This window comes from Sprattus sprattus (assembly GCF_963457725.1).
Source record: "Sprattus sprattus genome assembly, chromosome: 2".
NCBI classification, from domain to species: Eukaryota; Metazoa; Chordata; class Actinopteri; order Clupeiformes; family Clupeidae; genus Sprattus; species Sprattus sprattus.
Window position 1 is genome coordinate 71,130,750 of NC_137921.1, and position 72,089 is coordinate 71,202,838.

At 41.1% G+C, this 72,089-nt stretch overlaps 2 protein-coding genes across 2 annotated transcripts; both read right to left on the reverse strand.

The window, feature by feature from the left end:
• Positions 1 to 6,154: 6,154 nt before the first annotated feature.
• LOC308382874 (lysophosphatidylserine lipase ABHD12-like) lies at positions 6,155 to 12,059 on the reverse strand (the record flags this gene model as incomplete). The annotated part of the gene is made up of 11 exons (XM_080860395.1): positions 6,155 to 6,283; positions 6,707 to 6,785; positions 6,904 to 6,986; positions 9,418 to 9,606; positions 10,006 to 10,036; positions 10,254 to 10,383; positions 10,670 to 10,715; positions 10,797 to 10,827; positions 11,157 to 11,276; positions 11,484 to 11,589; positions 12,041 to 12,059. 11 exons carry the CDS (start codon positions 12,057 to 12,059, stop codon positions 6,155 to 6,157), a joined length of 963 nt encoding a protein of 320 aa, XP_080716521.1.
• Positions 12,060 to 22,883: 10,824 nt separating this feature from the next.
• On the reverse strand, positions 22,884 to 33,728 carry LOC308382875 (lysophosphatidylserine lipase ABHD12-like; the record flags this gene model as incomplete). Its single annotated transcript, XM_080860396.1, has 9 exons — positions 22,884 to 23,012; positions 24,246 to 24,331; positions 26,592 to 26,629; positions 27,587 to 27,716; positions 30,170 to 30,215; positions 30,704 to 30,734; positions 32,644 to 32,763; positions 32,987 to 33,088; positions 33,637 to 33,728. 9 exons carry the CDS (start codon positions 33,726 to 33,728, stop codon positions 22,884 to 22,886), a joined length of 774 nt encoding a protein of 257 aa, XP_080716522.1.
• Positions 33,729 to 72,089: the final 38,361 nt, after the last annotated feature.

Genomic DNA, 72,089 nt, shown 5'->3' on the forward strand with positions numbered 1-72,089 from the left:
TCTAACACAGCGCAGATACACTCAATTAAAGCCAACAGCAAATTAACGAAATACACCTTTTTCAACGACAAATAAGAGATACATAACAGCGACATCACGCAGAGGCTTTGGCTTAGACCCCCCCCCCCTCAGCTCATGGGCCCCTGGGCCTGGGCCTAGTAGGCCCGTTCAGTAATCCATCCCTGATTAGCTTACGTTAGTTATCAAACATGTTAGCCAGCAAACTGTAAAAGTATCAATCATTCCACAAATGCATGTCTGTGAATAGATAGTAGCAACTAGATACAACCCATTATTTTCATAAAATCGTCTTGTTTTTCAATGCATGTTGCAAACTGCTGGACAGGATGGATGGAAGAATAACAATTTTTGTTTCAAATAATGAAAGTAATGAAATAATTGAAGTAAAGCAGTCACCCAGTGGCTGTAAGGTCTCAAACTTTTGGACCTCACCCCAACTCTATACTTTGTGTAATCAGTTGTAACACTTTACATTTGTGAATGACGTGACGTTTATTTGTAAAACACAAAATGCATTAGTAAGTCGCGTGACATTGAATTTTGAAACAAACTCCATAGATTTAGCTGATCAACAACATGATAATTATACTGACTTTACTCAAGTGTAGAAGATATGCAGGGCATGGGGGAGGTTTCAGGATCATGACTGATGTATATTACCAGATGTATAGTTATGCTATGTTAATACAGCTGTTATGTTTTGTTAAGCAGTGAGACCTTTCAATTGTAGGTATGCAAGGTAAAATCAAAAACATGATCATGGTTTCAAACGAGATAATCAGATAGACATTATACCTTTCAACAACCAAAGCAATACGGCATTAGAGTTATGCTTGCCTTTGCGTATAGTCGTGCTATGGGAAAAGGCATAAATGTTCAGTTTCTAAACAAACACACAAGCTCTGCCTCTTTAACCACTACCTTTTATATTACTTCCTAGAATTTCTTCAACGCCTCAACCGTCCTTGTGTCCAATTCTACTGTCAATGTCTGGGACCGTTTAAATGATGGCAATACAACAAGGAACATCAGTGCATCTTTTCTGGGCTCTGTTGAAGTTATTGTGGGATCCCTGCCAGAGGACATATCCTTTGTAACAGGAACAGAGATCATCCAACTACGCCACACTGTTGCCAACAGCTCATACAATGAGACACTAGGAGTGGATTCATCTGCTGTGATCTTCATCCCAGAGGGACGGAACCTTACAGTTACAACCATTGCATTCTCTACTCTACATAATGTCCTACCAGCCAGGAATAGCAGTGACAATGAAAGCACATCATACAACTACATCAATGGAGCTGTTGTTCTAGTGCAAGCAAATGACGTCATTAAGAACATCACGATAGGCTTTGACCTCATAAATGAAACACTAGGAAATCCTCAATGTGTCTTTTGGAACTTTGAGCTTTTTGATGGATTTGGGGGATGGGATTCATTTGGATGTGAGCTCACATCGTACGTGAACAACACTGTCACTTGTGAATGCAACCACACAACGTCCTTCTCAATTCTTATGTCACCCTCCATTCCTCCTGGCATAAAACTATTGCTTGATTTCATCACATACATTGGTGTGGGTATTTCCCTTGCCAGCTTGATCATATGTCTTCTCATTGAAGGAGTCATATGGAAGAGCATGACCAGAAATGACACGTCTTACATACGGCATGTCTGCGTGGTGAATGTTGCTGTGTCACTCCTGATTGCTGATATCTGGTTTATTATAGGAGCAGCTTTGTCAGACGCTAAAGTAACAGCTGTTGGGCCATGCACAGCTGCAACCTTTTTCATCCATTTCTTTTACCTAGCGATGTTTTTCTGGATGCTGGTGTCTGCTCTGCTGTTGTTTTATCGCACTGTCATGGTTTTCTCCCAGATGTCGAGGTCAGCCATGCTGGCAGTTGCATTCATCCTTGGCTATGGTGCCCCACTCATAATCGCGGTGGTAACGGTAGCAGCAACTGCTGGAGGTGGAGGGTACATCGGAGAGAAACAAGTCTGTTGGCTCAACTGGAATAAAACTAAAGCACTTCTTGCTTTTGTAATTCCAGCACTGACCATCGTGGTCATAAATCTTCTAGTGATGATTGTAGTCCTGTTCACAATGTTGAAAAGGGGTGCTGAAAGCATGAAAAACGACAAACACACCCTTGTGATCATGGCGAGATGTGTTACCATCTTAACCCCTCTCTTCGGTCTTACCTGGGGATTTGGCATAGGCATCATGATTTCGCCTGAAGCAGTGGGACTCCATGTTGTTTTCGCAGTGTTAAACTCATTACAGGTACCATTTTAGGACAACGATTTTTCATTATCTTAATAATTTTATAATGATCTAAGACAATCGTACGAACAATAGTTCTCCCAAAGAATTATTAGTGTGCTATAGTCTGCAGCACAATTGATAAATGCATTGATTTTTTTGATTGTTCTAAAACTATTAATTATTCAAAAATCAGTTGAAGATCTAATAGCATCATATTCAAATCTTCTTGGCAAAGACTTCAATAATATATAATATACCCATACTTTTTATTGTTTAGGGTTTTTTCATTTTGGTGTTTGGAACGCTGTTCGACAGCAAGGTACATGTTTTCACCTCACTTTTATTGCATGTTTCATATTCAGTATTTTTATTTTAACTTGCAGAAAGGATATTTATATGAGGACATGTAGATGGTGTATACAAACCTACCAATTTTTCTTCTTTTTTTTGTACAGATAAGGGAAGCTTTAGCAGGCAGATTCAAACTATCAAGCTCTGACTCTGGTGCTACAAAGGTGGGCATTCTTCAACAATTAATTTCATTCAATATATTTATTGTTAAATTATAATTATTTATTTATTTGTATTTTTTTTTTTCTTTTAAGAAATCCAGTCTGTGTGTTTAGGAGTGGTGCTTTTTTTAATAGTTTTTATTAAACAACAATTCGTATTGATATAATAATATGTTATGCTCACTGATTGTGTGAGAGAAAAAAAGAAAGAACGAAGAAAAAAAAAAACACTGCCAGTAGCCCAGTACTACACATGATCAAATCCACCAAAGAAATTACTCCTAGGTTTGTGAAAGTTCAGCCCAATGTTAATTAACTGTAGTTTTATATTTACTCTCCATAGATGTGATTCCCCATTACCTATCTGCCCCACAAACACTGCTAATAAATAATAGTAAACAGTACCACAGTAAGCACGTGCCAGACATCACAAACTTGATATGCAGTTGTGGACTCAGTATGACATAGTTATCCATAACTATGCATGTCAGTGTGTGTTTGATGTCATGGCTAAAGTGAGGTGCCTTCACTTAATTTCCCAATGAGATATTTAGTGCCTCCAGTGGAAAATTGCCCTGTTCAATTTTGAATACACTTTGAAGCTACAAGATCTCTTAAAAAAATTGCTCCTCAGGGAAATAAAATTTAAACTATGTAGCAGTTGTGATTCCATAGCCAGGGGATCTGACACAAAAGCATATAGTAATTCCTTAAAGTCATTTCAATCCGATTCCTCTCTTAACACTGAACACTTCATTCATTAGAGCACAAGTGCTGGGGCTTCATCAAACATCCTTGATTTCTTCAGAGGGATTCGAGGTAGAAGTAAGTTAATTACCTTCCTCTATAAATTGCGTATCAGTCTCAAGCCATTTGACAAAGCCATGATTTAGTGTTACAATTCTGACTATAATCAATATTTCTTTACAATTCTCATTTTGAAATCAATGTATTTCTTTTTCAGATGTGTACAATGTAACAGGCACCCATGCTGTCAACTCAGGATCTGGGACTTCAGGCACTTACATTGTCACTGACTCCTTTGTGAACACTGAATGAAAACCTTAAAGCGCTGTTATTGAGCACTGGTACCTAAGTGTTAAAAGGTTGTGTAAGATAAGTTGCTACACTAATTAAGAGCTTTGTGTAGCAATAGCTACACAAAGTCTTTCAGAACTATGGAAGAATATGATTTATAAACATAATTTGGAAACTTACTATGTATGAGCACAATACTTTGAGTTCATCTATCTCTTCTGAATACATGTTTAATCAGTCACTTTGTATAATAATCTAAATATAACAAAACACCTGAACCAAAGAGAAGCAAAAATATGGCTAAAATATGTCTAAACTATTTTTTATTTGGGATTGTGTAATACAGTCATAAATACAGCAATGTGTTTGCCAGCTTTACACAAAAAAAATACTTTTTTAGTGCCAACTTCATATAATGACGCTTCCTTCAACCGTTCAGTGAATAGACAAACTGCCTGCAATGGAGAAAACAAACAGGAAGTACCATACATTAATATAAGAGTCGATAAGCTTCACTGATAAAACTTTACACAATGCTCTTTCACTACTGTAACACATGACAATTCAATTCCAGTATTACATAGTACATGTAAATTATTTCATGTATTTTATGTGACACATATACACATTCACTTTTCTTCTATATGCAAACTACTTTTATCTCTCTTGTTTAATTGACATTAACCTTGTCTACAAATTTTGAACAATTTTAGGCTTTATCAACATTTCTGTCTGTGCAGCAAGCATCAGCTGTCAGTACAGTAGGCCTATGATAGAGTCAAAACTGTATCATTAACGTTAGCTGTACTTAACAGTCAGATACAGTATACTGGATCAAAGCAGTGATCCAACTAAGGATGCTTTTCGCAACAAGTGTTTCAAACAAATGCTCTGTTTCCAAGCTTTTATAGTGAACAACGTGTGATGTAGCCCATGAATAGGCCACATGCCTCAATAGCTTATCAGCTCTGTTACTCAAATAACTGAGATACAGTAATATACTAACATTATCATTATAATAAATCCAATTCTATGGACTAACTGCTTTTATTGTTCCTTTTATATTCATTCTATATTATAAGGAATGCAATATGCTTGCATCTATAAATTGTAATTTGATCCATTGAATGTTTGATTTGGATCAACAGCATTTTCAATAAAATATCGTATATTCCCTCTTCTTTTCTTACAATTCACACTGCTTTAGCTAAATGTGTTTGGGGCAGAGATTCACAATGACATTCCATGGGCCTTGAACTCTGACAGCGGGTAAGGGTTATTACAGGTGTGTTGACAGCGGGTAGGGGTTATTACAGGTGTGCTGACACCTATCTTCAAATGTAAATTCAAAGAAACCCACTAGGATACCTAAGGATGAGGTTAACCTAAGCCTTTGCATTTTGGGTCCAATTTCTTTTTCTGTTGTATCGAAAGGTTAAGTTCATACCAATATGTAAACATGCATTTAAAATGTGTTTGACCTTTTAAGTTCTAAAGGGGAGCTGCAGCTAAACAGAAGTTCAAAAGTGGTTTAGCTGCTGCGGTTACTACACCATGTTTGGACTTTCTGTACTAAAGGAGAAAAGCTGGTGCAATGTATTAGCAGCATACGTATGCAGTAGTACGCAGCTAGCATGAAAAAAATATGCCTGCATGGCACTTTAATAACAAGTCCTTCACGGACTCTATAACATTCCAGATTGAACACAGGTGAAGTATCAAAGGGCACATTTTGGGAAGCTCTCAAAGACTACCTTTGGGAAGACTACCTTTGGGAAGCTCTAAAAGACTACCTTTGTGGCCAAATAACAGTCTGAAGTTAATAGACTACAAGTAGAACATATCTGTAGCATTATTAATCAGGTCCTAGATTTAGACCACCGCACCTGACCTGCACAAAGACAGATTAGCCAATGACATCCCTCCCTTCCCTTGTGTTGTCTGGCTGGGGCTGTTTATGTCTCTGTCCAAGCCACTATGTTTACCGAGGCAGGACTGTACGAACACCACACTGTCTTTGACCGCAAACACTGAACGGACACCTCGGGAACCGCAAGGAGCAATTCGCTGAATTTGACAAAAAGTTTATGTCAAATCTTTGTATTTCTAAAATTTGGATTAGGATTATTGACTAACTCATGACATCAACATTTGCGACACTAGGCATGTTGGAAGCAATTTGCCTAAGGAGCTGATAACTGACATTTGTGTAAATATGTATATGTTGGTGACTATGTATGTGTTTATGACTGTGTGTGAGTGAGTGAGAGAGACAGACAGAGAAAGAAAGAGCACATATACTAATATTTTCTCACTTAATAATGTCAGGGAGTTGAGGATCCTGGTAGAGCCCATTATGCTTGTATCCATGGGAACCTTCAAAAGGAACTATCCTGACGCTCCCATCTGAGTTTTGTGAATTCCGTGCAATCTCAAACAGCTGTTTGGAGGAACATAATTATGTTGATAACTGCTCAGTCAAATAACAGATATTGAGACTCACACATATTCAAACTATGAGTTTCAGAACATCTGATAATAAGTCAGATGACTTGTTATGTGTTTCAGAACATCTGATGATAAACTCAATGACTTGCCACAATCTGAAGAAGTTGGTGGCATGTGGACTTGGGCCCCAATGTCTATTTTTCATATTACCTCACCAACCATTTGCACACACCCACACCCACACCCACCCACACACACACACACACACACACACACAAACACACACCCACACACACACACACACACACACACACACACACACACACACACACACACATACATACACCCACACACACACACACACACACACACACACACACACACACACACACACAGTTGCTCTGGTTGATATTACCTCCTGAGCCATGTGAAATGGCACAATGTGATCATCTTCAGCATGAAGAATCAGTAGAGGAGTCCTCAGCTTACTTACACTAAGAAATAAGGGGAGGATACTTTAGCAATATAATATTGGGAATATTAGGGAAAATTATGTTCTTATCAGTGTCTGAAAATCTACATATTTCTCTTCCACCTATGTAACATACTTACTTTTCATCATTGGCGAAGACCATTTCGTTCTCTGATATTGTGTCCAGGAAAAAATATTCAAAATAGGGGAATTTCCAAAAGATCTGCCAGTTGACAAAAATATGATTATATTAATTGGTTACATTATTACTTTCAATTCATTAATTGGAAAATGTATTAATAAAAAATCATCCACACAATAGAATGCTTCTTTAGACTGTACTGGATAGTAATTAGACAGGGAACAGTGATGTGCATCATTTCAAGACTCGAAACACTAGCACAGAATGGTGGTCATCATGCAGCTGGCAAACAGCAAGGACAAACCAAACCAAGACTAAGGCCGAATCTCGATTCTTCCCCTTGCCCCTTTTGCTTTGTCTTTGTCTTTGTCTTAACCCTAGCACTTGCAAGTGTAAGGGCCAAGGGCTGAGATCTTTCCCCTATGAAATGAGACGCGACTCGGTTTCGGGAACGTCATGCGTGACTGTATGAGCTATGAAACTAGCGATTAAAAAAACGTTTAAATGAAGAACATGGTTGCAAATATATATGTACACAACTGTGTAGAGCACGAAACAAGACTGTCGTCATTTTTAAATTAATTATAAGCCAAAAATACTTACATTTAGTGTATTTAGCATCTAGCTAGAAAGCTACCATATAACCCAATGAAGTGGTGGCATACGCGCTAATTGTAACCTAAAACTACCGTTTGAAAGCTTCAGTTAAGACCTACAATACTATGCATCGTTCGTGTCGTTCATTTCAGATCAAACCGAGTCATTATAAACATATAAAAAGTTGTGTAGATAGCTTTATTCATGTAAAATATTCCTCGCTTCAAGCAGCCATTTTTTTTTTTTAATTCCCGAGCTGGGTTCGCTGTGTGCTCTGGGATAGCCCTTGGAGGAGCAAGTGAGCTCAACGATAATCTTAAAAACAAGGGCCATACACCCCTCAACCTTACCCCTTAATCTTGATCAAATTGGGTATTGAGACACCACTAGCTCTCACATGAACGCGCAACTTCGAGGGTAAGGGGTAAGATAAGGGGTAAGGGGAAGTATTGAGATTGGGCCCAAGTCTGGCCTGATGTCCTCAAGTCTGGCCTCTCCCTACCTCTTCTCCGCCTCACTTGCTGTCATATCTTCAACTGTCCTATCCAACTAAAGGCATAAAAAGCCCAGAAATAAAACATGTCAGGATTGTCTGATGTGGGATGTCCCCGACCAATAGCAAAAGCATCTTTCCTTTTCACCAACTTTACCTGATAAAGCTCCAATAACACCAAAGTAAAAAGCTGAATTCTCAGTAGGCTCATGTCTAGATAAGAAGCATGTTTTAAGAAAAAGGGATCTGTGGATCAAGTTTGTCATGTAAATGTAAAGTGCCTACCCTGGCAAATGGATGGTTGGCTGCCGCTTGCCTTATGTTTGAGAACGCTCCCTCTAGTATGACACAATCAACAGTGACCCCTGGCAAAACAGTTACATTCTGGTTAGAACGCTGTCATTCACACCCCATTTGGGACGCTGTATGAAAATACTGTATGTATTTTACATAAGTTAGAAGCTTATTGCAGTATGATAACTCAATATCATTACGTTAATGACAATTGATTCTCAAGTGAACTTCCATACACCTACATGTCAATGAAACCTACTCAATGAAATGTAGGACTACTAGGGTATTAGGGTATTAAAATATCTTGTCATCTCAAGATTACTCTGCCGCTTTTCATGTGTAGAAAATCATTTATTTGTATCTTAAATAAACAGACAAACAAACATAAAATATAATTTTGAAATATCCCACAAAATGATATTCACAGTTATTTTTGCTCTCTTTCAGTTCAAGGAATATACAAACACATAAACATAAATACAAAAAGGTTTTTAAAACCCATACGTAGAGAGTTTACCTTGTTGTTGTAGTTCCAATGCAGTGTTAGTGGTTACTCTGTGGGAGTAAGTAAAGTATACAATTTTATTTCACCTAGAGTACATTATCAGTGACTCTGACATTGCAATCCCTTGCCAAATGATAAAACTATGAGTTCAAAGCTCACTCAGTAACTACTTAGTATAATAATTAATAAGCAAAGCATTACCATTGTATTTACTATGTGTACTCTGTCGAGTGTGTTGTAATGTTAAAGTGACAGACATGAGAGGTCAGGTTAATGTGAATAAAAAGAAATAAAAGCGGGGCACAATTTGTATTACCCATAACCAGCCCTTTAGCAGCCCTTTGAATCTGTGTGAGGACCACTAGGGTTAGGGTTAGTTACTCACCCTGTGCCCAGCGAATGCCCCCACACTCACCCTGTGCCCAGTGAATGCCCCCACACTCACCCACTCACCCTGTACCCAGTGAATGCCCCCCCACTCACCCTGTGCCCAGTGAATACCCCCACATTATCACCCACTCACCCTGTGCCCAGTGAATGCCCCCCCACTCGTCCTGTGCCCAGTGAATGCCCCCACACTATCACCCACTCACCCTGTGCCCAGTGAATGCCCCCACACTCACCCTGTGCCCAGTGAATGCCCCCACACTCACCCTGTGTCCAGTGAATGCCCCCACACTCACCCTGTGCCCAGTGAATGCCCCCACACTCACCCACTCACCCTGTGCCCAGTGAATGCCCCCACACTCACCCTGTGCCCAGTGAATGCCCCCACACTCACCCTGTGCCCAGTGAATGCCCCCACACTCACCCTGTGCCCAGTGAATGCCCCCACATTATCACCCACTCACCCTGTGCCCAGTGAATGCCCCCACACTCACCCTGTGCCCAGTGAATGCCCCCACACTCACCCTGTGCCCAATGAATGCCCCCACACTCACCCTGTACCCTGTGAATGCCCCCACATTATCACCCACTCACCCTGTGCCCAGTGAATGACCCCACATTATCACCCACTCACCCTGCACCCAGTGAATGCCCCCACACTCACCCTGTGCCCAGTGAATGCCCCCACATTATCACCCACTCACCCTGTGCCCAGTGAATGCCCCCACATTATCACCCACTCACCCTGTGCCCTGTGAATGCCCCCACATTATCACCCACTCACCCTGTGCCCAGTGAATGACCCCACATTATCACCCACTCACCCTGTACCCAGTGAATGCCCCCACACTCACCCTGTGCCCAGTGAATGCCCCCACATTATCACCCACTCACCCTGTACCCAGTGAATGCCCCCACACTCACCCACTCACCCTGTACCCAGTGAATGCCCCCATACTCACCCTGTGCCCAGTGAATGCCCCCACATTATCACCCACTCACCCTGTGCCCAGTGAATGCCCCCACATTATCACCCACTCACCCTGTGCCCAGTGAATGCCCCCACACTCACCCTGTGCCCAGTGAATGCCCCCACATTATCACCAGGCTGCTCCCACTGCGTGCTTTAACCCACTGGTATAAATACAGGGCATCAGTAGTCAGGCCCGCTTCAGTCGGTTCACCGGAGGAATCTCCAAACCCTATTCAGATGTGAACACAGTTAGTGATCAGGACACATGTTGCTCACACAGAGGAATCTCCAAACCCTATTCAGATGTGAACACAGTTAGTGATCAGGACACATGTTGCTCACACAGAGGTCTGCAAAATAGTATTCATATCAAAAATAAGCATTCTTATAAATATAGTGATCTGTCGTTCAAGACAAATTATACTCCTTTTATTTCTGAAAGACCTTTTGGAAGAAAAAGGTAGTGCATAGTAACACAGTGCATAACTGGTGTTCCCCAGTATAGTTCAACCGACCTCTGTAGTCCAGGGACAAGACATGGAAGCCAGCAGCACTCAAAACCTGCAATAAAACAGAATACTGAATACAGCATTATTGAATTGATTGTTATGCTGATTTTAAGACAACAAAAAAGTTACTTACATTCAGTAGTCCAACTCTGTGACTGGCACCTCTTTTCCAAAGATACGTTGACAGCAAAGGAGAAAAGCACATTCCCACAATGTACAGAATGTTCACAATCAGCTTTGTTCTAAATTGAAACTGAACTAAACTGAACACTTTTTTTTACCCTTTGGATAAGTGGCAATACCACATGGCACAAAAATAGCTGGCACTCAATATTACACTTCAAACCACCAGAATGGATCAAACTGCTTTAAGCTTCTGTCATTCCTTCATTATTTGCAAAGCAGCAATTTCAGAACTTTTTTTCACACGTGGATATAAGGCACTGTGGTCTCATCAAATCATTTATTGGTCATAGCTCATGCAGTTCCTCACCTTGTGCCTCCATTGCCATGCAGATAGATGATGACTGGAGCTCCATTTTGTAAGGCCTGCTGGTACCATCCCAGATCCTTCCCCTGAGCTTCCTGCCATAGGGAGTCTGGAACTGTATGCCTGATTACAAACAATGAATGAATGAATTGTGAAATAACACCAAATTAAAATTATGATCACATGATTTTCAGAATGTTACATTGAAAGGCTACGTGATTTTGCCTAATAACAAGAGCTTGTAAATCAAGTCCACGTTTGAAACGTCTTACAAAAGGCAATGCTGCCACATTCGGTCTTACATGGATGATCACCTGGCTTATTACATACCAGACACCCAGCGTTATCCCCTCCTCCGATGACAGGTAGAGGTTAACCGTGTGATTGAGAGCAAGATCTGCGGGACGACTGAGGTCGGTGAAGAAAGGAACTCTGGCTATAGAAAAACGTCAGTGTATACGACATGTCAAAAAAAGTAGCCTTGGCGTTGTTGCCTAAGAACATAAGTCAAGTAGGCTAGTTTGAAAAATTGTTGTGTCATTTCAGTGTCATATCTTACCGACATGAGAGAAAACTGCGTGGTACAGGATTCCAGGAAAAAGTCGCACTGCAAATGGTATGCACAAATACAGAATACCAAGATCCACCAGAAGCCACATCAATTTCTTTACGCGCCACCTGGAGGAATGAGCGTTACGTGTACTTACAGGGTAATGACAGTAAATACAAAACATACGTTTGTAATACATGCCAAGCTCCATCATTAAATAAAGCTGTCAACGGCATCTAGGCTACGCGCGAGCAGTCACTGAAACATGTTCATGAAGCTACTCATTGAAGCTACTGCTATAGCCGGTAAAAGGTCAGCAGATTTTACACTAGTTTACCTTTCTCGCACTTTCCCATGATTTGTTTCCTGATGAACTACGCATGGCTGCTTTTCATCTGTAGATGTGTGAAGTCGGTCTGGTCTTTTTCGCATATTGCTACCGAAGTCCAACGTCTCGTGTTGTAAGGGTACTCTTGAAAGGTCTTTTACAAATATGCGGGCTGATGTCTTTGGCCCGGCTTTTTTTGAGATGATTCAAACATCCAATTTCGTTTCGTTTATAGGAGAAAGTTCAAATGTATTCCCGTTGTAACCTATCGGAAGCTCGGAAGGTTATGTGTTTGGTTTTGCGCACGGGAGGAAAGTTCACAGTGGGTTCCGCAGGGGGGAGGTAGCCAACTGGTCAAAGCAAACATCAGGACACTAAATCCATGAGGGGTACAATTCAGACATTACACGAATCATTAGAGCACACCAATATTAATTCTTTACAGGGCACAAACCTAAATGCGGCGATGATAGAGCCTGGGCTGTAACTTCACGCCTCAACGAAACCATGTTTGCTAGCTGCTACTTCCTTATTCAGCCCGCCCTTGTGGCCAATCAAATCATTTGTTTTGAGGTCAATGTATATTTTGTCACTTTAAGCATTTGGCAAGAGCATATTTCTGCATATTATTTGGGCGTTTGTTTCACCATTGTTATCCATCTTTAAGTAAACTGTTGTACACTCAGTAACGCTATTCATACCATAATCACCAAATAATCTACATCTCGCTGCGACCTGCTGGACGTCCAACTCGGCCTACCCTGTATGGAAAGACAAGCAATTAATTTACAAATGACTTCTAGGCTGATGTGGGATCTATTTTATGTTTAGATGAACATGGATTAACTCATCTGTATGAAAGTCTCACTTAGGGAAGGCAGACTAGTTGGGAAACAGTGACTTAGCCACACACATTCACTGATGTTAGAGGGAGCAATAAAGTTACTACACAGGCACATTCCAAGAAAGGAGGGGGTCCCGGGGGGTGCCTGTCACGACACACACACACCAAGGAGGTTTCAGAGAAGTTAGAGAAGAGGGAATAGTTATTTCTGATTGGTTTTGGCAGACAACCAGATAGAACACACCCCACAATTGACAGGCCTTAAAATGGCCTGCAGACCATTCATACAATGAGATCGAGCTAATCCATGGACCATCTCCTTATTGTAGCTTATTGATTACAATAATAAACCTCCAGATTTCTACATCCTGCCTCTGGTCTTCTGATTGAAAGAAAATGTGTAGTGAGATCCTATTCTCGCCACATCATAATTGGCTGACCAAGAAGGGACCTGACAAAGGACCGAGCTCCGGGGTGCGAGTAAACCGATTGATGAATTCAACCAGAAGGCACCTTTCTTAAAAAAAATGGTAAGCAAGTTTTAATATTAGTCTGGTTGAATAAGTCAATTAGAATACTCAGCACGAGAGAAGCCGGACAAAAGTCCTTCAGGCAAGAACTCGCCAGAGGCTGAATGTGTAGATCTGGAGTGTATTAGGAAAAAGGGTTTTATTTGGGGGTAAAAGCCAGTTTGCAGGTCTGTGGTAAAACTGTTCAGGTTAAAATAGAACCAGTTTGCAGATCTGTGGTAAGAAACTGTTGGGTAATCATTTTTGCATGGGAATTATATTTGCATGTGTTAGGGAACTATTTATGCAGGAAGGTTTTTGTTTTATATTTATGTGGAATAGCGCGTCCGGAAACCAATAGGAGATTGGTAGACAAATCGAGAAATTGTCTGGTTGTTTGTCCAGGCACAGAGGGGAGTACACCTCGTTTGTGCAAGTTTGTTTTATGTACAAGGGAGAGTTTTGGCTAACCTTGTGGAGTTTGTTTTATGTACAAGGGAGAGTTTTGGCTAACCTTGTGGAGTTTGTTTTATGTACAAGGGAGAGTTTTGGCTAACCTTGTGGAGTTTGTTTTATGTACAAGGGAGAGTTTTGGCTAACCTTGTGGAGTTTGTTTTATGTACAAGGGAGAGTTTTGGCTAACCTTGTGGAGTTTGTTTTATGTACAAGGGAGAGTTTTGGCTAACCTTGTGGAGTTTGTTTTATGTACAAGGGAGAGTTCTGTCTAACCTTGTGGAGTTTGTTGAGTGAAAGTTTCTCTTAAACATTAGAGGACCTGTAAAATGGCTCATTGAGTTGTGTTTAATGTTTGGTCTGTTATCAAATACTGATATTGGTAATCAGTAATTGTGTGGGTGCGTAAGCTGGAGAAAAGTGGATTTGTTGTTCAAAATCATTGGTTGATGTGGGATATGCTGAACTTGTTTTATTTTTCAGGAAATATAAGCTTTGTAAAGTATTGTGATATTTGATCTGTGAAACACTTAAACTGAAAGAGGTTGATTACATCCAATAGCTGAGAGGTGGAGAACACACAAAGTGTATGAGTGAAAAAGAGTGATTGATTGAAAATTCTGTGATATCACTGCAGGTCGTGAAAATTAAAGTACCTAATAATTGCAGTGATTAATAAGGAGCATTATAAATTCACTGAAGGATTGTTTACATTCCTGATAAAAAGTTCAGTGAATTATAAGAAGTTTCATTTTGAGATTTCTAGTTATTCTAAATGCTTCTAGTTTGATGTGGATGCTGGGTAAATGAATGAATGAGAAATCTCCGACATATGCAAGACACATTCAGTTCAAAACATTCATGTTGATTCTTCAATTTTTACATAGTGTGTGAAAAACAGACGTGGAGAGTTATCTTTTGGATAAGTTGTGACTGGCAAAACGTGTCATTGCATAAGTTGTGAAATTGTGAATTACTTGATTATCGTTGTTCTTGTGTGTTAAAGTAAGTTAGGAGATTGAAAAGGTTTGGAAATGGTTTGAAGGAACAATTGATTGGAAAATACATGCTTTGACAAACATAGATAAAAAGGAGATTTCTTTATGTAGAGCATGTGTAAGACAGATGTAAAGTAGGAGTTGTATTATTGAATCAGAAATAGATGTAAGCCCTTGTGTCTTGAAATAGTTTTTGATTAGCAGGGAAGTTGTGTGATTACATAAGACTTTGAATTGGGAAAAGTGGAAGTAGGAATTGTGTTGTGTATGTGTAGACCAATTATTTGCGCAAAAGTACTGAGTGCCATCATGACTAACATTGCCCGATGTGCTGTAGTTTGATTATAAGACGTGACATCGTTAACAAGTAACTTTGACTTTTTAAACAAACCATTGTGATTGATTGTTAAGAAAACCTTGCTGATAACAGATTTGTTTGGAATAGAAAGACAGGGACAGAAAAGCACAAAGGTGGGGGCTGTTAGCTCAGGGGTCACAGAGGACTGTGGCCTCACACACACGTTCGTATGTAGAAGGAGAGGGGGTGAGAGGAAAGTCAGATTAGATATAGTGTTGTGATATTGTTTGAATTTAGAAATGCCTTTGTTAGACATAGAACCAAATACACTTTTACAGGAGGTAGTTGTATTGTATTAGTCATAAGCAAATGTGATACTGCAGACTTTGAAGGAATTTATAAAGTTAACAAAGGAGAAAGCTGAGGAGAAGAGGAACATTTTGGAGTATCACTGACATTAGCAAGAAGGGGAGATAAGTATTGAGATATCACCAGCAGATGTTTGTGAGGTCAGGGTGCCAACACTGAGAAAGCGATGCGCAGAGCCATCTGCCGACTATGCCAGTCATAAAGATGTTGAAAATGTAAACAGTGGAGAGGAGGTGAGGTCAGAGGGGACTCCATCCCCACCAGTATGTTTGGCAGAAGAGACACAGGAAGGTGAAAAGAATTATGGTTATTTATAAAGAGATGACCAGAAGAGGGTTTGTCAGAAACGAGAGGCAAAGAGAAGGCAGGAAACACAGGAAAGAGAGAGGTGTGGAGACAAGGTCATGGGGGTTGACATAGTATTGACAGAATTAGACGATGGACGGGCACAGGGGTCCCAAGGAGGAATGTCATTTTGGGGTGAGATAGAGAGAAGGTATACTGAATTGAATGATCATGTAACACAAGCAATAAGAGGGCAGGTTTCACTGATTAAAGTTAGGAAAGTAGGATTAGGACATGAGATGTTTGATACAATGATAAGGCAATTAAGAAGTTTGAGGAGAATGCAGGATGAGGCGTGGACATGTCTGGGTGTCAGAATCAGTCCAGAAAAGGGGACACGTAGTGGAAATCAAGACAAGAAAACAGTGCAACTTAAAATAAAGAGTAATTGATGCACTTTTGGGTAATTTTAGTAGTGAGGTGGAAAAGGACAAAGGTCCACAGCCAGATTTGTTAACACTAGTGCTCCCATTAAGGTTTAAAACAGCAGTGAAAGAGACAGCACAAAGTCCATTAGGGAAAGTGTTGAGAGAATTCAAGAATAGAGTAAGGACAGAGAGGCAGTAACTCAGGGGAAGAATCAGAAAAAGCAAAACAATGCTTTATAACAGCTGAATAGAAAATAGGTTTTGAGGGAAGTGTAGATAGAAAGGATAAAAGAAAGGTCTGCACACATACAAATTAGCAACTTTGGGGACATCAAGTTGTGGCTGGGCTGACCTCTAGGACTACCCATTTTGCAAGAAAGTGCTCCAATATAACTCGTCTGGAGAGTGAGATGGAAAGAAAACATCTTGCTTGGATCTAAGCCTAAGATCTGAATTCAAACCGAACTGGACTATGTGAAAGGGACAGCTGAGAGACAGCTCAAGCCCCTGCACTGGGTCTGGGACTGGACCAGTGTCTGCTCAATATCCCCCACAGAAACCCCCTCCCCAACAGGTTTATGGCACCCTCAGCCTATGAACAATCGAACTGGACACAGCCATCTCAACAGTGGCAGCAACCCTCAGAGGAAAGGGCCTCCTCAGATGAAATTCAGAGGAAAAGGCAGAGGGAGAGGGGGTGAAGGGAGGTGGCAGGTTAAAAGGCCTCCGACATGACCTCGCACACAACAAGGACTTTTCTCAAGAATGTGCACCTAGAGGTACAATGTGGTAGGACGAGGAAAAGCTCAGCCATGAATGGGTGAAACCGGGGGTCTAGTTTCCCTGTACGGGGGTATGCAGTTTTAAAGCGGCTTGGGGAATTTAACAGCTCTAGTGTCAATTGAAGTGAGTTGGAAGAAAGTAAGGATGCCTATATTGATTTAAAATCATACTCTTATTAATCTGTTAGGGCACTATGTGTTTTGCTGTATGGGAGTTGAAATTGAGTGTACCTCGGATGGATTTTCTTTGACTAATCAGACACCACGCCTCACCATGATTCTTCAAGCACTTCCCACACCACATATGTTATTAAACCAAGCTGATAGAGAACTACGCTGCAGGTGATAATATGGTCCTTCAGACTGTTGTTACACCAGAAATACATAGGTTAAGGGTAAATTATACATTTTTTGCAGTGTATAGCTACAATATGTTATATAGATATTGTTTAGATAGGATTGTTGAGGATTTAAAAGATTAGATTAAGCTCAACACCAACACTAACAGATTTAACCGGATATCCATTTATGTTTTGAAAGATAGACATGTTAAAACGGACATATACAGTGGCAAAATAGAGAAGAAGAAAAAGAGTAGAGTATGGAAAGTTTCTCTTATCAGTGTTCTTAGTTATAGAGTTGGGTGGAGAATGACAGAGAGAAGGGGTTCCCCTGCGCATGCGTCAGTGAAACTTAGAAGCAGGCCAGTTTGAGTATGGAGTCAAATGGCTTATATTTAAAGATCTGCATGAGGAATTGTTTTGGTTTTGTGTTAACTCCTCAAAAGTGTATGTAAATATGTGGTTTTAAGTGTCTCTTACAGGCTTGGCTGTAATATCTACGATAAGTGATTTTGGTTGAGGAAGAGAAATGGCTTCAAAGGAAGGTATACTATGGATAATTGTACTTTCAGTGTGTGATGGGCATGAGGAAGGAATGCAATGCCCTGTTAGGTTTAAGTTTACTAGTGATATATCTTGGTATGAGTAGGGTTGATGTAGTATACAAATTGTGAACACCAGTATAAGTCCTTTTGTTATTATTATGTGACTAAGGGGGGTCAGCTTTTATGTTTTGATAAGCCACGTGTGCAGGATGTCTTGTAAAACAGTGTCCTCAGTAATTCAGTTATAGTCAAGCTTAGTAGTCAATGATATTGTGTATATATGTGATGACATTAGGTCAGGGGAATAGACCAAGTGTATTTCAAAGTGGGTTAAAATGCAGGCTTGGTAAATTATGGACTTACTATTGTGGCCACATGGTAATTCCATACATGTTATCTGCCTTGTTTATGCGCACACACTTTTAGGTCTAAGTGTGTAAGGGGGGAGGTTACAGAAAATTAGATTCATGGGCTTTTGGTCATTTTATTTAGGCTATGGGAAGTTTTGGAAAATAAAATTTGCATAATGCTATGTTTGTAGCATCTTTAATCAGAGAAAAGGAGTACCAATAAAACTTTTGGGTAATATTTTACAATGGAAGGTGTAATTGTATAGGTAGTTATGTACTACATAGATATGAAAAGGTATGGGAGATATGAATGGATTCATATGATGGATTGAGGAATGTTTGAGGACAGGACCAAAACTGAGAGAGGGTAAGTATATTTTTAGTATGTGACATTATTATATTTTTAGCATTACAGCAATGATTTTAGCATAACAATAAAGAATTAATGAGAAGCATGAAATAAACGTACTGCAAATGTTGGCAATCATATAACACACTTTTAGAGCATGTTTAGAGGGTGTGTGGAAATGATGTGTATCTGTTGTTTCTAATTTTTTGAGATTACATATACACAGGTGGACTCATATGGACTGGTCCAGTCAGCAGACTGGGTATAGGTGAAGGTTTTAAACAAAAAGAGCTTCCAGCCAATGGTGGTGAGAAGTCAAGGTTCTAATGTGTAATATTGTACTAACTTTTTGTAAAATTTCAGGAATACAAGGTGGTGGGACTACCTCAATTTATAGTATCAGGGTTAAAATGGGGAGCATTCTGTTGCAGCAGCTCGACCTGGGCGAGGTGCTGTTAGGTCATGGAAATGCTGCAGTGAATGGATGCTTTTTATCAGGGAAGGGAACTGATGCAGCACATAACATGGTCATAGCAGTGGTGTGTTGTGGTCTTCCCTGTTTTAATTTCCTTGCAGTAAGGGCAATAGCCTCTAGGTTCACTTAAATGATTGTGATGTTTGATTATTTGGACGATAATAAAGTTGGTTTAACAATGTCATGTGCAAAAGATAAGGCTTTGGAAATGTTACAGGTATTGTGCAGCTCAGAACAAGATGGGTCAGGAGGCAAACCTGATTGCAACGGTGATGTGTGGGAACTGGGTGACCAGACCACATGTCCTGGATTAAAAATTAAAAAACAAATAACGCGTCAGGGTTAAGTGCTGGCCCTGCCTTGCCAGCGGGATGGTCGTGAGTGAAAACTCAGCCATAACCTCTGCCCTTCGACGGCTTACAGAAGCTGAAGACTTCGCACACCGGTAGTTATACAATATACACTGAATACATACACTGGACAATTCATAGACTGATGGGATGGTGGTTAGTGCGCTGTAGTTTTATATAATGGGATCACATATGTTGTATACATAGGGGGGTTCGGTAATGTTAGAGTAGTTAACGTTCTGCGTAAGAAGACTTCTCCAGGAAAATTGTCTGGGGATGATTCGATTTTATTGCTATAATGATTTTTTGAATGATGAAGTGTTTTAGAAAATGAAAGATTTTGGTACTTATTCTAATTGTGTCTGTAAGATACGGGATACGGACAGTTATATGCCTCTTAGAAAAGTTATTGGAGTATAAGTATGTGTTGTCACAAGATCTATGTTTTTTTCTTTTTATATGCTTTCACATGTTGTATATCATATTATGTGCCTTAACCATTCGGGACTGACCCGATGGTCTTTCATAATTGTTGAATGTGTGTTAATCTGGAGGAACAATAATATGTTATATTGGAGTGTAATGGAATTTCGTATGAACACGTATTGATAATTTAAATTTACAGATGTTTAAAATAAGGTTAGCTATTGGGTTTTTGCTGTGTAGACGTTAGGATGGGCTTTTATTTCTGCAAGTGTATGGATAGTGTGTACTTTCTATGATAACATAAAATATTTTGTGTGTCAATTAGACACATAGGGGGGATATGTGGGATCTATTTTATGTTTAGATGAACATGGATTAACTCATCTGTATGAAAGTCTCACTTAGGGAAGGCAGACTAGTTGGGAAACAGTGACTTAGCCACACACATTCACTGATGTTAGAGGGAGCAATAAAGTTACTACACAGGCACATTCCAAGAAAGGAGGGGGTCCCGGGGGGTGCCTGTCACGACACACACACACCAAGGAGGTTTCAGAGAAGTTAGAGAAGAGGGAATAGTTATTTCTGATTGGTTTTGGCAGACAACCAGATAGAACACACCCCACAATTGACAGGCCTTAAAATGGCCTGCAGACCATTCATACAATGAGATCGAGCTAATCCATGGACCATCTCCTTATTGTAGCTTATTGATTACAATAATAAACCTCCAGATTTCTACATCCTGCCTCTGGTCTTCTGATTGAAAGAAAATGTGTAGTGAGATCCTATTCTCGCCACATCACTGACTACAACGTGTTGTTGTACAAACCATGTATGTAAGCGTAAGAGGTTAATACGCAGGTGCGGCCTGCACATGGGAAAGCATTTAGTTTGCCTAGAAGTTAGTGAAGCGCACAGTAACTGCCAGGAAAGAATGGATCTCCCTCCCTCGTTCACATTCGAGTCCCTTTAATCCATCAGGTAAAAAACAACATGGGATAGAGCAAATCTTTATTCACACTCAACTCACTTCTCTCACACTCACCTCAGCAACTGCTGGAGGTGGAGGTTACATCAGAGAGAAAAATGTCTGTTGGCTCAACTGGGATACGACTAAAGCACTTCTTGCTTTTGTGATTCCAGCACTGACCATCAAAGTCATAAACTTTCTGGTGATGATTATAGTCCTGTTCAAAATGTTGAAAAGCGGTGTTGGAAACACGATACAGAATAACGACAAACATGTTCTTGTGGTCATCGCGAGATGTGTCACCATCTTAACCCCCTTTTTGGTCTTACCCCGGGATTCGGCATAGGCATCAAGGCTTTGCCTGGAGCAGCAGGACTCCACATTATTTTCACAGTGTTAAACTCATTACAGGTACCATTTTGGAACAGTCATTTCTATTATCAAAAAAATATTTTAAAACCAACTCATATTGGTGGTTAACTGCATTATTTGATTTCAGTGTGCCTATATTTATTTTGGCTTGATCATCTGTACAGTATTGTATGGACCATATACCAAGGTGTCTTTAGCGTCTGTACAGTACTCGTGTAAACCATATGCCACGGTGTCTGGTGTACCATCTGATCGGATCGAAGGTGGTGGGGAGTACAGCAGCAACACTGAGTTTAGACTTAAGTCAAATAAGGTAAATAATAAATGATGGCAAAATGAAAGAGCTTCAAGCGTGATATTCAAATCATTCAAGATTCCAGAAATATACATGGATATACAATATTGCTTTATGCAATATTTCCAGAGTGTTGCCCTGTCCTGAATTATTACTTCATATTATATTATTGACCTGAAATAAGGTTCCTATATATAGTTTAACCACATTTTTCTTTCTAAGGGATTCTTCATTTTGATGTTTGGAATGCTATTAGATAGCAGGGTACATTTTTGTTTGATTAAATCATTTTAAGTCTTTTTATATTCACTGACATAAGGGATACAAATGCATGTTCATGTAGAACTACCTAATTTGTACTGTTTTCTACACAGATCAAGTCGGCTTAAGCAGAAAGACTACGTCATCGGAGTTCTAACCCTTAACAACCAACTACAGGGCAAGGTTTCTATGGCAGTGATTACAGCATAGTAACCTATAACGGAAATGTTTTTAAACAAGAGCTTTGATCAAGTAAGTAAAAAAATAAAATAATTAAAAAACATACATTCTGTTTGTTTGTTTTTTTATTAAATGTTAGATTTTAACTTTTCTTTTAACATTTCATTGGTTAGGCTACAAATGGTAAGTTGTCATAATACAAAAAATACAGTCCATGCCATAATCTTGACTGATGACTCCAAACCATGATGCTTCCTTCAAATGTTCAATGAATAAACAAACTGTCTGCAATGGAGAAAAACAAACAGGCAGTTACCACACATTAATATTTTCAGATGTTCTTCTTAGACAGATGGACTTATTCATCAGACTTTAACACTGCCCTCTTAACTAACCTTATGAACGTGAACTAGGTATAATTGTACTATGTGTGTGAGTGTGTGTAGTACATACTAAGGCCTCTATTTTGAGGACGATAACGGCTGGCAGAAACTGCACCGAATGTGCGCTGTTGCACAAGCATAAGGTGGGCAGTAAAGGTGTGATCAAAGGATGTAATTAATGAAAGTGAAGTCAATTAATGAAAGGTTTGGCTGACCGATAGCATTGTTGAGCAATTCATTTAAACTGAATGCGTCAGAGGATAATAACAATGGAAGAAGATCACAATATCTGGGTTCTGGGAGAAACTGTAGTGCTTATTCTGTTGTTCCAAACAAATACTTTCTTTGAAACATAATTGTTGCTAGTCAGAACTATTTGAAAATGCCCAACCACTCGCCCTACAACACCCCTCTGTCAGAGGAGAATGTTTCGCCATGCCCATTTTCAAAATTCCAGGCCTCAGCACAGATTTTAAGTTTCTGATTTAATGAAGTTTCGGAGTTTAGCCATCCCCCCGGGCGGAATCAGCCATTTCTGCCAGCCTTTCCAACCCTCAAAATAGCCTCTTGGCCAAACAGCGTTTTCTTACTTAATGATTTCAGGAAGTCGAGGATCCCGGTAGAGTCCATTATGTAGGTATCCATGGACACCCTCAAAAGGAACTATCCTCACGTGCTTATCAGAGTTTCGTGAATTCCGTGCAATCTCAAACAGCTGTTTAGCGAGATAATGATCTTGATTACAGTTCAGTTAAATGACACAGATATGCTGTAAAATACACATCATTATTCAAAAGCAGAGTTACTGTTATATTGCTAGAAGCAATACGGAAATGGCTAAACATTAAACCACTAATCTAATCTAATCACTAACTAATCACTAAATTGCACATTTAAACCTTTTAAAAAGTCCTGTATTCATGATATTTCTTTTTACTTTACACATTCTTTTTACTTTACACACATTCAGCTTTTGGTTGTGGGAGTTAAAATGCACAAAGCTGAAGAATCCTTTGTAAACAGATGGTGCTTGATTGCTACATGTTATTGTAATGTTCCCAGACATGTACTTTCCAAATGATGTGGTGAAGTCATGTCAGATATCGGAGATTTTCTCCTTGTTTGTTTCAATGTTATAGGCTATTAAGGTATTACTGGCACATCTGATGATATGTCAAAGTTACAAAAATGTAATATCTTATGTGGTAACAAATGGTTTATGTGCTGCTATACCATACATTATACCTTGAACACAGACATCCATCCATCACAGACAAAGTTGCTCTGACCCGATTTGCCTTGCACAAACACATACAGCCTCACACACACACACACACACACACACACACACACACACACACACACACACACACACACACACACACACACACACACACACACACACACACACACACACAGTTGCTCTGGTTGATATTACCTCCTGAGCCATGTGTAATGGCACAATGTGATCATCTTCAGAATGAAGAATCAGTAGAGGAGTCCTCAGCTTACTTACACTAAGAAATAAGGGGGGGGGGGGGGGGGGGGTAGTTATAGAGACTCTTATGGACACATCCTTGTGTCTGACAACAAACATATTGATATATCTTAGATGTTGCAGTGTACTTACTTCTCAGAATTAGGAAAGACCGCTTTGTTCTTTGACATGTTGTCCAGGAAAAAGTACTCAAAATAAGGGAATCTCCAATAATACTGCAAATTACCAGTTTTGTTTGATTAGTCTTGAAAGTGATATTATTTAGAAAGAAAATGTGTAAATATGAGAATACTTCTTTTGATAAAAAAAAATCCTGATGGGCCTCATTGGCATAATAGTAAAAGGTTTCATTCTCAGCTGAAGTACAGATAAAAATGTATGCCTTTGGATAAAGGGAGCTGTTACATGATTCAAATGAGTGTCATGCAACACAAGTGATACAATGCCTACCCAGGCAAACGGATGGTTGGCTCCAACTTGCGGTACAGTTACAGTTGAGAATGCTCCCTCTAGCATGACTCCATCAATAGGGATCCCTGTCAAAAGAGTCATATTTGTGTTCACCCAGTATATTGATGAAATGTATTAAAATGACAGAAGAAACAGTCGCACTGAAATTGTGCCTTATGAAAGGATGCTTTAGCATAAAACTAAGAGGAACTAAGGCCCCGTCCACACTACCCCGGGTAAATCTTAGTATAAACGCATAAATATGTCTGCGTTTGCATCTTCCGTCCACACTAATACGGCGTATTCGGACACATTTGGAGCTTTTCTAATACGCTCCCCTAGCCAGAGACATTTGAAAACGCTGGGTTCGCGTTGAAGTGGGGAGGGGGTCCACGGAGCTTCTCAGATACGATGATGGTTGGTTGCCATGAACCTGGGGGTAGCTTGCGCTCAAGATGCTATAACTTTAAAATAAACATGGAAGGTGAAATAATATGCTGCTCTGTCTCTACAATGTTCTTAGTATAGTTAGTGAATGTTGTAATGGATCCCAGTACATGTAGTGGCAATGAAACGTTTACTGCTGGTGAAATTACTCTTTTTATTGTCTTCCTTTTCTAACAGTATATTCAATAAACTAGTAAAACACCACCGTAAGAGCTAAAGTCTCATACATGTCTATTAAACTACTGTATACAATGACTCAATCTTATGCATATGCATCCGTCTTTAACGAGATCCGTAGCGTACAGACAAGTTCACACTCGCACAGTGACATAAACAAATTTACGATACCTTTATTCTTATCAAAAAAAGTCCTATGTAACTATAAGAAAGAAGGTGGCATAAAGCATCTATAAATTCCTCAAATAATGAATGATAATTTATGCACATATCAAATTAGGCACAAATTAACCTAAATAATAATCCTTCCATGGGGTTATTTACAATGTAGTATAGTTAAGGAAATGCGAACTACGGAGGCCAGGATAAGAGGCATTAGCTAGTGGCTTAACCAGGGTGCTGATTAAAAAGAGGCTGATATTGGATTTCTCAAACGCAGTAAAGAACATGTTACAAAGTTCCCGGGTCAATTCTGGCATTCATGAAAGTCTTCTCATCTGGTATTCCTTCTTATCTTTGCATAGAATTTGAGAACGCTAAATAGAAGTTGTAAATCGGCCAGATTGGAGTGCGCCCATGTTCTTAAGGGCTGCATTTGTGTAGAATCGTTAGTGATTGAGTTCACATCAATTATACGACATCCTCGGATTCAAATAATTATGATAGTTATAAATACGTATCATAAACAATATGATAATACCAACAATAATGTTTCATATTTATAGTCATGATTCTAAGAGGCATCGTGATGTCCTAACATAAATTAAAGCACTACACGAACACTGCAAAAACAAGCGAGGAACAGTCCTCTGACAACCATTATTATATGAGAACTTCTGCTGCTGTGTCACACTGCCTCACACGTGTTTTGTTTGTGGTATCATATTAATTAAAATATGGTATCGCCTTAAGCAATAAGCCCCAAGAGGCCGTGCTTTGCGCTGATTTTAAAACAGGTAAGGGAGTTGTTAGGCACGACGCGAAGCGGAGTGCCGTTAAACCCCCTTACCTGTTCTAAAATCAGCGCAAAGTACGGACTCGCGGGGCTTATTGCTTTTCTAAACCTGTTACTACACATAATTGATATGGTTTCATAAATAAAGACAATTCAATTTAATAAACAATAGTTTAATGATAAACCGTCATTCTTCCGCCACTAAAAATTATAGTTCCTAAATAAATCGTTGCCACGCAACCCTTGAAGCAACGCAACAGCCAGATGGAACACTGGGTATGAAATGCGCTATATGAATGCCTTGCCATTCGCTGCGCAGTAATATGGAATGTAATCAGGTCAAATTGTAAGGTAATGCTGGATTTTACAACGCCTTTTAGCCAATCACAATCAAGGATTTGAACAATCAGGTTTAGAATGTCTGTTCAGTAACAGGGATCAGAATTTTACTTGACAATCTATTGTCCCTTAAATGTTCATAAGCCTACATACTGTATGCCAACAGTGAAGCTGTGATTAATATGATTTCCACCATATTATTGCTGCCATCTGCCTCTTCTTGTGTCTCAGTAGGAGAAGTGCAAAAACACATTTATATAACTATATAATATATAATAATATAATAATATAATAATATAATATATAATAATAATAATACTATATAATAACCTACGTGGACACAACGTGGGTTTACAGCAGTATGTTTTGACAATATTTTAGCCTAAACACATAAAAAAAATTTGGAACCCAAAAATAACAGAGTTTACCTTGTTCTTGTAGTTTCAACGCAGTGTTAGTGGCTACTCTGTGGGAGGTTTAATATAATTTAGTAAACACTAACAATTTGTTTCACCTACGTACATCATCAACATTAACTTTAACATTTCAATCCCCAGTAAAAATGATATGTTGGATTCTGTTATCTGTTATATGAGTGACTCACAACATATTATTGGCAACATGAGAGATGAAAAGTGAATAATGTAAAAAAAAAAAAAACAATATGAATAAATCTAGGGTAAAGGTGACATTACCCATAACTAGCCTTCCAGCAGCCCTTTGAATCTGTATGAGGACCACTCACCCTGTGCCCAGTGAATGCCCCCACACCACTCACCCACCCACTCACCTTGTGCCCAGTGAATGCCCCCACACCACTCACCCACCCACTCACCCTGTGCCCAGTGAATGCCCCCACACCACTCACCCACCCACTCACCCTGTGCCCAGTGAATGCCCCCACACCACTCACCCACCCACTCACCCTGTGCCCAGTGAATGCCCCCACACCACTCACCCACCCACTCACCCTGTGCCCAGTGAATGCCCCCACACTCACCCTGTGCCCAGTGAATGCCCCCCCATTATGACCCACTCACCCTGTACCCAGTGAATGCCCCCATGAATGCCCCCACACTCACCCTGTGCCCAGTGAATGCCCCCACACTCACCCACTCACCCTGTGCCCAGTGAATGCCCCCACACTCACCCACTCACCCTGTGCCCAGTGAATGCCCCCACATTATCACCCACTCACCCTGTGCCCAGTGAATGCCCCCCCACTCACCCTGTGCCCAGTGAATGCCCCCACATTATCACCCACTCACCCTGTGCCCAGTGAATGCCCCCACACTCACCCTGTGCCCAGTGAATGCCCCCACACTCACCCTGTGCCCAGTGAATGCCACTCACCCTGTGCCCAGTGAATGCCCCCACATTATCACCCACTCACCCTGTGCCCAGTGAATGCCCCCACACTCACCCTGTGCCCAGTGAATGCCCCCACATTATCACCAGGCTGCTCCCACTGCGTGCTTTAACCCACTGGTATAAATACAGGGCATCAGTAGTCAGGCCCGCTTCAGTCGGTTCACCGGAGGAATCTCCAAACCCTATTCAGATGTGAACACAGTTAGTGATCAGGACACATGTTGCTCACACAGAGGAATCTCCAAACCCTATTCAGATGTGAACACAGTTAGTGATCAGGACACATGTTGCTCACACAGAGGAATCTCCAAACCCTATTCAGATGTGAACACAGTTAGTGATCAGGACACATGTTGCTCACACAGAGGAATCTCCAAACCCTATTCAGATGTGAACACAGTTAGTGATCAGGACACATGTTGCTCACAATAAGATTGGTCTATAAGGTTTTGTGAATCTACTTATCTGTCTTTTTGGGTACATTATTCACTTGCGATTGACAGGGCCGTGTCTAACGAATGGGCTGACCGGGCTGTAGCCCCGGGCCTCGCCACCAGGGGGGCCTCAGGTCGCCCGATGTCGAGTGAGTCAACAGCACCGCACCGCGCATAACATTAGAAACATTCAGAGTGAAACAAATTATAATGCGCGAAAATGTCCGGTCAAAGAAAGCACGAGAGTGGGGCCAAAAGACTGGTCCGTGGACCGTGACCTTCTAATCGCAAAAGCCCTCAAGTGCAAAGTAAGACTGAAGAAGATTAATTCACATTTCTAAACTTTGCTTTGGTTCGCACCACATCATTAAGACAGGGATAAACGCTTTTAATAACGCGCTTTCAAATACGATGATGCAGGTAACAAGCCAGGCTTCCCGGTTCCATCTAAATAGGCCTAATAAAACGTAAATTCTTTCAGCAATTGAAGATGTATGAGTTCTTATCCTCACGCATATCGCTGCAGATTAGGCTAATTCATTGAAAATTATAGACAAATTATGTGCAAGCCAGTTAGACATAGCCAAGTGAAATGTTTTAGCTTAGCTATAGAATCTTCCATTTTCGCAGTCATGGTCAAATATTAGTGTAGAGGTTTTCACTGAGGTTTTTTGTCAGATCAGCAGGACTAAATAGGTTCTACACTCAGTCCAGTTTGTGTGGTTATTGCGCAATCTGAGCTGAAGCACAGCTCGTTGTTGCCTCATCGTCTTGCGGTCTCCTGTCTGTTTGAACAGGACATGCGCAAATTCAGCGATTTTGATTATAAAACTGCTCGAAAGGATTGGAATCATGCAGAAAATACATTTATATCACAGACCAGTAGAAAATATTTATTTCCTTTGATCGTTATTTGTTTTTTTACTTTCATGATGACAGGTGAAGCTCTGCCTCCCCTGACCGCACGTCGGTGCTCTCGCATAGAAACGTGGGCGCGGAGCCAAGCTTTTGCTTCACTAACAGGCATGCTTAATCAATTCGTTATTTCATTCCCTGGCTATTTAGCCTTGTTTTTGCTTTTGAATGAATGGAAATATGTATACATTTGCATTATTGGTTTATTATTGTCTACAGTGTAGTCTACTACAGGGGTCCCCAACCTTTTTTGCACCACGGACCGGTTTAATGTAGGAAATTTTTTCACGGACCGGCTTCAAGGTGTAATTTTCCACCACTTGTTAGTCATGTCATCCATTCATATATTCATACCCGTGAGGCAAGCGCGAGTTCGATAGAATGGATACAAAAGCTAACAGTAACGTGAAGTGGCGTTAACTTGCGACCAACACCATTGTATTACGAATGTTAATGCATGACAAATACAACTCACCATAACGCTGAATCAGTGTTTGGTCTCCATGTGCTGAGGCAGTTTTGAAGGCTTCATTAGCTTATTTGCTATCTTGTCGCCACAAATTATACAGAGCGGACTTGGTGCGTGAGAATCAACTGTTGCGATAAACCCGTAATTTAAGTATGACTCCTGGTATTGTCTGTTAAAATAAGCTTTCTTTTTTGGAGGTCGTAGGCTCCTCTTCTGGCTCCTTAGTGGGCCTTTTCACCTTTGCAAAGAAGCTCTCCAAAGATTTTAGTTTTGTACTCATTTTCGCTAGTTTCGCTATTTTAGTATCACGTGAACGAGAAAAGCGTCTTGACGTGACAAGAGGCACAGGCGAATATTACGTCCTAGAAAATCCAGTCGTTTTTCAAAATAAAACACCTTTCAGACGCTAATAATGAATACAGCGGACATTATATAAATTATTTATTCTTTCTGCGCGGCCCGGTAACAGATGCCTCACGGACCGGTACTGGGCCGCGGCCCGGTGGTTGGGGACCACTGGTCTACTACATACATACATTTTATCCTTGGCTTTAAACTGATCATATTTATAGAGTGGTTCTGTGGACTTTAAAACACTGATGTGACAGTGCACCTGGCGTGGGTTTGTGTGCGTGTCACGATGTGCGTCGGGGCGATATAGGGGCCTCATCCTGGTAATTAGCCCCAGGCCTCAAAATGTCTTAATCCGGCCCTGGCGATTGATAGTTTTCCCAGTTTGGATGTTGCAATAAAGTTAGTGCTCTATGAAAATATAAGCAGACAACATACTCATGCACCACACTATGGCTCCACTCACCTCTGTAGTCGAAGGACAAAACATGAAAACCAGAGGCACTCAAAACCTGCAATAGAACAGAAAATGAATTATACATTCACTATTTAAAGGTGCATTAAGGATTAATAGCTATTCGCTAAAGGTATGCTAGCAGCTAAAACTAACGAAATCTCTTGAAATGTGCTGACTTTGACATTATGACAAACTAATTACTCAACGACTGTCCTTACACAGTCAACAACATCAAGCAAGTGCAACACAAGACTAAGCAAGACGGCAAATAAGCTACTTACTAGATCGGCAGAAGGTAATCAAAGTCAGGTCGGCGGGCATCGGCAGGCAAAACTACAGAGCGCAGTTATATGCCTATCGACCCTGCTATGCCATTGGCACAGACGCAATTCTCCATGTTAAAAGTCATTGTAGCGCCCCAATTTCTTTTAAGTTGTTATTTTAAGGTTAAACTGCTTATCCTAACCCTAATCCTGAAGCATAATTGTTGCATATTGTACCTTTAATAATTCATTCTGATTATGTACAAAAAAAGTGACTCACGTTCACAACTCCAACTCTGTGACTGGCACCTCTGTTCCCATGGTGACACAAGAGACAAGCATATTAGCATATTAGCATATTCTGACTGTCATACATTTAAAATAAAGTCATACATTGGCATAAGCTGCATGAGGAAACTGTTTTAAACATCAATTTTTGAGATAAACTGATACCTTCACATGCCCTAGAGAATTGGTCGCATCTTACACCCAAAACCCAATTCCCTTGCAAATATCAACACAGTCTCGGTCATCCATCATCATGGCAAAGTTAAACATTGTAAATTTGGTTACACATATACCGCATATAGCACAAAATGCCTGAAAAGAACATAATAGAAACTGGAAGACAGTTAACTGTTACCTTAAAGCCCCAAAACGGATGACTTATTTTATATGACTCACTACATGCCTTGAACACAGTTATCCATCCATCCATCCATAACACACAGTTGCTCAGTTGTAGAAACCTCAGCTTTAGGGACGCACAGGTACCACTTTTTTACAAACTGATACGAGGACGAGTATTTTTATTTGTGTAGGCTACTTGCCGATACCGAGTACCGATACCGATACTTCCTAGATTTTGGTCTCAATGAAAGATTGTATTTTATCCTCTGCAGATTATGTCAAGACTCTTTTGATCCTTTTGTAACTGAACTGTGCTCATGTGCTTATCCAGGAATAGTTCTGTTCACTTTTTGTTAAGCAGACTGTGTTGTTAACTATGCAGCAAATTTAATTGCCTTTGGTTTGGTTATATCTGGTTATATTTTACACAAAAGAGTCCGTATCATCACTTACTCATCATTAATGTATCATCATTAACTATGCAGCAAATTGAATTGCCTTTATCTGGTTATATTTACATTTTGTCTAATGCGATGATACGGACTCTTTTTTTAATTAAAACCCAGGCTTGACATAATCTGCAGAGGATAAAAAGCAATCTTTCATTGTACAACATTAACAGAAGGCTATCCCAAGCCAAAAATGAACAGAGCTTTCTGTCAGAGTCAGTATGATCACATTAGACAAAATGTAAATATAACCAGATAAAGGCAATTCAATTTGCTGCATAGTTAACAACACAGTCTGCTTAACAAAAAGTGAACAGAACTATTCCTGGATAAGCACATGAGCACAGTTCAGTTACAAAAGGATCAAAACAGTCTCCAGCTCAAGTACACAAACAATCTATGTGGCACTATAAGTCTGTCTCTCTTCCTCCCCTTATCTCTCTCAGTCTGTGTGCGTGCGCGTTTTTTTCTTTTGCAAGTCGTCAGTAAAGATTGGTTGCTTTGGTCTCTTGCGCCACTGGCATGAGTGAACTTTGTGTGCTTAGCACTATGGTGCGTTTTCAGATGTTTAATCAAATTGCTTGTTTCAAACAAAGTACTTTCCTTTGCACCCATCGACACCGTAGCAGTGCAGATCTTACACTGTGCCTTACTCCTGTCGTCATCATTTATCTTAAAATGAGCCCAAATCGCCGTTAAGGCAGCACAACGGAATTGCTAATAGCGTACGAGATGCTAACGGCTAAATTCAGCGATATCTGTTGACATATACCTACTTTGACACTATGTCAAACTTTCCTAACACAGTGAAACATCAAGCAAGTGCAACACACGACAAAACAAGATGGCAAATAAGCTACTTAGTAGAGGTGAAGAAAGTAGAGGAGAAGAAAGCACACGCGTTCAGACGCAACACTTGGGTATCGGTTTTTGGTATCGGTAATTCAAAACGAGTACGAGTACGAGTATTTGAATGAAGTATCGACCCGATACTGGTATCGGTGCATCCCTACTCAGCTTACTTACACTAAGATTATCATTTGCAATACAGTGTTTTAGAACTCTTTTTAGCATGTGAACACAGGGCCCTGCAGTCTCATATGAAATAATTCTTTTGGTCATAGCTCATGCAGTTCCTCACCTTGAGCCTCCATTTCCATGCAGATAGATGATGACTGGAGCTCCATTTTGTAAGGCCTGCTGGTACCATCCCAGATCCTTCCCCTGAGCTTCCTGCCATAGGGAGTCTGGAACTGTATGCCTGATTATAAGAAGTTAATTCATGAATGACAAGACAAAAAACTATTATATAATAATAATAATAATAATAATAATAATAATAATAATAATATACATGATACTGTACAGACATTGGTATAGCTGAGCTGAAAACACTTTAATTTTGGGTCATGACAAATCATCGAAATTTTCTAGACCCAGTTCCAATATCAATCAGCCTCATTTAATTGATAAAGATAACATACCAGACACCTAGACTTATCCCCTCCTCGGGTGACAGGTAGAGGTTAGCCGTGTGATTGAGACCAAGGTCTGTGGGATGACTGAGGTCGGAGAAGAATAGAGCCCTGGCTGCAGGAAAACGTCAGTCTCGTCAAAAGTGAAAAGTTTTGTCTAGCCTACCTCTGTGCATACGTCAATTAGGGCTAATTAGTCTGGTTAAAATAAATACCCTGCATTCACACCATGTCGTATAACTTTACTTTAATACTGACTGACTAACATTAATTTCATCATGCTACATTATGTATGTGTACACTATTTGCATTGCACAATGCAACGTGATTAACCTCGGCTAATGTTACTTACTGACAGGGTTCAGGACGCCAGGAAAAAGTTGAATTGCACCCGATATGCACAAATACAAGATACCAAGAGCCATTATCAGTCGTGCTGATGTCCTCAAACACCATTTAGACCACGATGAATACCTTAACCATTGGGAAAAGGGGCGAGAAAGGATTTGAGCAAAGCGTCAGTTTGAATGGTCTTGTGAAACAGGCATAGCCTATGTAGTAAGAGTCATAAGTCAAAGTAGCTTTCGGGCAGCTACGCCGTGTGCAGTTGCTAAGTGATCTGCATATCCTACGTTTGGCATAAAACACAGCTGACTTACCTTTCTTTCACTTCCACATGACTTGTTTCAGAAGGTACAGCGGTTGATTTATCATCTGTTGATTTCTCAGGGTGGTCGGCTCTTTTTCGCATATTGGTTTATAGGTCAACGTTTAACATTCGGTGTGTTTGGTAATCGCGCAGCCTTACTGCTTTACAGTCTTCCGCTTGCTGTTGAAAGGGGATAAGTAGCCTACGTGCACCCAGTATGCTTTGTAAGAGAGTGCTCACGTGTATTCCTCCTGTGTTCAATGTGTTTGTTTTTGCACAAAGGAGGAAAGTCCAAGGTTCGGGCAATCTTCTGCATTGGGCAGTAGGTTAACGATGTACACAAATCAATAGATAATGAAACACGTTTCGATAAATATCAGCGGTGTCATACATTACAATTAAATTAACAAAATAAAAGACTACCTTCACATAGCACTGTGTTTGTGCGATTATGTGCTAGGCTCAAAAGACATATTTCCATTCCTAAAAAAAACGAGGCTTCTTCCTCATAACCTACAAATAGCTACCATGCGGCAAGTCACACCCTTTATCCCAACCTCTTAAATCCCACACCACTATCAAAGACTTAAGCCTACATGTTACTGCTGTACGTTTAAAGATGCTTAAACCTGGAAACAAATTGAAACTGCATTCAGAGGATCAAGTGAATCTTCTCTCTGGCAAGACCAATTCTACTGTCTACAACCTAAATCTTTTTTGTGCAATTGGCAAGTTTTATCCGGCTATCAGCATAGCATTACAGCTGCAAGTTGCCAGTCTGGTTTCATTGGTGTATGTTCAGTTAGTCTTGCAATATGTACTTTTATAACAGGGAGACTCACCTAAACGTGACTGCATCTCAAGAACTGTGTTCCTTTATTGAACTCCACCTAGTGGTTACACAGGTTAAATACGGAAGGTTCCTACCCCGTATTCTAACTACAGTTTTTCCCAATCGTTTTCAGGCATTTAGCGAATCATGGGTCAACTTCATCTAATGCTCACATCTCCTTTGCACAGCAAGAGTCTTCTCTGGCGAATGGGTTAACCATTTCTCATTGCTTTCACACACATTTCTTTGAGTTTTAACACACTTTTCAAAACAGTTTACACACTTCTCAGAGAAAGACACAAAACCTAATTGAATAACCATGTCAACACATTGCAGACACTTAGTAGCAGCCTACTGGCACTGCTCTCTATATTCTAAATATCGTCAGCACCTGTGTGAGCTCTCTGTGCAAAACTAATCAAGCCGTTCTCAACCTCTAAAAAAGGGTCAATAGATTGAAGTTGATACCAAGCATGTATCGAATAGGCCACCACCAACAACCTCATGATGAGGACAAGGAAGAGGTTGTGGTAGAGGTAGAGGGGCCCCTGTCAGGGGATGTGGCATTTGTGTAAGATGCTCAAATGAAATTAGGGCATGAGTCATTGATCCATAGTGAATCATGATCGCTGGCCTTCACAGTCAATATAATGTATTGTGTTTCACTGTATTTGCACTCTTGGCAACAACATTTTTAATACTTTTCTAAAGTATGTTGTCACAATACAATGTATACTGTAGTTTCACTGAAGTTATTTACAACATATACGGTCGAATTCTGATTACTTTTCGTATATTTACAGTATTTACAGCCTATTGCACTATTTTTACAGAATCAACACACTGGTGGTAGGGGGAGATTGTTCACTGCAGAACAGAGTTGACCTTTTCACTGTATATTGTACATTTTGACGTACAGAATATACATGTAATGTGGGAAAAGGACTGCAATACTGTAAATATTTTTGTGTCAGAATCTTTGCCATTTTGTGCACAGTAGAACAAATGTTACGTAATCAATGGTGTTGACAGGTCCTTGTTTAGAATGTATGATATAATGTTTAGCAATACAAAAACAGAACTACAATATTTTACTGTATACAAATTTTCAGATTTCGAATACTTTCTGACAGTATATTCCCTAAGTAAGAGTGCGAGGTACAAAACCCAAATTGTAGTACGTTGTCAGTGGTAAAATAGTCAATACTGTGAAGGTGTTGCACAAAAGTTGAAGTGATGGTTTCATAGGTTGATATTGAAAGCTGTATTTTGAGTTTTGCTATCCATTGTTAAATAAATGAGAAAACATACATTTTCAATTGAGCACAAATTGTAGGTTTTGAAGGAAATGTTAGGTTTTGATGGGTGTGTGATACTTTATGAGAAGGTAGTGTCATTCTGCAAACATTATATAGTGTTTTGGTCATTTCAGCTTCTGTTAAGGGCTGTGTGTGAGCTGTTTTGAAAAAGTAAACAGTGAATGGAAAAATTCGCCAAAGCGATTGAGAAAAACTGTAATACTACATCCCCCTTTCTGACTTCGAGATGCTGTCTAAGAAGATGCATGACTAAACAATAAAAGTCACGTTAAGAAAACAGTGAATATTTTTCTTTCAGTCCTCTTGAATATTTAACTCAACACATCACATATTCAAGCATAAACAGGTTTATAAACTAAGACTCTTTTGTGTTCATCTTTATAAAAGTCTTACTTGAAATATAAAATCATACCCAATGTTAACATTTGACATATTCACTTTCAACATTCCACCTCTCATGTTTTTGAACATCATTCAATTAACAAACAACAGTCAACATTATTACAGTTCTCATGTCTTTTTTTTTTTTTTTTTTTCACGAACAGTCATAAACATTTAAGTACACTGGAGGTTCTCTCACTCTGGAAGGGACATGTCTTTCTTTCACTGGTGTTCACTGCTCAGAGTCACAGGGGATTGCAGGTGTGACAGGTGTGCTGCTCAGAGTCACAGGGGATTGCAGGTGTGACAGGTGTGTGTCCGCTGCTCAGAGTCACAGGGGATTGCAGGTGTGACAGGTGTGTTCACTGCTCAGAGTCACAGGGGATTGCAGGTGTGACAGGTGTGTCCGCTGCTCAGAGTCACAGGGGATTGCAGGTGTGACAGGTGTGTCCGCTGCTCAGAGTCACAGGGGATTGCAGGTGTGACAGGTGTGTTCACTGCTCAGAGTCGCAGGGGATTGCAGGTGTGACAGGTGTGTCCGCTGCTCAGAGTCACAGGGGATTGCAGGTGTGACAGGTGTGTCCGCTGCTCAGAGTCACAGGGGATTGCAGGTGTGACAGGTGTGTTCACTGCTCAGAGTCACAGGGGATTGCAGGTGTGACAGGTGTGTGTCCGCTGCTCAGAGTCACAGGGGAATGCAGGTGTGACAGGTGTGTTCACTGCTCAGAGTCACAGGGGATTGCAGGTGTGACAGGTGTGTTCACTGCTCAGAGTCACAGGGGATTGCAGGTGTGACAGGTGTGTGTCCGCTGCTCAGACTCACCGGGGATTGCAGGTGTGACAGGTGTGTTCACTGCAGCGGGTGCGGCATCCTCAGGTAAGTTGGTGTGTGTTGCTGGTGCTATAGGAGTGGGCGAGAGATGGTATCGGTTTCTTCGCAGAGTGCCCCTAGGCGTCCCTATAATGTAGGACCTCGGAGTGCTTGCATTGGACACCACTGTGCCCCTCTCAAGGATGTCCTTGACCCACACATGGTCACCTTGTTGCAGGAGCGGCATGACGTGTGCTTTGTGACGATGGTCGTAGTTCTGTTTCTGTTTCTGTCTGTATGTTTGTTCAGTTCTTTTCAGATTGTCCATGTCCGTCCAGCCTGGGTTTAGCTGGGATGGGATGACAGGGATAGGTGTTCTAATCTTTCTGCCCATCAGGAGCTCTGCTGGACAGTGACCATTCGCCAGAGGTGCGGCGCGGTAGGCCATGAGACCAAGGTAGGGATCACTGGATTTCTTCAGAATACCTTTGATTGTCCTTACAGCCCGCTCTGCCTCTCCGTTGCTTTGTGGGAAATGGGGGCTGGAAGTGACATGGCTGAAACCCCACTCTCGCGCAAACTTTCTGAAGTGCTCAGATGCAAATTGTGGCCCATTGTCTGAGTGCACCACCGCTGGTATGCCAAGACGTGCGAATATGGATTTGAAGTGCTCCACCACACCCTCAGATGTTGTATGAGTGAGTTTGCCACTTCAAAGAATCTGGAAAAATAGTCTACGAGGACCAGATAATGTTTGTTCTGTCTGAAACAAATCGGCCCCCACAGTGGACCATGGTCTTGCTGGGAACTCGTGGGTTGCAGTGTCTCTTTAAAGTTGGTTCTCTCACGACTGCATACATCACAGTTCTCTATCAGTCGTGTCAGGTCTTTGCTAAGGCCTGGCCACCAAACAGATTGCTTGGCCCTCTCTCTGCATTTAGTGAGTCCCAGGTGGCCCTCATGCAGTTTGCTCAGTATGTCTGCTCTAAGTGATGCTGGAATTACAAATCTACAGCCGTAAAGTAGCAAACCCTCATTGACTGAGCGCTAACCTGAGAATGGCAGGTAGGGACAGAATGCTCTCAGTATGGAGAATTTATCCGGCCAGCCCTCCCTGCAGTATGTCTTCAGTGTGTGGAGTAGAGTGGCTTTGTCCTGATGTGTTTCTATTTCTTTAAGTCTTTTGTCTGTAGCTGGCAGGCTTGCCATCACAGTATTCACATACAGGTTCACCTCTTCTTCCTGTACGCCTTCTGCTGTGTTCTCGACTGGCGCTCTGGAGAGCACGTCAGCAGTGGCGATGTCCTTGCCTGGCACATGCAAGATGGTGTAAGAGAACCTCATGAGCCTCATACATAGACGCTGTATGCAAGGTGGCAGTTCATCCAGACTCTTTGAGCCTAGCAGGCGAACCAAAGGTTTGTGATCGGTCTCTATGTGGAAGTCTTTCCCAATGAGGAACTCAGAAAATCTCTCACAGACCCATGTTGTGGCTAAAGCTTCCTTTTCAATTTGAGCGTACCACTGTTCGGTGTCGCTCAGGGCTCTCGAAGCATATGCCACCGGCTTCCAGTCTGTTTCAGTTCCTCGCTGGAGGAGAACGGCACCCATGCCGTATGAAGATGCATCGGCTGAGACGAGTTTGTCAGCATTTGGGTCATACAAGGCAAGACCTGGCGGTGTGGTAAGCTCAGTCTTAATCTGTTCAAAGGCTTGCTGCTGTTGTGGACCCCAGGCCCACATATGCGATTTCCTCAGCAGGTCTCTGAGAGGGCGCGTCTTCTCAGCCAGGTGAGGTAGGAATTTTCCCAGGTGATTGGTCATTCCCAGGAAGCTCCTCACCTCACTGATGTTTCTGGGCTCTACCATGGCCTTCACTGCGCCCACCTTGTCGGAGTCTGCAATGACTCCTGAGGCATCGATCACTTGTCCCAGGAACTTTATCCTGCTCACATTTGTCATTGAGTGTCACTTTTGCCTCCTGTAGTCATGTCAACGTCTTCCTGAGCCTCTCGTCATGCTCTCTCTGCGTAGTCCCCCAGATGAGCACATCATCCATCTGACATAGAACACCTTCCAGGCCACGGAGAGGGTCCCCGTAAACCAGGGGTGGGCAATTCATTTTCCCAAGGGGCCACATGAGATAGTGGGACTGTTGTGGAGGGCCGGACCAATAGGCGGAACTCAATTCTGCTCAATATACATTTTATCTCTTTATTAAACACATTACATTTTATGGTCTTGATAAGCTGCTAAAAGTAAGAATAGATGTTACATTTAGACTATGAAAATGTGGTGCAGGCATAGTAAAAACACCAACATTATTTAATTAACATTCACGAAAACGATTTTTTAATATACAAAAAAGGTCAAACGTTTCATGTTCAGGGAGAGAAATCAAGTCTGTGTTGTGCTTGAACAAGTGCACTGAAGTCAGGTTGAATGTCTGAGGTGGATATGCAAGGGACAGCTGACAGGTGATTGTCAGTGAGAGAGGGTCTGTATTTGGATTTGTTAAATGTTATCACTGAGAATGTTTGTTCACATATGTAGGTAGATTTGCCGGGAGAGGGGCACATTTCTCAAATGCCTCTTTTTTCTCAGGGCATATTAGCGCTGGAGAGTCCACCAAACACTCTTTGATAAGCTCCCCACTAGAGAATGGCTTACCGTTTTTAGCGATTTTGTGGGTTATCACAAAGCTGGTTTTGACTGCTCCGTGGATGAGTGTCCTTCAGATGTCCGTGCCCGCTTTGCATCAGTCAAATTCTTGTATTTCTCTGCGTGTTTAGTCTCGTAATGGTAATACAAGTTGGAATCCTTAAACACGGCGATCTGATTTTAACAAACTATGCACACAGCTTGACCTTAGGCCTACGTAAATAAAAAAAAATATCCAGCTTATTATATGGTTACTTGCCAAAATGACATAAGACATTCCTCCAAAATACCTCTTTTAATGATTTTGTTGCCGTTTCGTGGTTTCCACTAAGAATAAATTGTTCTTCACGCAAATAGAGCTTTAATGTTTCAGGTGTTGCTAACCCACCTTCTGACTTCAAGTTTCAATGACTTTGCGTTACGACCGGACCTCTTGCTGAATGATATGAAAGATGTGAATTAGAAGAATGTTTTGCAGCAGTGAATATAAAGAAATAGCTAACAGACATGCAAACGTTGGGATGGCCCATTCTAATCAACAGAACTTTTTGGAACATTCTGAAGAGCCGTATAATAAGTACAGGGATATACGTATGATTCCTAATTTACAATTGACCTCTGCGGGCCGCACAGGGAAAGCCAACCGGCCGCAAATGTCCCTTGGGCCACACTTTGCCCAGGTCTGATCTTAGCTAAAATGCTTATGATGAGGCATGTTCACTCTTAAACTGCACATGAGTTTTTCTTGTATGGCTTTTCCTCAAAGATGTGTATGAACTGCCGCTGGTTGATGATAATATACCTATAACTTAACATCCTGTAACTCTACTTTCATAGTAGAGTCACTACCCCATCTCCTCCCATACCATGGGCCAGAGGAACATGACCACTGGGTGAGGACTTTCTGAATTATCAGACCATGTCAACGACCTCCCTTCAGGACGAAACTGAGATGGAAAGCTTCTGGGCTGGAATGTCTACACGGAAACATAAGGAATACATTTTTTTGTCTTTCTTTTTGGCAGGTGTGGCTCCATCTGTTGCTATTATTGATGCATGCGTATATTGTGTCATACATGATGCAAACTATGCATGTTGTATCTGAACTTTGTTACAGTTTACTTACAGAATTCATCAAAATATGGTATGTTTTCCATTTTGTCTTGGTTTTCCATTGGTGAAAAGAGCCAAAGAATTTGAGAGGTTGCTGCCGTCGCCAAGCTGGTCCTGGTGTTGCCCCATTCGAATGCAGATGCTGAGAGGGTGTTTTCAGTTGTGGGACTGAACAAAACTAAGACCAGAAATAGCCTGGCATTGGATGGCACCCTGTCCTCAATAATGGCCTTAAAGATGGCCGACCTGGAGCCCTGTTTCAAATGGCCCTCAGAGGTCATCAAGGCCTCCAAGAAGACCACAGGCCAGTACAGCCTTGCCCACAGATCTTAGAAAATGACTAACCAGCTTCTGATCTGCATCAGGGGCCGTATTCACAAAGAATCTTAGGTCTAAAAGTAGCTCATAAGTGGCGAATTTAGGAGAAACTCCTAAAAATAATGGGCGTGTCAGTCTTAAATTAAGGACTCCTATTTTATTTTACTAAGAGCAATTCACAAAGTATTTTATCCCTAAAAGTAGCACCTAAGTCTAAGACAGCTTAAAACTCCTCATGAGGACTCCTAAGTCACTAAGACTTATTCACAAAAAATCGTAAGATGGCTGCAGCCGACTTGGAATTGATAAAAGACATTGCTTAAACCGTGAAGGTATTAATATTGTCGTAGAATTAGCGCGGGATGCAATGACGCCTTTAAACAACGATGTGTCCCGAAGTGAAATTTTTGGAAACATAAAGATAGCCTATTTGGCTTCGCGGAAAACGCAAATGACGACACTGGGAATCATCAGTCAGCCGTTTAATTCATCAAACTATCAACGCACTGTAGACCCCACATCATCCAACAGTTTATCCAGTTGCCTTTGGACAATCGCAAATTACACAAGATCAAAATAAATTCCATGGCGATCGCAGGAATGTCCAGTGACGGGACACACATTACAATAATTGCCCCATCAAAAGATGAGGACGTTTTCTACCACCGTGGCCTGGATGTACCGATGACTCGTGCATTTCAACGGAGAGCGGTCTGCAGCAGGTTTTTGAGAACTTACCAGCTTGATCGCGCTGGGGTGACAGTGGCTATTGGTCCTGGGACCAGTAGGCTTTCGCTTAGGCTACGTTTCGTTTCGCTTGAAGGGCCGTATGTGCTGATATTTGAAGTGGTCAAGGGCTGGAAATACAATAGCCTAACAGTTTGCTGGGTGCTTTAATTATTACTGCCTTGATTACATGCAATTGCCATATTTTATATTGATCGCTTTCTTTTCTCTTAACGTGCAAAGTGTCCTTCCCGTTGGATGAACAAACTTGTCATCATGCGTGTGCATTCTGCTAACTGCACTGTCCATAACTATTTAATATGACTTAATTTGAAGCCTTGCTTATTCTCTTATTTTCAGTTGATATAGTGGGATTGTTAGAGGGACGTCACGAATGAGTTTTTAATGAGAGAGCCTGTCAACAACCAATCACCGTCCTCACCCCTTCTAAACTCGTGCATGAGAATCGACGTCATCCATAGCAACGGTGCTTTTATCTTAAGCTTAGGAGTTTGTATTATCCTTAGTATGAGTAGGTCTCAGAGGCGTTGTGAATCACTTTTAAGAAATTACTCCTACGTAAAATGTTTTAGCGCGAGTTAGGAGCACTCTTAGTGGTAAGATAAAAAGCTTTGTGAATACGGCCCCTGATACCTTATTTTTAGTTATTTTTGTCATCTGTTAATCCATTGTATTGCTTAAAAAGGCTTCTGTTTAAGCACTTAAAACACTATATTTGTTGCACTTTTTAGTTTGAAGCAACGTTTGGTGGGAGGCTTTGAATAATGCAATTATTTCTCCTTAACTAATCTTGTGTCATTTTTTGCTGAACATAAATAATTAAGTGCTCTTAAGAATACAATTATTAACAATAAAGGTTAGGTTTCAGTTAAGAATTAGTTGAATACCATTGTAATCAAAATGTCAATCAACCTACCTTGGTCAAATCTTAAACACAGGTCTATTAATAAGGCTATATTGTGGTACATAGAAAGTCATTTAGGCACAGCAATAGTTTTCTGGTTGAATTTTCAGCTCAAGTCTAGAAGGCCCTACAAGTTCAAATATTGCACATCTTTAGCATATCACCCAAAATCCACTAGAATCTACTTAAACCAAAATGTTCTGGGGGTGGACCTTCAGCTATGTCTTTGCTTCACAGAATGTAACCAATGTTCTACATCTCCAGTAGGCCGCCCCTATCAACGACTTTGGGCCCCACAAACCACCAGAATGCAGGGGACAACATGCCAAATGAATTCCAATTCCCTGATATTTGAGCCACCAACTTGTGTGGCTGTGTGAGCAGCAACATCTCAGTGCCTCTCCAATTTATTGCAGGTAAATTAGTTTAATCTTTCACTGCGGTGCATGAACAATGCTGGTATTGGATGTATTTATCTTCAACCGTGATGACCGTGAGATGAGGCTTCTCCCTCTTGCATTGTGATCTGTAAATTCTCGCCTCAAATTTAAGCTTGTTATCCAACATATCTAGTTTTACATTTTATACATATAAACTCAATTGCTTGGATACAGCCATAGTGGAATAAAATGGACACTATATTCTACAATTGTACCTCGGCCTTTGCACTGATGAAGTTAGGTGTGCATTTACTGACCGTGCACCACTGGAGTTCGCTTTTCGCTTTGACATGATTTTGATCAGTCTCAAGTTACTGTCGCGTTGCCTGTGGATTCTGTGTGCACTCAGCTCTTTTGTTGCATTCCCTTATAAGGAGCTGTCGGGGCGTTTATGTATGCAAATTCAGAAGAATGAGGTCCAATATCTCCTAATCATTCCTCATCTCCCATCTCTCTCTCTCTCACCACCGTAGGTCTGTTGCATAGAATAAACTGCCACCCTACTCATCAGACCGCCATTCCATCGAGTTCTTTGCTTAATCATGCAACCACAACTCACTTTTGAACTAAAATAGAGTTATGTTGTAATATAGCATAACAGTGTTGTTTTCACATGAAATCCATCAAAACAACCATCATTTTGCTATCTTTTACACCTCTCATGGAGGTTCATGCTCTGTAGCATTCCGATCAAAATTGGGTCTTGTCGTTATGGAAGTGTGAATATCCGATTTGTTTTCACCTGATACATTAATGTGATTTGTTTGTGAAGGGGATTTACTTGCAGTTTTACTGTGTGTGTTGCTAACTTAGAGGCAAAAAAATGCATTCTATTTATAGATCGCACCAGAGAATTAACAGCAGGGCTGCAGAAACATCCTTCAGTGGAACCAGGAAGAAATATTTCTAAACAGGTCTGACGAGGAGATTCTTTATCTTCATCTAATTGTGCCTTCATAGTGAGGTCACGGTTAAAGTCTTCATGTGTCAGTGTGAGGATCAGTAAAGACTAAAAAGTACTACTACTTCAGAAAGCACGTTTTTGGTGAGTTGCTAATGTGCATCAGTCTTCTATTCTTCCAAGTTATTTGTGTGGTTTGAAGGGTATATGTGATATTTGAATGGTGCTTATGTTGGATGCAATTTTCCATGTGACAATTGAAGAAGATTTTTGACCAGACTTATATTAAAGAGGATCCAGCTTGGAAACCATTTACATTTTTAAGGGTGTTGATGTGGTGGTATTAAATGAACTGAATACTGAACTATTGGTCTAACATTACCATTAGGGTTCACTTTTGATGGCATGAATGTGTTATTCATATATATGAATTAACATATGAGTCTGAAATGTAAAAGGTACAATGGGAAAAGGGCAATAAAAAGTAGGCTATACTCGTTTCAAATAATGGTTACATACTGACAATGTAATGCTTTCAGTTGCGACTGCGGATCCAAACGCACGACAAGACAGAGGTATGTGCCATACAATTCTTTTACTGGGATTTGTACACGTAACGGCAGTCCATAAACAAGTACACAATCAGAGTTCGTAGTTATAACAGTCCAGGGTCGGTACAGGCAGGCAGTAGAGGTTGAGGCACAGGATCCAGACAGGGGAAAGGCAGAGGCGTGATCCGTTGAACGTACGGTAGAGTTCGGTACATGGGTAGTCAGTCCAAGATGAGGCAGGGTATCCGGAAAGGGGAAAGGCAGAGGCGTAATCCGTTAGGCAATCCAAGGTCGGCAACAAGAGAACAAAGAACACTGAAAAACGCTGGAACTCTAGAGACATTAAAGAAACTAAGACGAACTGGCAACGAGAGACAGGGACACACAGACTATATACACACAAGGTGATGAGGGACAGGTGACAACAATCATGACTGGACAGGTGACAACAATCATGACGAGACAGACAATCAACAGGGCGGAGCGCACACACAAGGGTAGGGCGTGACGTGTCTGAAACGAGAGGAGAGATGAGTAAACAAACACAACACAGAACATAGATAATGACATGACTGGGGAAACATACACTATCTAACAGGGCGAGACTTGACAGACAAGACATCAAACGACTGTTGGTATTCACTGTTGTTTTGAGTTGTTTGGTGGATTGGATGATTGAACTCTCGATCAGTAACAAGGAAAAACAAGAAATATTGGCAATTTTACACTTTATTCATTTGATATACCGTCAGGGAGAGAATGGAATGGCCTGCCGCTTGGGCATGCTGTTCGTGTTAGTGACCAACACAACCACAATGGCTGATCTGCAACGACTCTTTGGTTGAGGAAATAATTGCTGTCCCACAGCAATGTGTGACCAGGTTGGTGACCAGCATGAGGAGGTGGTGCCAGGCTGTTGGGGCTGCGTATGGATCTTCCACCCGCTCCTGAGGCTCCTGAGGGTGTATTAAATGAATAAAGTGTGAAATTGCCCATATGTCTTGTTTTTCTTTGTTTCTGATCAAGAGTTCAATCATCCAATCCACCAAACAACTCAAAACAAGAGTGAATACCAACATAATAATAAACTATTTAGCATTTAGCAAAATAGCATTTTTCATGGGCGCAACCCACATACGTAGCTCTGCTGCTCATCCCCCAAATGCATGTTCCTTACAAATGTGGCACCATTCAAAGGTAAATAAACAGGCTTTCCAACGGTAAGATATATTGCTAAGAAGCATTGTTACAACAAAGAAATAATCTACCAAAAATTTGTCGTTGTGAGCATGGAGTAGACGCACTTACTTTACGCTCCCACCGACTTTATACATTTATAAAATTGTGCCCCTTTTTCCCTACCTTACGATTACTAACTTAGCGTAGCTGTGTTAAACCTACCCTGCACTACCCTGCTAAGCTGTTGTCACGCTTGACAAAGGCAAGAAATGGCTATTCTGTGAATGATAATATGGCAAACAATTCGTTCTGTCGTAATAGCGATCAGCATGTATGTTGTATGTATGTTAACTAGTATACAATACATTTTTTTCTACCTACTATTACTCGCTTACTGAGGCATTGGCTTCGGCATTGGCGTAACACTAACTGAAGGGGTCGCGTTGTAAGATTCTCTCTATAGGAACCCCCCATCACTGCCCCCCCTCACCATACTGAACTGCACTGTGTCTGCCGTGGAATCCTTCAGGTTTCTGGGTTCCACAATCTCCCAGAACCTGAAGTGGGAGCCAAACATTAGATCAGTCACCAAAAAGGCCCAGCAGCGGATGTTCTTCCTGCGCCAGCTCAGGAAGTACAACCTGCCTCAGGAGCTGCTGATCCAGTTTTACACTGCAGTCATTGAGTCTGTTCTCTGCTCATCTATCACTGTCTGGTTTGGATCGGCCACTAAACTGGACAGGAACAGACTACAACGGACAGTCAGATCAGCAGAAATCATCATCGGTGCCGACCTGCCCACCATCCAGGACCTGTACACCACCAGAGCCAGGAAACGGGCAGGGAAAATTATTGCAGACCCCTCACACCCTGGACATAATCTGTTTCAGCTCCTCCCCTCTGGCAGGCGCTACAGATCCCTGCACACCAAAACCACCAGACACAGGAACAGTTTTTTTCCCCTTGTCGTCACCTTAATGAACACTTGAAAATGTATTATATTTATTATTATATTTATATTACATTATATTTATTTATTTGATCCTAAACTGTTGTGATACATTGCACATTTTCAGTTAAAGTACATTGAGAGCAACTAAACACCACAACAAATTCCTTGTATATGAAAATGTACTTGGCCAATAAACATGATTCTGATTCTGATTCTGATTCTGATATTTAGGCTACTACACTTAATTCTAAAAGGTGGTCTAGTTGGTTGTAGGTTGTCTCAATCAAGGAGGCTGAAGCAGTTCGGATCGGAGCCAGATATTTATTTATTGCCAGATGCACAGAGTATCACTGGTACATTCTGAGTCTAAGTATATAATCGTGGATGGGTCCCGAGATGGTCCTGGAGACGAGGTGTTGTCCGTCTCTCGTGGTTGTTGCTCTGATCACCGAAGTGGGGTTTGCACACCCAATTTAACTGGTGGCATTACATAAACCAAATGCAATGCATAACATCTCTGTAGTTAACACACACACATATGACCCTGACAGTCCATCACTGTCCTTCAGCCTGAGAACCAGGTGCCTGGAGGTATTCTGCACAACACACACACATCCTAGAGAGGAGCCTAAGTAGGAGACGTCTCCCAGTGGATCGGCATATGGCACGTATGCATTAAGATTAACCTGTTAACCTTACTGGAATTTGGGCCTACAGGTTCCCTAGGGAAAAAAAATTGTTGTGTGTTAACAAGGTGTTTATTGTAACATTATTGTTTTTTTTGTTACTGTTATTAAGAAGGCAGAGGCAGACTTATAGTCTGGTGGGTTGCGAGTTCGAGACATGAGCACCCACGAGATACCATGCAGCAGTGGGAGATACCTTCTTGGTAGTCTCCAGGCTATGAGGGGGAGTGGGATTGGTTATTGGTTTCATTTTATTTGTATCTTTATTTGCCAGCTGATATATTTATCTTTCATTTTTGTCTTGACAGTATACATTTACTTTGCTTAACAAAGTTTCTGCAGGAAACACACATTAAACATACCACCAAAGGTAAACTTAAGGTCAGTTGGGTAGATCAACAGTATGAAGCTAATTTCACTACTAAAGCTAGGGGGATGGCGATCCTAATTAGAAAACATTACCCTTTCATTAAAATCTTTTTTTACAATTAATGATCCCAATGGAAGGTCTCTAGTAGTGTTTGGAACCCTAAACTCTGTTCCACTTGTCAATGCACCTTTATGCACCGAATTTTGACAACCCAGGTTCTTTCGGAAGGTCTTTAATTTGATTCCAGACATCTCCAGTACTAATATTATGCTAGGGGGGGACTTTAACTAGACCCTCTTCTGGATAAACAGTTTTCCAAAGCCCTTCAAAAATCAAACTCCTGTATTCGCCTAAACACTTTGGCTGACAACCTTAACCTAGTCAACATATGGAGGCTTATGCATCCAACAGTGAGGGACTATTCCTTCTTCTCTCCAGTGCAGAAGTCATACTCCTGTTTTGATTATTTTTTGCTCGACTCAAAACTGTTATCAACTGTGGAAACTGTAACATACCAACCTATTGTAATATCAGATCATGACCCAATGTCCATGGTACTTAAAATAGGGGTAGGTAGAGTTTGACACAATCAGTGGTACCAGGAAGAAATATTTCTAAACAGGTCTGACGAGGAGTTTCTTTGTCCTCGTCTAGGTGTGCCTTCATAGTGAGGTCATGGTGAAAGGCTTCATGTGTCAGTGTCAGGATCAGTAAAGACTAAGAAGCACTACTACAACAGGAAGCAAGTTATTGGTGAGTTGCTACTGTGCATCAGTATTCTAAAATTAAGTTATTTGTGTGAGGGGAAAGGGATATGTTATATTTGATTAGTGCTTATGTTGGGTGCAATTCATTTTTGGAAACTCCAACATTTTAATTTTTAAGGGTGTTGGTGTGGTGGTATAGCCTGGATCCAGCCTGAACTCCGCCCACAACATTTTTGGTCTGGGAGATTCAGTCTGGCTTTGAGCTAGTTGGGAGAGATTCAAGTTTTCGGAAAAGCAATCTGACTAATCAAATTGTAAGGGCGGGCTTTATACGTTGATGACCAACCAACGCTTGAGTTGATTAGATAGATAAATTATAAATCGAACAAAGATGCATGGCGCCGTCTCGGGAGTTTAGTGGGACATATTTTATATGATTTAAGCTATCTACATGACATTTTTATGTCTACATTGACTCGGTTAGTTGTGTATGTGCAACACGAATGTTGCCGAGGATTGTAGGTCTTAACTGAAGCGCTCTAGACCATTATTGATAGGTTATTGCTAACGCTTAGACAAAAAAAAACATTGAAACACATAGTAGCTAGCTAGCCTTGCTGCTAAAAGTACGTGAGCAGGCATATCTCACAGATATTGACAGCGCATTCATTTTGAAAGAGGAACTGAGAAACACGATCAAGGCATTTGTCGATCTAAAATATGTTTTTGCCGTCCTTCTTACGGGATCCGGTAAAAGTTTTAATGTCTGATTAGTTGTAGGTATCCAATTGAGCGAAGAGGCATTTTTTTTCCTGGTTCGTTGAAACACGCCCCATAATCACAGCCCAAAGGCTCAGCATCAGACTCATATTCTGACTAGAATTAATAAAGTAATAAACCTAGATTGTAGTCAGGTTCGTTTGGTTAGGAGAATACACACAGAACGAGGCTGCACCACAAACGTTAGAAATAGAAAAACAGTCTTTATTGTTATAAATACAAGTAAATTCATACGGCTCCCAGTAATGCCGGATTGGTCAGGTTACTAAAACAGCCAGTTAGCCTTAGTGCTAATTGACTGAGCGACTTCCCTCTAAGGCCCCGTCAAAACTCAAAGGCAGGTTCCACTGCAATACAAAACACTGCTAGAAATACGGTTCCAACACACACCACCGCTAAAGGGCACCGCACTCACTTTCACGGCAATGCAATAGGCACAAGCAAGACACCAGCTTGGCTGCACATAAAGCCACCGTCCCTTTTCACCCTCCCGCCCCAAGGGTCGGTAATGGGACCACTTCTCTTTGCCATCTTCATCACCTCGCTGGGCCCTATCATCCGCTCGCATGGTTTTCCTACCACTGTTATACCGATGATACTCAACTGGTGCTGTCTTTCCCTCCTGAGGACAACACTGTTTCGGCACGGATCTCGGACTTGCTGATATATCCACATGGATGAAAAACCACCACCTTCAGCTGAACCTGGCCAAAACAGAACTGATGGTCTTCCCAGCCAAACAGTTCATCCACCACAACATCAATATCAACACTGACTCGTTATCTCTTGCTCCATCCAAAACAGCAAGAAACCTCTGGGTCATTATTGATGACCAACTAACCTTCACAGCACACATCGCCTCTGTCGCCAGGTCATGCCGCTTTGCGCTATACAACATCCGCAAAATCAGGCCGTACCTAACCCAGTATGCCACCCAGCTGCTGGTGCAAACCTTGGTGAGTTCCCGCCTCGACTACTGCAACGCCCTCCTGACGGGCCTGCCAGCTTGCGTGGTGAAACCACTACAGATGATCCAGAACACGGCAGCGTCTGTGCAAGCACGGTAATCCAGACTATTCTCAGTTGTAGTTCCACGTTGGTGGAACGACCTGCCTAGCACTACCAGAGCAGGCGCGTCCCTCTCTACCTTCAAGAAGCTCTTGAAGACCCAACTCTTCAGAGCACCTCCCTTCCTAACTGGCACCTTGGCTTAACTTACACTTAAGCAGTCACAGTCCCGCACTTCTTTTTCTTTCTATGTCGTTTTCTATTTCTTAGGATAAAAAAAGCAGTATTTATTGTTACACCAGGTTTTATTGCTCTTAGCTTGATTGTTCTCTCCCTTGTACGTCGCTTTGGACAAAAGCGTCTTCTAAATGACGAAATGTAAATGTAAATGTAATCATAACTGGCTACACCGTCAGGTTAAAACACACTCATACACGCACGCACACGCACACAAAAGAGTACAGGTTAAAACTTAACTCTCCCAAAGTACAAGACCCTCCCCCGGGGTCTGAGCTTGAGCACTGGTCGGTAAGGGGAGAGATAGAGACCACCGATCCAGTACGTGAGGTCTCCACAGTAACGGCTGCGGAAATCCCCTAGCTGAGAAGCAGCCAACGCACTCCTAATCCCTTTCCAGTCTTAGCTACAGGTCACCCCACTCTTCACCGCCGGCAGCCCTAAGTAGCATGCAAACGGCACCCACCCGCCACCTTGAGTGCAGCTCATCGATGACCAGATAACCTTAATTAACACCACCCGCTCTTCCCTTAGATCCCTCCCCCATACCAGAGTCATGCCAAAACATTCCTAAAACAATCCACAACGTCATTTCATTACAGTACTAAAAACTGAACTATTGGTCTAACCATTTTGTTAACACAAACCCATTTTAACGCCGTACATTTTTTTTATCGCATGAATAACGCGTTGTAAAATCTTTTAAAAAAGATTAGATTAACGTTCTTTTTGGCCTCGCAAACTGTGTAGTAGGCTAACGTTACGGTTTGAGTGAATGGTGAGCGTGATACGGCGAAATTGATGATATAAAGCTTCTGAATAGAATGTTTACCTTTAAAAGTTGTGTTGTGCAAAAGAAGCAAGCTTCACTGTTGTCTGAAAATGTCAACAGGCAGCTGGCTGAAAGTACAGAAGTAGTAGGCTTACCTTTCATTGGCAACCTAACTGGTACGGTTCATTGTTTTTAAAATAAGAGGCCTGCCTTCTATGTTCACAGCAAACTTGAAAAATAGACTAGAAACTAGAAAATATTAAGCCATGGTTTAACTGCACTATAGGATGAGTCCTTGTTTATCTGAAATGTGCACTTTATAATTTTATTTTGTACCGCCCTGTTTGGCAATGTACAAAATCTGTGTGAAATATCAATTCTATAGCTTTAACATTTGCTTTCCACAGGCCTTCAAAGATGCTTCAACAAAGCGTAGAGTAAAGTGTCAGAGCAAATTCAAGCACCCCGAATACTATAATCACCCACTCCATATTATTCAAGTTATGGTATGATATTTTAAGCCTAGAAAGTTTGAAGGCCCTAGCTTAAATACGTTTCTAGTTATAGCGATTTGAAAATGGCTCTACAGAAACTGCTGCTAAAAGTACAGGCACCCCATCACCCCATAAAACATCAATTTGTGACAAAACTATTGGGAGTAGAGAGCTGATATTTGGGACTATCTAGTAAGAAGTGTATGAACAACCTTGATTTTTTTCAGCCAAATCTGAGACGGTGGAGTGGGGAAATTTCCTTAAATTGTCCCGTTTGGCGTGGAAGGACCCGGAATTATAAGTGCATCTGTCTCATTATTTGTCATGTCATCAACAATACAAACACAAACATTAAGGTATAGATGGGCCATGGCGCTACACTATGACACTACTACACTATGATCTTTCTCATTCTCTTCATGATCCATTCTCGCTTCTTAGTCACAGACCTTGCGGTTCAGTGCCAGGACAAAGTAAATAATTCAACTGTGGGAACATTTTTCTGGTTTTATTCAGTCCAAGAAGCGGAGGCACTGATATACCATGGAAAGAGCTATCATCCTGAAGCAATCATCTTTGTTTTCCTAACATTTAGTCTGTTTCTCATCTTCAATAACAGCACCATTCTCGTTCTCTTCTTAATCCACTCTAGCTACTTAGTCACAGGCCTTGCAGTTCAGTACCAGATGATGATACAGCAAGTCTGGACTCATAATTCAAATATGGAACATAGAGAGCGTGCTTGGCAGGAGACTTGATGTTTTTCTTGTTATTTGTTATGTTTTTATGTGAATGCCATAAACATAACAAACACAAACAATGGAGGTATACATTACTTCATCGCTTGTTCTCTCAAAAAAATTAAAGTCTTTTCTGTTTTCCCTTGTGGACAGGCATGGCAGCATCAGGCAGAGAATCAGTCAACCACATCATAATTATCTGCTGTCTTGTGGTAACAGGGGCATTCAATGAAATCCCTTTTTCTCAGGTAAAGATAACATTTCTAACTTGTAATTGCTTTATCCATTTACAAACTGAGTAATGGATGTTGTCTAGTAGGACTATCTCTAGAATTGAGTTGAAGATTGTAACAAGTTGGCTCTTGGGCTTGTTACAAGAACTTAAAAAACAAAGAGTTGTCTCAAAGAAATGGGTTTAATGCACACTGTTTTCCAAAGATTTCAATGATCATTCGCTATAGCAGGTTGCTCTCCTTCTCTTCCTCCGCGAATCCAGGAAACTGCCAACTTTTAAAGCGCCGGGACACGCCCCCCCCCAGCTGGTTGATCACCCGCACCTGGAAGACAAACTGATTTCCGCAACACACGCACTCAACTTTCACCCATACACATTCAGGCAGCACCACAAAACACAGTCAAGGCGGAGAAGAGCAGACGAGCCCAAAGGGGTTCGTCACACCCTCCCCCTTACAAAGTTTAACACAATACAACGCTCCGAGAACATCTACATATAATCAATCAAACAATTAATTCCGAAGACCATAGCTATCCAAACAATCACTCACAACCACCACCATTATCACTATCTTCACCATAGCTGTAAATAGCACATTATCCTAGGTGACAACCTATCTAATAAAGTGACAGGAACACCAAATACGTATCCGTCTAACCCAACCCAGAGTGTCTCTTGCAGCACCAGCGAATCCCGGCCCTGGGAGGCTGAAGACAAGACCAAACAGGTTAGAGGACAGACAAGACAAACTTTTAATCTGGGGGGCGCAAAAGCGCACCTGCCATAACATTTCCACAGACACATTTTACAAGGACATGCTTTACATTGTGGACAGACTCACAGTTTGGCACCCTTGTTTTCAACACCACCGGCCATCGCAGGTCGCCCACCTCCTCAAGACCGCCTAAGGGGTCAGGAGAGGAACCAAAGGAACCTGGGACACCAGCCATTAACACAGGCCTACCCACCTTCCCGTTCTTCGTAAAGGGCTGTAAAGACAGAGCTGTCTTTGGTTTATGTGCGAGCTCCTCCCGCGACACCAATGGGGGAAGTTTTTCCCCCAAGAGCCAGGACTCCGGAGAACCACCAGCTTCCCCATCCACATCCTGCTCTTTGGCAGCGCGGAGGGCAGCTCGTGTGTTCACGCAGGCAGCAACGACCCCAGGGGTTCTCCCTGCCAGCACAGCATGATCCTCAGGGAGAGAGGGTGTCTCTGAAATCACAAGAGGAGGTGGGGAACTGGCAAACACCTGGCTTCCAGCCAAATTGTTTCCAATCACGACCGCGACACCATCTACAGGCAAAGTTGGGCACACACATAAGGTTACTTCCCCATGCACTAGCGGTGATTGTACATTCACCCTATGCCGTGGAAGACAAAATGTGCTAGGGCCAAAACCACAAACCCAGACAGCTTTTCCAGTGTAAGACTGGCTATTAAACGGAAGAACGGAGCCTAACACGAAGGACTCAGACGAACCAGTATCCCTCAGTATTCTAACTGGAACCGTGTCTGTACTTCCAGGTAACGAGACCAGACCCTCAGACATAAAAGGCAAATACTGGCTTTGAACCAAACAATCATCCTCTGATATTCTACAAACACCTAAAAAACTGCTAGGACCAGCAGACCTGTCAGGGGTAGCACGCGGTTTAGTCTTTTGCCTAAGGACAGGGCAGTCTGCCTTCCAGTGTCCTTTGCCAAAGCAATAATTACATACCCTGTTAGCCGGTTCTTGCCTGCCAGCAGGCAACCCCTCCCCCTCAACGGGAGGTGGATGGACGGCAGGATAAACCTCGTGCGGGTATGGCACAGGACCACCTGCACCCCCCTGATACCAGTCAGGCCTAGGACTCATTACCCGCGACTTATGTCTGAGTTCGTAATCGTCCGCTAGTACTGCGGCCTCAGAAACATTTGCTAAATCATGTTCCCCAACGTACGTAGCTAGTTGCGCAGACAAGGTATTCGTATACTGCTCATACAACATTAAATTAAACAATTCATCATAGTCTTTAATATTAGACGCAGAGCACCAACGCTGATATTGCAGTTTTAATTCCTGCGCAAACTCCACATGAGTTTGGTCCCAACGTTTCTTTAAGCTACGGAAGCGTTGTCTGTAAGCCTCCGGAACCAGTGAGTAGGCTTTCAGCACCGCAGCTTTGACTTTCCTATACTCACGGCTGTCTTCAAGTGACAAAGCAGAATATACTCGCTGGGCCTTACCCCTGAATACACATTGCAGCATCAGAGTGCGATCTGCATCTGGCCAGTCCTGTGCATCCGCCACTCGTTCAAACAAATCAAAAAATGACTCCAAATCGCTCTCATTGAATGGAGGCATCAAACGCAAATTCGCCGACATATGAAATTTGGGAGGAGGAGCCTCGAGAGAATCATCAGGCCTTATCTTTCCCGCAGCAATCAATTCTAGCCGTTTCATTTCAAGATCAGCGTGCTTGTGCTCTAACTGGAGACGAAGTAATTCGTGCTTCTCTTCATACGTAAAACTGTCTGGAGCTGGAGAGTGTACATGAGACGTAGAAGGCGTTCTCTTAGGAGAGGGAGTAAGTCCGCCAGTATGCTTATCTAAGAACCCCTTTACAATTAAACCTGCACTTACTGCTTTCTTAAGATTAGGTTTGTTTCTTTTTTCTCCTTTGCTCACGTCAATTTCGTAATGTGTTGCAATCCTATCTAATTGATCTTTCGTAAGACCATTAAATAGATCCCAAGAGGGATTTTCAATGAACTCCTCTACCTCGCCCATTTCTCGCAACAACCACGATTTACCAAATACTTAACCGTCAACAAATTCCCTCTAACAAGTTAATTCTAAGTCGTAGACCTGTCTTCACACGGGTACCGTGGCGGGTACTTATGCACGCAGAGCCCAGCGGTCCAGAAAGCCTCAAAATGAAAACTAACTGAACCCTGGAATGTGCCCCCGAGACAACCGCTCTGACCACGTACCCCGTGTCTGCGACGACGTTACACCAAACCAAAACACGTAAAGTACCAATAAAAACGCAAAACCAATACGGTCTGACCCTAACAGGGAAATGTTTTAAACAAAAGAATAACGTGGTTACTTACCCCGACGTTTATACACAATATCACAAGAAAAGTATGCTGTCCAAAAACGATGCGACCTGATTAAGGAGTCTTTTAGAAATAACACAAAAATTTTAGGCTGAAGCCAACGCGGAAACCTGCGTACAAACCAAAAAAATTATAATTCTAGCCACGACTACAAAGTTCTCCGTTTGGCCGAGCCCCCACCTGTAACAAGTTGGCTCTTGGGCTTGTTACAAGAACTTAAAAAACAAAGAGTTGTCTCAAAGAAATGGGTTTAATGCACACTGTTTTCCAAAGATTTCAATGATCATTCGCTATAGCAGGTTGCTCTCCTTCTCTTCCTCCGCGAATCCAGGAAACTGCCAACTTTTAAAGCGCCGGGACACGCCCCCCCCCAGCTGGTTGATCACCCGCACCTGGAAGACAAACTGATTTCCGCAACACACGCACTCAACTTTCACCCATACACATTCAGGCAGCACCACAAAACACAGTCAAGGCGGAGAAGAGCAGACGAGCCCAAAGGGGTTCGTCACAAAGATGTTTATATTCTTGCATAAGTGAATTGGGTCAAAAAGAATTTGCTACAACATTAAAAAAAAACTATAAACCAGATACACTATCATAATTTTTCCATTCAATCCACAGCTCACAAACAAACATGGAATTGAACCCCATCTAAGAATGAAACAGTCTGGTAAGTGCACTTAATTCACTAAATAAATGAAATTGAGAATAATTGGAATAGATTTTGTAATGCTATTAACTAGACTTGTGCTGTTTCCTTCATTGGACTGTTTCTGTTTATTTTCTACAGCTACACTGAGTTTCAGATTTGTCCTTGAGATTGACGTAAATGTATCCAGCCTGGGTGTTGCTAATAATCTGAGATCTCTGGTGGGCAATTTCAGCTATCCCTTATTAAAAGAAAATATTAACATCACAGATATTGATGTCTCCACTGGTAAGAAATGTCTGGGAACCTGTCCATAGAATATAATTTTTCCAGAAAATAAAAAACAAACACCATTATAATTGATCTCTTGATGTGTTTCTGGATCGTGTTTTCAGTGCCTTGTGTAAAGATGCATATTTTGATTTATTTTAGTATGTCAACCAAACAACACCGGATACCAGTGCAAATGTGAAGAGGACTATTTTTTGTTTTACAACACCTGTGTTACCTATGGTGCTTGTGATGACATTATCAATCAGAAATGTGGATGCATTAAGTCCCTTCCCTTCAGTGTACCGCTGTGTCAAAAAGGTATCAACATTGCAAACCTCATAGAGATACATTGTATTAATGTAATCTTATATGTTAAAATAGATGTTCTCTTTTATGAATTCATACTGAGGTGGAATGACAGACAACAATATTTGTTTTATGTTAGATGGAGTCTTATCTGAGATCTCCTGTTTGAATTGCCACAGTTTAATGGACATCCCCTGGCATAGTGGCATAAACAGTGCTATTATTTTCTCTTCCCTGCTCAGATGTCTGTGGTCAGAGTCAGGTCTGTGGTCCCAACTCCAACTGTACAAATGAACTGGGAGGGCACACTTGTTCTTGCTGGCCAGGATACAATATCACTGATTCATCTTTTGAAATCAATCAAAGTCATCCATGTTTTGGTAAGGGTTTATATTGGTTTCTTTTGGTTCAATTTGATTAGAAATAATTGCTATTGCTAGGTTTTCCAAAATTCTGAAAAGATTGCGTGAACCCAATTTATTGATATTCAAACTGATCGCAAAGATCAGTTCCACTCATTAAATCTGTCTACCAAGTTGTAAGTTGCAGTGACTTTTAACCATTTAGTTAGCAATTGTCTAAAGAAGGCTAAATTGAACCCATACTCTATCAGCCTCTTTATGCTATCTTTACAACGGTCCAGATATAATCCCTTACTTGTTATTTATTTATTTATAAACGTGTCAACTTCTGGCTTACTTTTTAGATGTGGATGAATGTATCCAGACCCCATCGGTCTGTGGTCCAAACTCAGCCTGCAACAACACCATTGGAGACTACAACTGTACATGCTGGAGTGGATATAATGTCACTGATCCAAGTTTGAAGAGTAGTGCTAACAATCCCTGTACAGGTAAGGTTATTTTTATGAAACATAAAGCACTGAGGGCCTCATTTACTAACAGGATTGCGCCCATTTCAGGCGTAAAATAGCGGGTAAAGATATAAAACCGTATTTACAAAGGAGAAAATATAGTCAAGACATTGACAAGGTTGGAAATAATGATTTTTATTTGAAATATTAATTTTGTTCTTCAAACTTTGCTTTCGTCAAAAAAGGGTCAATTTGCAGCAATTACAGCATTGAAGACCTTTGGCATTCTAGCTGTTAATTTGTTGAGGTAATCTGTAGAAATTTCACCCCACGCTTCCTGAAGCACCTCCCAGAAGTTGGATTGGCTTGATGGGCACTTCTTGCATACCATACAGCCAAGCTGCTCCCACAACAGCTCAATGGGGTTGAGATCTGGTGACTGCGCTGGCCACTCCATTACAGACAGCATACGAGCTGCCTGCTTCTTCCTTATACAGTTCTTCCATAGTTTGGAGGTGCGCTTTGGGTCATTGTCCTGTTGTAGGAGGAAATTGGCTCCAATCAAGCGCTGTCCACAGGGTATGGCATGGCTTTGCAAAATGGATAGCTTTCCCTATTTAAAATCCCTTTTACCTTGTACAAATCTCCCACTTTACCAGCACCAAAGCAGCCCCAGACCATCACATTACCTCTACCATGCTTGACAGATGGCTTCAGGCAATCTTCCAGCATGTTTTCACCTGTTCTGCGTCTCACAAATGTTCTTCTGTATGATCCAAACACCTCAAACTGTAAATTCATCCAGAACACTTTTTTCCAATCTTCATCTGTCCAATGTCTGTGTTCTTTTGCCCATATTAATCTTTTCTTTTTATTGGCCAGTCTCAGATATAGCTTTTTCTCTGCCACTCTGCCTATAAGGCCAGCATCCCAGAGTCTCCTCTTCGCTGTAGAAGGGGACACAGGCATTTTGCAGGTACCATTTAAAAAGCTGCCAGTTGAGGACCTGTGAGGTGTCTATTTCTTAAACTAGAGACTCTAATATAGTTGTCTTCTTGCTGAGTTGAGCACCGGGGCCTCCCACTTCTCTTTCTACTCTGGTTAGAGCCCGTTTTTGCTGTTCTCTGAAGGGAGTAGTACACACCGTTGTAGGAAAAGTTCAGTTTCTTCGCAATTTCTCGCATGGAATAGCTTTCATTTCTAAGAACAAAAATAGACTGGCGAGTTTCACATGAAAGTTATCTTTTTTGAGCCATTTTGAGAGTATAACCGAACCCACAAATGTGATGCTCCAGATACTCAACTAGCTCAAATGAAGGCCAGTTTTCTAGCTTCTCTCACCAGCAAAACAGTTTTCACTTTAACAATGTATAGCGTGTATTTCCGATTCATTTTATGTCATCTTCTCTGAAAAAAATAGTGCTTTTCTTTGAAAAATAAGGACATTTCTAAGTGACCCCAAACTTTTGAACAGTAGTGTATATTTTTAAATGTTTATATTTTATGTATAATTTAATATAGGCATATACAAAATTGTCCCACCAGCTAGCTGTTCGGCCACGTCTCTCCCAGAATCGCCGCTAATTGTATGGGTTAAACCTTATTTTCACCCATAGTTCAAGCACATTGAGTACAGTGCTCGCCGAGTAATGCATATCTATTCAGGAAAAGTACTTGTATTCGAAGTACAAACTAAACCAAGTAAATTGTAGAGACAGAGCAGCATATTAATTTCACCTTCCATGTTTATTTTGACGTTAGAGTCTAGCGCAAGCTTCTCCTAGTGCCATGGCAACAGAACGTCTGAAAACTTCAGTTTCCCCTGTCAACGCTACAACTCCAGTCTTCAAATGTATCAGCTTAGGGCAGCGTTTTTGAAAAGCATGGTTTTCAGTGTTTGAATACGTCGTTTTAAAGTAAGGGGTGTCTTGTATTCCTACCAGGCTATTTAACGGGATGCTATGGAGCAGTTAACCTGGCTATTACTATCCTAGCTATCCATATTTTAGGGAACCATCTTAACAGTTTGCAGTTGCGTGTGAGATTAACTCATGTTAATATGTGTGCATATGAACTTGTTAACATAAACTCCTTATTATGAAGCTGCACAGGCACCCTGAGGGGTAACCAAAGCAACCCAGAAACTCAATGTTCGCTGAAAAGTTTAATTTCCCCAAATCAGCTCACCAATAAAAGACTTGAATTCAAAGTGATAAGAATTTTTATTGTGTATGGAAGGGCTAAACGGGATAAAATGTCTTTATTTACCCGGGTTAGTTTACTGTAACCTCGTGATCAAAAAACTCTAATTCTAATTTTAACTCATCATCCATGGTGGCAGGAACACGCACGCTATTAACACTAAAGGCCGGGGTTAGGCGCTGATTATGCCGGGAAGGCGTCGACACATTAGGTTATGTTGTGTAGTGCACTCTACAATAAAAAGGCTCACACGGTCAGCGTGGGTTTTACTATAACTTTTAATCGGCGACTTCTTACATGTATCTCACAGTCTACTGCCAGTAAGCCTACTGCATTCTGGGTAATGCCGTTAACGTAATGCACATAACAACACATCTCCCCCCTTTAAAAGAAGACCTACATTTAACCTAACTCAGACAACATATGTCAAATCAACCATGAACCTCACATTACATTGATCTAATACTCATTCTTGCATTTATGCTCACAATAACTCATAATACAAAACATATACTTTTTTTTTCAACTCATTTGAACATTTCAACTAATTTGAAACCATTTACAGTCTCTTGTGTTTAGCAACTTTCAATGAGTCTTTTAGGAGGTTGAACATTACGCTTTGGTCTGCCAGGTGCCACGCCTGGCACATCAGGATCTGTTGCTTCGTTCTCTGCAGTTTGGTCAACCAGGTCACTTGTGGTGTCTCCGACTTGTGCTGTACTGTCTGGTTGCCCTTCACATGGCCGACACTTGTGGCTTGAGATCCACTCTGTTCCTTCTCAGAGACGCTCCATGCTCCGTCTGGATTTGGTAAAAGCGTGGTGCCACTTCTCTCTGAACTGATCCTTGCATGTTCCAGATGCCAGTCACATGACCTCGGATTCTGACATGTTCTCCTGGCTTTAGGTCACACAAGTGTTTAGTGCTTTTATCATGTGGCTGTTTTTGTTTCTGTTTCTGTTTTATTTTGGCCACTTTAACTTTGTGTGCACCTTTAGGTGTCAGCAGGTCCTCAAGTATAGGCAGATTTGTGCGTATGCGCCGTCCCATCAGCATCTGAGCTGGTGATAGACCATTCGGCAATGCAATCTGCCTTTCCATCTTGTGCTTTTTTCATGAGGCCTTTGACCACCTTCACTGAGCTTTCTGCAAGGCCATTTGATCTAGGATAATGTGGGCTGGATGTGGTGTGTTGGAACCCCCACTCTTTTACAAAGTCCACAAACTCACTGCTTGCAAACTGCGGACCATTATCAGAGACAAGCTTGCATGGTACACCATGTCCTGCAAAAACAGTTTTCAGAAATGCAATGACAGCTTTGCTAGATGTCGTCTGTAGAGTTGCTACTTCTGGGTAGTTGGAGAAGTAATCTGTCACCATTGTATGGCTTTTTACATGACAGTCAAACAAATCTGCTCCCACTCTTTGAAATGGTCTGTCTGGCACAGGGTACGTCATGAGTGGCTCTGCTTGCTGCTTAGGTCTAGGTAAGCAGACAGTATCCCATACGGCAGGCGAAGAAAGCGGTATCGGCCCTCAGGTGTATTAAAGGTGCCGAGTCTAGAACTAGCCTCAGTAAGTTTCATTTGCCAAAAACCTGAGGATGCATCAAGTTTAATTTATTTGGCGTCAGCAAACTGGGACATGATCTCTTTGCGTGTTGGCAACTTGAAGTGTTCTCTTTTTACAGCTTTGTTCAGATCTCTGGGATCCAGACATATCCTCAATGCACCATAAGTCTTTTGCACTATCACTAGTGAGCTTACCCAATCTGTCGGTTCATCAATTTTCTTTATTACATAAAGCTTTTCCATGCGTGCTAATTCTTCTGTCAGTCTCTCTCTTAGTGCAAAAGGAACTTACCTGCAAGCATGAACTACTGGTGCAACAGCCTCATCAATGTGTATTTTGTGCTCACCAGGTAAACAGTCTAGTCCCTCAAAAACATCCTTGTACTCAGTCATGAGTGCATCTTGATCATTGTTAGGCTCTGAGGCAACTACTAACACTCTTTTGACAAGATTGAGCTTTTCACAGGCAGATAGGCCCAATATAGGCTGCACTTTCTTGTCAACTATCAGTAGCTGTGCCTTTAGGCTCTGGCCCTTGTGCTGAAAAGTTGCTAAACAACTCCCTTTAACGGGCACACTTTCTCCTGTATAGCCTGTCACTCTTACATTCACAGGATGAATCCTGCTTTTCACTTTGAGTGTACTGCAGTCAGCTGCTGACAGCAGGTTAACTTGGGCTCCAGTGACCAATTTGAAAGGAATTATTGTTTCATTTACAGTGACTAGTAAGATCCATTCTTGTTTTTCACTAGTTGCCTGCACTTCATCAACAAAAAGTTCCTTTGGTTCCTCATCCACTGTGTGCACTTTTCTCTTTGTGTCACCAGCCATGCAGCATCTTGCATAGTGATTCATTTTGTTACAATTATTACAGGTCTTTCCATAGGCAGGACACGATCGAGGAGCATGACTGCCTCCACATTTGTTGCATTTAATTTCAGTCCCTTTTTCAGTCTTTTGTCTAGCCTGACGGTTCTTGTAGTGTTCATTTGTTTTTACTGCATGCACAGCAATTTCTGGTTTACTCAGTTCTTTTACTTGCGCACGCGAGCTCTGCGCAGCTCTGCACAAATCCATAGTCCTGTCCAAAGTCAAATTTTTCTCAAGCAGAAATCTCTCTCTTAAACCATTGTCTGCAATTCCACAAACTATGCAGTCTTTTATCAGTGAATCTCTGAGATCTTGGAATTCACATGATTTGCTCAAGACATACAGTTCAGCTAAATACTGATCAAAACTGATGCCGGACTTTTGGTCACAGGTGAAGAACTTGTATCTCTCGTAAGTGATGTGATTTAGTGGGTACAAAGTATGCTTCAAATTTAGCCAACACTGTTGACAATAGATTTTCATCTTCAATTTGAAAGCTATTGGAAGATGTCCAGTGCATCTTCCCCAATTAGCTCCAACTTGCTCAAATCCTTCATCAGTGCGCCTTTCTCTCCGTCACTTAACTGAAATCCCACTTCTGACACCATGTTATGTTGTGTAGTGCACTTTACAACGGTCAGTGTGGGTTTTATTATAACTTTTAATCGGCGACTTCTAACATGTATCTCACAGTCTACTGCCAGTAAGCCTACTGCATTCTGGGTAAAGCCGCTAACATAATGCACACAACAACACAACATTCAGGTGGTTCTTGAGGTTCTTGTTTGATAAATACAATGCAAAATACCGTGCGCTATTTGCGGTTTGGCAAAGGCGCAGATTAAGCTGCGGTCGCAATGCTAGTAAATTAGGCCCTGAATCCTTTGAGTGAAATCTAAGTCTCTCTCCTCTGGTGTACATCATTGCAAGATTAAACCTGAATCTGGACTGATTATAACTCAGACTAAGTCTCCAATATATGGTATAAAAATATAACAATCAGCATGGCATGTTTTTACACAATTGTCTTTGATTGAGTAAAGGTACCCTATTCAAATATAAATGAATGTGTTGATTTATTAAACGTGTGTGGGCCGATGCAGTGAAACTATTCCACAAGTGAACATAATCCTTGCATTGGTACACAAATTTACAGTCACTCAGCATAATTTTCTTCAAGTTTATGTATGGAGGAATTTGAACAGTTATGTTGATAATCCTTGTACTTGGTAGTGATGTTATTAGTTAAGGCCATCAATGAACTCATGCAGAGCTTTAGATGCCATGTGTTTCACTCTTTCCCACCTGAGATTCTCCTGATCTGACATTCCTTCTAGAACTCCTCTACTTCAAAGTTGAATTTCAGCTCAACACAACCTCCGGAATTATGAATCAGCTACTGAACATTCTGAATAGCCTCTCATTGATTATAGATAACATATTTGAAATCACTGATGTTGATACTACAACAGGTAAGATTATTCTGGATTATATATGCATATCAATCTAAACCCACAATATTTTGAGTGGTTGTTATGATTACCTCACTGTTTTTGTACCTGCCGTTTTTGTGTGAAACCACCCAATATCACCCACACAGACAGGTCTCTTCATCCACAATTTTCTTGATGACTGATCATATATGTATTAAAAATGTACTGAAATTGTATGAAGGATTTCTCATTCTTATCTGTGACCTTTGCATGATTATAAATTGGACTTTTATTATTACCTTCTTAGTGTGTTCCCCCAATGGCACCTCATATCAGTGCAGATGTGAAGATCAATTCTACTGGCCTTGTGACAAATGCCAGACTTATGGACACTGTGATGACATCATCAACAACACCTGTGGATGCATCAGTGCCATTCCAGATGACAGACAGTATTGCCAGCCAAAAACAAGTAATACCATAGTAAATATATATTCTACTGTTACTGTTTGTAGATTTGACAATAATCTGAAGATTTGCGTCTCACAGTTTAGCATTTCAACTTTCTTTTTCAATAAATATGAAGGTAGGCAAAGGGTATTGCAGAATTATGATCACACTTACCAGATAATAGCAGTTAACAGTCGTAGGATTCCTACAGACTAATCTACAACTATATCAGTCTACATGTACTGTAGGTTCATACAAATGATTTGTTTGATATAGTCCAAATCTGAAATGTGCCGTAGGTAACATTGGGCCTCATTCTCGAACGTTTTCTGAAGTGTCTTCTAAAATATCTTCTTCCGAACTTCGAAAGACCAACGTAAGAAAATATCTCCGCCGGATTCATGAACGCCTCGAAATGGGTTCTTTAATAGCCAAAGTGTTCTCAGCTCTGCTCCACTGAATGAGGATTTCTTAAATTGAATGCGCGTTCTCGTACACCTGGATTGGCATACATACACGCCCCGCCAGCTCCTTATAAGGGCATGCAACCGTAGCCACGTATGCAGTTAGAATAGACAGAATTCACGCGAATGCAACTCGAATGCAACACAATTGACAGTCATGTCAAACTGGAGCGCAAACACCAGTGGTGCACAGGTCAGTAAACGCAGACCTAACTTCACCTGTACAGAGGTTAAGGTACTGTGGCCGAATGTAATCATTCTATTCCACTATGGCTATATCCACACATTTCAGTTTAGCGCTTATTTATTTATTCACTTACATTTGCAGTGTTCAAGTAGTGATTTTATTTATTGTAGGACATCACAATGCCTTGTAGAATCATGACTATAAATGTAAAACATAATTGTTAACTGTTAATCACAAATTCAGCCATTAAAAACAATCTGGCCGATTTACGAATCCCAGATGAAAAAACGTTCATGACTGCCAGAATTGTCCCCAGAACGGGGTAAGTGGAGTTAAGAAGACATTTCTTCCTAACTTGTTCTTACCTGCGTTCGAGAATGCGGCCCATTGCCTTTGAGGAAAAGAAAGGTGTGAAAATGTACACAAACGACAGAATTATTGTCACATTGAGAAGCATCCTCATATGAATGCCCCTTTAAAGGAATTTTCATGAATTACCTTACATTCCTGAGGATAAGCCACATCCAAAACCTCTCATTCAGTCACTAGTAGTATTTTATGCCCTGTATTTTTATTACATGACAGTTATGTTAACATCTTGAAAACTATACATTTCAAGAGATATTCTTTGGTCTGAAGGTCAATGTAGAACCATTAAAAATATATATATTTTGCAACCTTTATCCCTCTTTATCTTTCATCTCCTGTAATCTTGATTTCAAATTCACAGATTTGGGTGAATGTCCAGCGCCTATAGGTAAAGTACAGTTACTCATATATTTTGTACTAATTACTTTGAATGCACTTTTAAATGGTTTGAAGTTTCTTAGGTAACACACATTCATACCCTGATAGAGCCTATTTTTAAACACTTTTTCACACAAATGTTAATTCAATTGTTTAATTTTTGTATGTCAGGAGAGCTGGATGTTGATGAATGTCTTACCAATCCATCAGTCTGTGGTCCAAACTCAGTCTGCAACAACACCATTGGAGACTACAACTGTACATGCTGGAGTGGATATAATGTCACTGATCCAAGTTTGAAGAGTAGTGCTAACAATCCCTGTTCAGGTAAGGTTGTTTTTACAAAGTATTGAAAGCACCTTGGCATATCGGAACACATTTTTCTGCTTGAGTAAGCTTTTTTTTTCACGTTACCCTTTTTCAGATATAAACGAATGTGTTGAGATATCAAATGTGTGTGGATTCAACTCCAACTGCACCAATTACAATGGAAGTTACAACTGTTCCTGCCTGAGTGGATATCAAGTGACCAGAGCAAACCAATCTATAAGTCCAAGCAATCAGTGCACAGGTAAATACAAATATTAAAGCTTTAGGTGTCTATCTTCACAAAACAGAAGTGGAAATCCAACTTGCAATCTTCTGATTGCTGAACGACTTCTCTACCAGCTGAAATCCCTGTTACCACAGCATTCAAACAGGTCTAGTAAGAATCACGCAATTTCGCAATAACCCTCATTTGTGTTAAGGTTATTGCTGACACTTTTAAAACCAGTATTGTTCACGTGGGGCAGTTACGTCAACGGGTTAGAAAGTGTGCAGATCTGGCGTACACACAACACGTATCCGGGCTGGTTCGAATCCACCCACTCTGGAGACCGGATATAAAAGGTTGCAGATTCAGTGACCTATTCCGCCGTAACAAGAGGCCGATCCGACAACATTTACGGATTCAGGGAATCCAGGGTCTGTGTAAATGGGTCCTTAGGTGAACACCCCCTCTATTTGTCTGGTTGAATATGAGTTCCCTATCATAAACACCACAGTCCGTGTGAGTAATAAATATACCAGACCCTAACCTACCTAACCCTAACCCTAACCCAGTTCTAGTTCGACCATGAGCATCTAAATGCTCAAAACATCTTGTAGACAAAAGCAAACAATCAAATCTTTTTATCCAAGAAAGGTAGACCTTTTGACCACAAGTGGTGCATATTGAGTTTTCAGTGCAATCCTCTCTTTATATAATTCTGTAGTTGGGGTGGTGGAATACTGCTGATCTATGTTTCTAATTGATGTAATAAGTTGTTGCTCTTTCTGCCTTCTCTCCTGGGCGACAGTGGTAAAGGAGGTAGAGAAGTCGTTTAGTAATCAGTAGGTTGCTAGTTCGATTCCCTGTCCTTGAGCAAGACACTGAACCCCTACTTGCTCCTGATGTGCAGTGTGCCATCAGTGCAAAATACATGTACATCCTTGTAAGTTGCTTTGGATATGTACATCCTTGTAAGTTGCTTTGGATAAAGGTGTCTGCTTACTGACTAAATGAAAATTAAATAAAAATGTGTATGATATAATCTCGCCTCTTATGACGACTTTCAGTGTCTCCCATGAAGTAGATGGGGATATTGAGTCTGACTTGTTAAATGTCAAAAACTCATCTATTGCCTTAGATATGAGTTTGCAAAACTGGACGCTGTCAGCAGGGTTGTATTTAATTTCCAGGCATAACGCTGTGATACATTTTGAGAAAATTAAAGATCAAGAGTCACTGGTGCATGATCAGACTCCACAATGGCAGTGTACTCTGTTTTCTTCACCGCAGGAAGAAGTGTTTTGTCAATTAAAAGATAATCTATTCTACTCTATGTATGGTGAACGTGGGAAAAAGGAATAAGGAAAGGAAAGGAAAATTCTTGTTTATGCGGAGAGAAAAATCTCCAAGGATCAACACACCCAGTTTTATCCATGAATTCAAAAAGAACTTGTGACATTTTGGAGCATGCTAAAGATTTAGAACTGGAGCAGTCTATAGCTGGGTCTGTCACAGTATTCAAATCACTAGCAAAAATTAGCCTATGTGAGTTTAACATTGAGCTTTCCAGAGGCCTTCAAAGATGCTTCAACAGAGCATAGTGTAAACTTTTCAAGCTAATTCAAGCACCCCAAATCCTATGATATACCCAAGCCGAACCCTTAGAAGTCCATATTCTTCAAGTAATGGTATCATATTTTAAGCTTAGAAAGTTTGAAGGATCTAGCTTAAATACTTTTCTAGTAATAGCAATTTGAAAATGGCTCAACAGAGAACGCTGCTAAATAAGTCTAGGCACTCCCTCACCCCTAAAACATCTTTTTGTGACCAAACAATTGGGAGTAGAGCGCTCATATTTGGGACTATACCGATTAAGAAGTGTATGAACAACCTTGAATTTTTTCAGCCAAATCTGAGAGGGTGGAGTGGGGAAATTTTCCTTAAATTGTCACGTTTGGCGTGGAATGACTCCCTTTACATTCCAAATTATAAAACGAGTGGGTGTTACACCTACTTCAGCCCTGGCATTACTTATATTGTCAGACATATTGTGTTGAAGAAAAAGGAAAATGAGAGAAAGTGTGCCCCATTGAATTTGTCATTTGTCATTCTCCTTGTACAAAGATGTTTGATATCCTTTAATGTTGCGCTTTTTATCGCCAATGCTGCTGACAAATCTGGGTAGATCCTCAGCGGAGTGCCTTGGAACTAGCCTGGGTGCCATCTGTTTTGTACGCACTCCACTGATTGCTGCCTTCTCGCTGAACAAAAGGTCTGGGAACGCTCCACCCGCTTTGGTTTGGTTGTGACGATATTCGGGCAGAATATGGACGAGAGCGCTGATTAGTCCCTTCCATATGCGCCCCACAAATCTGTGCACCACGACCCTCCGGCAACTGAAAAATGTAGCCAAATATGGCGGACCAAACTCCGCTGACGGTCGTGTTTTGTATGTAAATGAAACATTTTCAGCGTTTTCGCGCTTAGATTTTTCAAAAGTTACAGAGAAATAGACACTGCACTATCCAATAACACCATTATTGTAACCAGCAATAATGGTTGATGTGATTTGCGAGGCGTCAGTCAGCCAAGTTTCTAACATCAGTACGTTAGCCTACGTAAGCTACGTAAGTAACCTACGTTCTTTCAGCATACCAACGTCATAAAAGAACGTTCGCAAACAACGTTTTGTTGAATAATCTCACCCTTAAAAATAACCTTGCGCAAGACAGCTGTCTGGACGAGTCACCAAGGTAGTAAAATGAGGCACTGAAAGCTTTTCTTTCCGGGAAAGACGTTCTCGCCCTGCTACCAACTGGTTTTGGAAAGAGTTTAATTTATCGACTTGTGCCTCTGGTATGCAAGAAACTTGCCGGCGGTTCTGTGTTCCACATGGTTCAGCTCATTACGTGACGTCATAACCAAACCAAAGCAGGTGGAGCGATCCCAGACCGTTTGTTCAGCGAGAAGGCAGCAATCAGCCGAGTAAAAAACGGATGGCACCCAGGCTACCTTGGAACTTCACGTCATTCGCACAAATGCTTTTTTCTTCAAACCGGTGAAAGCAAACCACAAACGACCAGGGTGGCCGTTCTTCTTTGGGCTTTGGCCAAGAGAGCGATGGGCTCATTCCAGCTCAGGTGGTTTGTCAAAAACTCCTGGCATCACCTCCATTAGCATGTTGGATACAAACTTCACTGTAGACTGAACTCTCTCGATGTCCTCCGGAACGTCTAAGATCCTAAGATCAGGCCGTCTCAAGCGATTTTCCAGGTTATCCAATCGGTCAAATAGATAGAATAGATAGATGTGTTACAGCCTCATTTAATTTTTTCACAGAGGCTTGGCGAGGGGCAATATACTCTTGAATTAAGTCCTCTTAAAATGTCCTCTTTCAGCGACGTTCTTTGTTTGCCCAGTTCAGCAACTAGTTCACACATGGAATCTCCGTTTGGAGTTAATGTTTCCTCACGAGAAGCAAGGCTAGCCATGGTGGCGACTTTGCTAACAACCATGGTTCTTGGTGTAGCAGTGGGCGAATATCTGTGTTTGCTCATACTTTTGGTATATTCGGTCAATATGCTGTATATATCTTCTGAATATAAAAGTTATGTTTGGAAATTAAATTTGATGTTCGAAAAAGGCCTTAGTGGCGTTTTTAAACGTTATATTGAAAGTTTAAGCAGGGAGCTCTGCTGTTCTGCAAACTATTTCCTCATGGTCAAACAGTAAGCCCCCCAAACAATTAAATCTAACGGCTTGGCACCAGACATAGACAAAGGCCAGGAACCCATTCTGATGGGTCTGGCTCCAGACCCCCGGTGTTATTCAAACTGAGAGTGGGGTTCTATCTGATATGGTTTGGTATGTGATATTCACTAAAATCTAACAATACTCTCTGAATGTTTGGATTTTTCCAAAATGTCTCTTATATTTGTAACTTTAGATTATTCACTTTAGACTTGTTTGAATATGTAACTGTGTTAATAACTTGTACCTAGCAAAAACATTGTGATACTCTGATCCACTGTGGCCTCTCAAGAAGTTTTTACCAAGAGAAATCTGACTAGTTAACGGAGTTCCAACAATGACCAGCTAGGAGTAGCGATAAACCAAAAAAACAGTGATGTACACTCACAGGCTGCTTTATTAGGTAAAACTGCTCGTTAACAAAAATATCTAATAAAAAATTAAATTATCTAATCTAAAAATATCAATCAAGAATGGCCAGACTAGTGAGATGAAAGGCAGCCAACAGTAACTCAGTAACCACTCGTTACGTTGGTTAGATTTAGGTGTTTTTCATATACTTTCAACTCGTATGAATTCCTCCCCCACAAGAATGTATCACATTCTCGCCACCTTCATTAACACACTAATGGTTAGAAGGACCCTCCCTGTCTGCTGACATTCACACCTATCCATACATAGGTAGATCCCATGCCCAGCAACGCCAGAGCTAGGTCTGTTATATTATAGTATAACAGTGGTGTTTTCACTGGAAATCGGTTAAGCATTTCCACCCAGCTCCAACGATACCTTTCACAACCAAGGTATGCAAAAGACCATGTCTAAATGCACACAACGTTGAATTTGAAGCAAATGGGCTACAGCTGTGGAAGACCACGCCGGGTGCACCTCCTGTCAGCTTAGAACAGGAAACTGAGGATACAATTTGCAAGGGCTGACCAAAATTTGACAATAAAAGATTGATAAACATGTTGCCTTGTCTGATGAGTCTCGATTTCTGCTGCAACATTCAGATGGTAGGGTCAGAATTTGGCGTAATCAAAATGAAAGCAATGATCCATCCTGCCTTGTATCAACAGTTCAGGCTGCTGGTGGTGGTGTAATGGTGTAGGTGATATTTTCTTAGCACACTTTGGGCCCCTTCGTACCAATTGAGCATTGTTTAAACGCCACAACCTACCTGAGTATTGTTGCTGACCATATACAGTACATCCCTTTTTTACCACAGTTTATCCATCTTCTGATGGCTACTTCCAGCAGAATAATGCGCCATGTCACTAAGCTCAAATCATCTCAAACTTGTTTTTTGAACATGACAATAAGATAACTGTACTCCAATGGCCTACCCAATCACCACATCTCAAGTAGAGAACCTTTGGGATGTGGTGGAATGGGAGATATGCATCATGGATGTTTAGCCGACAAATCTGCAGCAACACAAAATTTAGAAAAAACTAAGGCTGAGTTCCTAATTGAGTGGAGTTTGATTTATTTATTTTTTTACCAAGAAAAGGTCTTTTAATAAATATTATGTTTCTGCAAAGTGCAATACGATGAACACGCAGCAACCTTCGGCCACTCCCAGTTCTCCCATTGGTTTGGTAAAGCAGTTCCTTACAATATGGTGGAAGGTCCCAAGGTTGATGTAACCGAAACAGGTTGAAACGTTAGACCCTTGGATACACAACAATACAAAAACGTATTTGTAAAATATTTGATCTTTATTAACTAAGTCTAAAACAGGTGACTGTCATCCTATAAAAAAGGAGCAGAGAAAGAAAACACAAAAAGACAATTCATCAAATCACTAAGCAGTGATCAACATTGAAATCAGTATGTGCAAAATGCAAGCAATACACACGGCACTCAGTAGGCCTATGTGCAAAATACAAGCAATAGGCAACAACACGGCAATCGTACTTGCAAAAATGCAATCAGCTAAAGACTAAAGGCCTGATTTACTAACA